Consider the following 61,570-nt stretch of genomic DNA (forward strand, 5'->3'; position numbering starts at 1 on the left):
TTCATATTGTTCATAATTGGTACTGTCAGATGTATACACTGTCTGAAGTTAAGGTGCAGCCATAAACTAAAAAGCCACATAATGCCTAAACATTTTTATGAATTTATCATGTATTCCTCCTGTGTACTTTGCCATAGCCAAATAACAAAATTTATATATTGGAATATTTGGTGTTTTCTCCATTATTTTGCGCTTTGGCAGAGAGACAAAATAGAGTATTTTGTATTTTATCCATCCTGTGAGAAAATGCAGAAACTTAAAATGAGTTATGAGTTGGGTTGTATTCACTTTCATATTAAGAATGAAATGATTCCTGTTAATGGTATTTTCTTAGCAAGAACATAAACTTTTAATGTAAGTTGCATAATTCACAATTTTCTTTTTTTATTTAAATTTTCCAATCTTTCTTCTTCATTTCAGTTTAATTTTAAAATGATTATATTGCATGGACAGAGGACTATTTTGCACTTCAGTTTTGTGGAGAATAATACAACCGTTGTACTCTGTAATCACAGCTGGCTGCCAAAAGCTGCCTTTATAAACTGAAAGCCTGTTGGCCCAGTGGCGAAGTTATTTTCCAAGTTAATATCGCATAATAGCCAGATAAATGTCCTTACTTTCAACAAAGCCACTTAAAAGGACCCACAATCCTAGAAGCACCATACATAAATACAAATTTCCTTTGTTTCCTCATAGTTAATACAGTTATCCTTTCAGGTAATTTTTTTTAGGTTGAGTGATAAATGAAATATTCCCAGATACACACTCTCACACACAAATATACCTACACAATCACACATATCCTCATGCAGACACTGTCAGAGCAATTCATTTCTCATGCAAAACGTATGGAGGATTTTGTCCTCACATTACATTACATTACAACTTTGTTTTTCAAACAGTGCGATACTGCAGCTATTGTTGACTTTTGTATCACAAATTGCTTGTTATGTCCCTTATTTGTTTGTTGATTTGCATAAAAGCATCTGCTAAATGACTAAATGTAAAATGTAAATATAAATGTAGGCATTTTAAACTGCTCAATCTCAATTAACCAATCCAAGATGGAGGTTCTTGCGTTCCATTCAAACCATGTTATACTGTCTCTATAGAATGTATGTTTTCTACAAAACCTGTCACATTTCACAACTGGTTTGCCTTTCAAAATGTACGCATCAAAACGAGTAAAAGAAAAATATATAGAATCTATGACAAAGTAAATTCTTTCTCTTCAAGCAAACTAAAAGATCTGTTTAACAGTGTCTGTTTATTGTGTACAAACCTATACCCAAAAAGCTTCATGGTTGGTCCACAAACTTGCTGAACAACTTGGGCCAGTTTGAACGGTATACTAAACCGCCATTTGTCCACCTGTTCCGAGGAGTTTTTTTGGGTGGAATACACACCACTGTCCTCCATAGAAGCATGTGTGTTCTTAAGGATCCAGTCCCTTGCTTGTGTCGTAAATGGAATCCCTGTGAACTTGTACATTTCAGCTGCTTTCCGCATGGGATACCTGGCAATATCCTCGTAACGTACAAGCATGTAACGGTTTTCCAGCCATTTAGGCTGACTTAAGCCCAGCTCGGCGGACATGCGGATGTTGTTACAGTTTCCTTCAAGGCTTTTCACCTGCTCATCCTCGATAGGTATGTCTCCATTCACAGCCCAGCTTTTCCAGTTCTGGTACTTACTGGAAAAAGCCACCATCCTTGATGCCAGGATGGCTCGAGGGTCCCTTACCAGCTGTATGAGTTTGATATCCAATTGAGGGTTCTCCACTAGGGAACGAAGCGTGTCTAGCTGCTGGACCCTCACAGTTTTGATCACCCTGTGCTTTTTTGCCTGGCAGACCTCAGATGCCAAGGTCAAATTGAGTGGTCCACACTGCCTTGTCTTGCAGTGGTACCTCTCGAAAACGTCTTTAATGACAGCAGTGCAGACTTGCTCCCCACACAGGGCCATGCTGGACTCCCTGCGGAATAGGGCAGGGGTAACATGATCCTGAGGAGGAGGACTGATGAAGCGTTCCAACATGGAGAAGTTACACAAGAACAGATGCTGCAGGACATCCCTGTACACCCAAACAGCCGTACTGGCATTTGTGCCACTTGTGCCAATCGATAACATCTTCTCCACATGCCACAGTGGTTCAAAGAGGTAAAACATGTTGGCACCCTGTTGGTTGAATAATTCACCCACGAAGGAGGAACCTGTACGGGTTGTAGCCATCAAGAGGATGTGCTTATGGCCTGCCTTTAAGAACTGAGTGTCATTCTCAGCATACATCTCCTCTGGATATGAGCTGTTGTCCTCCATTAAGACCAGAGCATTGGAAGCATTGTAGAGCACTTGAGACTCCAAAGTCTGTGTTGTTTGATGGAGTGTCAGCTTATCTGAGACCCTGCAAATATTAAATTAAATTAAAACCTTTAACAAATTATACAGTACATCTTCTGCACAGTAACATTAACCATATTTGAATTCATCCAAAAATTCTTACCTTGAAATAATGTTGTTTTCCTTTTCAATGATGACAAGTGCCACAATGCAGATAAGGATGACTGCATACTTGTTCCTCATTCTCAAATTAAATTGTATTTAGAAAATGCCTTCACGGACTGCTAATAATTTGCAGATGCCAGCACTTTTTGGTTCATCTCATGTAAGAACCTAGGTGTAAAATTCATCTGTAATAAACAAAATCAAAGAGGTTACCACAGTTTTTTAAATACAGGAGTATTGGCACCATTTCCACATAGACATAAAACTCACTGACACAACAGCCTTTGGTATCGATTCAGGTCGATGACAGATTTATACCATTTGGCACAGCAGAGTATAAGCAGACACAGACAATCTAAGCTTTCTTCTCAAATAAGCTGCTTGCACTGTCATTACCTATCCAGTAAATCTACTAATGAAGAATGATGAGAGATGATGAGGTCCATAAAACACAATGTCTCTCTTTGATCTGCATGTTCTTGCTTACTTTTTAATGAATAATGTAAAAAGTATGACTTTTTAAAACTCTAAAGCTGGTTTTACATGGTACGCATTAATGGTACCACGGGTTACCTATTCATGTTCAGTGAGAGAGAGGTGGCAGGGTGCAAAACGGAGGCAGTATTCAAGCGGCATTGCTTTCCAAGCTCTTTCACGAGAATCCTGACACTTTGTTATGCTGAACCAATCAAACATAATTTTTGCTTATATGTAGTCAAATACAAAATGGAGAAGAATATACTCACTGTTGTCGAATTTCCTATGCTTTATAACATTTCTTTTAATGTTCATAGAGACAAAAATAATATAGGAAAACAAACTTATTGTAAGCTTTGAGTATATGACAAGTCGGTATAACAGGTAGAAAACAGACTACAGAAACATGTATAGCTATATGGAAGATAGACAATGAAATGTATGCAGACAGTCCGTGGGCCGCCTACTTTAATTTGCTCTTCTGCAATAGGTGTCTATAGTATAGTTGGATGTACTAAAGTTTGGACTTGGACCCGAGTCTGAGTCACGTGTCCAATTTTAATGGAGTTGGACTTGTCACAGACTCGGATGAATTTTTACTCTGACTTGACTCGGACTCGAGCCTTTAGGACTCTGGATTTTTTTTTCTTAGAGTCCAGCAAAGTCCATGGCAATTGTGATGCAATGACAAACAAACAAGCAAACAAATAATGTATCATAGGGCTGACCATACATCCTCTTTTTCAGACCTGAATAAAGCGTCTGGTCGGGATTTCAAAATTGCCTCTAAATGTCCATGATTTGGCATTGTCTTCATTTTGATGTGCTCTCTAAAGTTAGTACTATCATACATTCTGTGTATTTGATAGTGCACATCAGTTTTCATGGGTATATGGCCTCACGTGTGATTACTCTGGCTGAGAGCAGCAGCATGCGCTCTTTCAAAGTACTTTCTCTCTAGCCCACATACGAGAAAGAGATGCCACGTGCTCTGCCACTATCATCCAAAAATATCAATAATGTAAGTACACTTTTAAAAGTGCGTTCCCTAACTCTGCCAATAATTAAATAGAACAAATGTTTTATCAGACTCACGTTTCTACGCAAAGCCATTTCTAACTGAAAATGTTGACTATCCAGGCAAAATCAAATATGCTACGTATTAGGGATTTTTAAACTAATATGATGGATGAAATAGACCATGATAGAAATTTTACAACACAGTACATCACATATTAGTAGTGCAACCTCTGTTTGTTACCTGTAAAGCTTGTGCTTCAATGGCAAAACGTCAGAAAATACAATGAAGAACAGAAGTCTCTATTCACCTATTATCCATACTAAATATAATGTGAAAAGAACACATCAGCTCAAAGAGAGTTTGCCAAAAATTTGATCTTAACTTTAGGAAAGTAGGCTACACCTGGACACAGCAGGAGGACTGAAAAGTTTTAAGATAAAAATAAATTTCTAATTGTCTCTAATCTTTTCTGTTTTTATTTTATGTATAATTTTATGGGCATTATTCATTGTTTTAATATTACCATTTATTAAACGTATTAAACATATTAAATATATTTAATTAATTACATTACATGTATTTCACCCATAATTTGAGATAAAATTAAACTAAATTGAATGTATACATTTACAATGAAGTAGAAAATGTTTTAAATTAGAAATAATAATAACTCTGGTTGTATTGACTAATTCAGCTTTCACTTTCTTTAGTCTATGTTTGAGTGGAGGGGAAAAATCAACAAATAAATGAAAAACGTCAACAGAACACAATAGGAAGTGTGTTGAAGGACAGTTTTGTCTTCATACACCTAAAGCATATGCTTTCATTGTGAAACAAATTTAAAGTTTGTTCAGCAGGATACTAATCATAAAATATGAATATGAAATGCAACAGAGGTGTTTTTGTTGCATTTATATGGCACCGACAATCATCCATGCAATTATCTAATCAGCCAATCGCGTGGCAGCAGTGCAGTGCATAAAATCATTCAGAAGCTTCAGTTAATGTTCACATCAACCCTCAGAATAGGGAACAAATGTGATCTCAGTGATTTGGACCATTGCATGATTGTTGGTGCCAGACGGGCTGTTTGAGTATTTCTGTAACTGCTGATCTCCTGGGATTTTCACACACAACAGTCTCCAGAATTTACTCAGAATATTGCCAAAAACAAAAAACATCCAGTGAGCGACAGTTCAGCTGATGACAATGCCTTGATGAGAGAGATCAACAGAGAATGGCCAAATACTATCCTGAGATGCGGGTTGGTGCTGTTTTGGCGGCATGAGGGGGAACTACATAATATTAGGCAAGTGGTTTTAATGTTGTTGCTGATCAGTGTAAGTTCCATTCATTTACCACACAGTAACTACACATACACACTAGGCTGCCTTTTTACCAATGTTCGGGGCCTCTGAATTTCACAAGCCATTTGTTTACAGCAGCTGCTTGCTGTGGGGGTAGTTGAGGTTTACCTGTTGAAAAAGACCCTTGTTTTAGTGAGGTGATAAGGGTTACAGCTTTTTACATTTCTTACCAAAGTTGTGTCACTAGATTTAACACCATATGGATTTAGAGCTTTGAACAATCTCCAAAGGTTTATAAATAAGATTTACAAGTGTTCTATGGAAAGTATTAATATGACAATCTCCTCAGGCTTTTAAGATGAAAACACATCCTATCCATCCTCTTTAAATTGTGTAATAATTTTTGTCATAATGATAACTGGGCGATTGTTAATTAAGCAAAATACAAAATATTATTAATTAATTAAAAAGAATCTAAGACTAAGATTACAGTGTTGTAATATAAACTCCCAGTGGATAGGATATTGTGGTAAGACTTAACAATAATTTTCCATTAATTAATGCATCATGAACCAACAACGAACAAAATATTTTTTTACAGCATTTATTAATCGTTGTTAATAGTAGTAGTTAATTAAAATAAAATTGTTAATTGTTAGTTCAAGTTAGTTCGTAGTGCATTAACTAATGTTAACATAAACAACTTTAGATTTTTAAACGTATTACTATGTGATGGAATTAACTTAAACCAATATTAATAAATGTTGTAGAATTATTTAGTTCATGTTAACTAATGTTGTTAAATTGAACCTTATTGTAAAATGTTAATATTGTGAATAAATTGATCTAACAGCACCAAGAAATTATAGGAGTGCAACACCAGGACATACACAAATGAATTGGGCTGTAACAATGAAATAAAACCAGTGGCTTTAGATCTTGTTTGACCCCAGATAGCCAAATGGCTGGCTGCCCTAACCTGACATAGCTCTATTGACAACAGTTGTTTGCCAGCAATTATGCATTGTGTTACCTTTACAGCAAGGCAAACAGCACTGCTTCTATTAGGGGTTAATCTGGACCATATCAACCATCAGTGCAAATAAACTGACCTGACCTCTCCCAGACAGCACATTTTATGAATGTGACGCTTTCCTACACCATGCTAACAAATAAATGGAAGGAGAAACAGCACAATATTGTAGTCATAAAGTAAGATGTGTACCAATGGGAAAACTGTCATGGTAAATGCCATGCAATTTGTCTGCACAAAGAGTAGCATTTAGGATATGACACAATTTTCATGCCGTCAAGGAATGATAGTGTGCAGTCTAAGTAAATATAAACCAATTATGTGGGCTTATTATGCCATAGCCGTCAAACTGTCAGGCATGACGGTTGAGTTGAGATCTTTACATATTCAAAACCCACTGGAGCATTTGACAAATCTGATGATCTGCTCAAGCAGAAACGGACATCAGTCTGTTCATCATTCCCATACAAATTACAATAATTGCTTCTCTTAAAGCCATACAATTTTAAATGTGTACAAGGACATTTTTGCTTTTAAATTGCTTAAGTAATAATGCTTAATAAGAACCATTGTAACAGTATTTTGGTGTTTTTTTCATTGTTCAGTTAAAAAAAACATGGCTTTGCTTCAAATTTAATATTCTTTTTATTTTTTTCTTCCCTAGAGATGGAAGGGCCATGTCAATCCATTCCAACTGGTCAGTCATTTTAAATCTTTGGGGTAGCACACCTTGCTCTAGCACTTTATATTAGGTAGTATTACACCGATATAATCTAGTGCCATTTTCTGTCAGAAAACATGACACAGGAAGTGAGTTAGCAAGGGTATCAGAGAGGTGTGCGCAGTCTGGGGCCAGGGAGCATGTTTCATCCTTGTGTTTTTGTCCTGTTTCATTACTGAGCACTTTGCGGTTCAGCAGTGCATGATGGTGCCTTCTGGGAGATAAGCAGTGTTTAACTGGAGTTCTTCTATGAGATAAATCCACTATCACAAGTGACAGATTTTCTTGTGCTGCCTGAGCCCACAAGTTGCAGCTGCTGCAGCAGCGGTGGAGGAGGGGAACTGGGACGGGGCTGCATTTGTAATCATGGACATATCAAAAAATTTAAACCTTAAAGAGGCATGACACCAAATGCTTTCTCTCGCTCTCTTTTTCACCCACCAACACCCACATAAACACCATGAATTGCACTGTTTTGTTGATCAATGTGAAGGGTACAACGTGGCTGAAGGCCCCCAGGAGTGAAAGCCACTTTTGATTTAATTTTCTCCCACACCACTTAACAGTTACAAAAACTACCACCACACATTCCTTAACACCTGTTTGTCACTATACACTGCAAAATATCCCTGATCCATGAGATCCTTGCATGCAACTGTCTAAAGTTTAAATTTGAGAGAATTTTATCTAATATTTAATAGTTTTTTAAATGTAGCCAATTTATGTTACAAATGAGAATCCCTGAAATTATCGCATCTATTGTAGACAAAATACTTACTCCTCGTTTTCAGTTTTGTTCAAGGTGATTAAATCGAAAGTTTTTTAAATGTCCAATAAGTAAAAGCCCCTCTGTGCACGGCTTAAAGGCCCCCATAAAACACATTGTTTTACTTAAGTGGGAAAATAGATTTGATATGAAAAATGTTCAAAGTGGGCTCAACTTGACTGATCCAATTACAATGGAGATTCATTTGTTTAAAAAATGCTTAAGATGATATGAAATGCCAAATCGCTAACCCTTTTCTGAAGTGGTTATTTTGAATAAGTGTTATCTTAATTTGTTACGCTAAAAAGCATTTTTCTGTCTAAAAAGTATTTGCCCAATTTGACAAATTTTGCCTTATAACTATTCTCTTTATTTACACAATATAACTTTAACCCCCCTCTGGGCCTTTTACCCCAGATGTGCAAAGGAACATATGGTCACATGAAACATGATATTTGGCTAAGTAAACCATTCATCCTCCTTTACTACTGATTGTAGACAAAGTCATTTGTTTTAGATTAGCTACAGTATCATGAGAATTTGTCTTGCTCACAGGATAAACTGAATATGAAGCTGTGATTTGCCTTTTACTCTATGACATGAAAAAAATCTTCAAATTAAATCAATTCACTTTTAGCCATTTTATCTTCTTACAATTCTGACTGACATTTTAAGCAAGAAAAAAAAGTCTCAAGAAGAAATGGCAGAGGGGTGAGGGTTTCCTGTCCCCGATTTTAAAAGTAAGGTTTAATAAACACGAAACATTTCACTGTCCATATTCATAGTTCAATAAGACGTAAAAAGAAAAGACGAGAGAATAACTGCTTATAACAACTCAACAAATGACTATTACGCGTGCTATTACTGAACTTTTCTGCATGGCTGGGATGATTTAAATGGACTATTTTTTTAGTTGGAATGAAACCGTACCTTTCAGACTAAACGGGTCTCCGGTGGCTCATCCGGAGCATCCTGAATGGTCCCGTCTGGTACACATTGTTCCTTTGAGTATGTTAAGACTCCAAAGTACTGCAGTGAGTTCAGTGAATAAAAAGGCTTTATATTAACGTTAGTGTTTGACTTATAATACAGACTTCATGCCCTGATCATCTTTTCCCCCATAGACAAACGGAAGAGATGATTCAATTAAGTTTAAAGATCCAACTTTGACATGTTTCTCGCACTAACGAGTCGAAGGTTCCCAAAGTCATTTCTAAAGTCTCACAGAGTTAAAAGACAAAAATAAATGTTTCTCCATTTGCTCTTTTCTCCTTGGCAGCGTGCTGGAAAACGTGTCCTTTTCTCGGCGGTCTCCAAGTTTGAGCTATCCTTGTATGATCACGTGGCAAAGTAAGAACCCCCAGTGTGAGGGTGCTCACAAGGACTTTTCTGTTTGAGGACGGCCTGGGACACTCCTCCATGGATTCCTTCATTCCCTTTCTTACGGTGCCCGCACATGTCTAAACTCCAGAATAAAACACGCGGCGTGTAGACGGAGATTAGGTTCATTGAATGAGTGCTGGAGCAAAACAATGTGTCTGCAATTTACAACTGGAACGACGACCTCAGTGCCCCTAAAACCTACCATAGCTCCCGCCAAACACCATTGGTATAAATGGTAATACATTACTTTGGGAACTCTCTGAAGTGTATAAAGCTTACGTATTGATTATTTTCTATAATTTCGTTCGTTGTTGTTGTTGTTGTTTTTTGTGGCTAATCACAGTATTCAAGTTAGGAAATAGCCTAATTTTGTGTGACAAGATACATTTTTCAGACATCTTATACCATTTAGAACGTATTTGTTTATTTATTTATTTATTCGTTTTATTATTTTTATGATAGTATATTGGCCTCATAAACTACAATTGTATTTTACTTGGCCTATGTGGATTTACTGGCAATGTTTTCGTCACATATGTTGGATGTAATAATATTTTATATCATTATATATTTATATCAACAATAACATCGTGTAACCACATGGGGGCAGTGATGTACGGCGTTGCTATCATCAGTTTTATAATGAACATTACAATGACTTTTATAGGCTATGCTATTCACATTCGAAGCGCTGCAGTTGTAGAATAGCCATAAAACAGAACAGTTCTTAATTATTTTTAAATGAATGTAATTTAAAGTAAATATGAACAAAAATAGTATTATCAATAGGTGTGTTTATACACTTTTGTTCATTTAGATCCAAAGCTGTTTAAATGTGAACAATACTCCAACAAACTGGGCTCCAAAAGTGGTGCACTGCCAAACTGTGTTATCAAGCCATTTAAAAAAAAAAAATTATAATAACAAGCAGTCTTTCCTTACATGGCATGCAAAAAGCAGTGGTCTGGTTTTAGCATAACTCTGTAGCTGATGAAATTGAGGTTTTATAACTATTTATGTGTTTGTAATGTTATGTATGTCTAAATGACTGCAACAACATTATTTATAGTGTAATATAAACAGGACCATATTTTACACCCCAGAAAATATTTTGGAAATAGGGGAAATGTGACACAAAATGATTGCGTTGGTGGACCATGTCAAAGCTTCAACCCTGAGCCAAAATACATATTATATTTTCCAATCAGCTGAAGTTTGTGAGAAGATTAAAATTAAATTTGTTTGCGACCTAGACTTGTACTGTTTTGGGGGTTTTATCCATCCAATCCAAAGATTATCTGTGATCTAAGAAGTAACATTTCAAAATGTCGACTAAAGATGTCCAAATTTATTCTGCTGAATATTACATTGTTAATAGATAAACTGGTATTGAAACTGGCATACAGTTTAATAGTTAAAGGCATTCCAGCATGGAACTCTGGAACTCTTATTTAGTGAATATAAAGCTTGCTTTACTGATGTTTACAATGGCCCCAAAAGATGTCCTGCTAATGGCTATTATCTGGATCACACACCCGACATTTGTTTGTTTGTTTGTTTGTTTGTTTGTTTGTTTGTTTTTTATTTCAGACTAGGTGTCACGAACCCCGCTCCTCTGCCCCATCCCCGCTTCGTCGCACACACACTCACTTCTCAAGCTCGCACGCTCGTTTCGCCCCCTCGAGCTCGCACGCTCGTTCCGCCCCCTTGAGCTCACGCTCGTTTTGCTCCCTCGAGCTCTCACGCTCGTTTTGCTCCCTCGAGATCTCCTGCACTCGCGTCATCTGCACTCCTGCACATTAGTTTCACCTGCACTCGTCTCATCACCTATCGTTGTTTACACCTGCACTCGCCCCTATATATTTCACAACCCGTTCGTCTCACTCCTGTTGGTTATTGTATTTAGTTTCCCGTGTCTTTGCCCCCCGCTAGTCTCGTCTAGTTCTGAAACTCCTCTCGTTTACCCCTTAGCTTGCCAGCTCCCCTTGTTCCCCTGTCTTTTGCTCCCTCTAGTCCCGTCTCGCTGATCCTGTTTACCCCAGCTTTGACCCTCGCTCCCCTCTACTACTCTCCCGGATTTGCCCCCTTTACTCTCTCCGATTCCCCGGCTTCGACCTCTCGCTCCCCTTGACTACTCTTCACTGGATTTGCCCCTTGATTGTACTTTTGCCTGCCTGCAATAAAACGCAGTTTGACTTACATTGTGACTGTCTCTTCTTGTGCGGGTTACAGAATAACCAACCGTTACCGAAGACAGTCACAATGCCCCGCGCTGAGGATTCGCGCAGCTCACTAGAGCGGAGGTGCACGTCACATTCGGCGCGAGGAGCTACAGTTTGGAGGCAGGACCGAGCGCTCGTGGCCCAGGGGCAGCAGGTATGTTCTTGGTCTGATTTATGTCACCCTGTTTCACCTGTGTCTGCCCCTGAGCCCGTTTATGCCTCCAGTGCATTTCTGAGTGCCGTAAGCCTTCAACCCCCTGAGAGGTTTGATGGCTCTTCGGGCGCTTGCCAAGGGTTGTTTATGCAGGGCAGCGGTTGTAGAACTTTAAACCGTGCCCTTAACATTATGGACCCAGCGGCCCAACTCTTGGGTTTGCGTCAGGGGAGTCAACCCCTGGAGGCTTATGTGGTTGACTTTTGTGCCCTGGCTAACCAGGTGAATTTTGATGAGGTGGCTCTAAAAGACATTTTTCAATATGGACTGAATTAGCCAGCCTCATCATTCATGCCTGGTGGTCACTGCTCTCTCAACCTGGCTCAGTTTATTGACCTTGCCCTACTGTACGCTGGCTCCTCGTTTACTGTGGGGGAGGCAGAAACTGAACCAGCATTCCATACCACGGCCCCCGTCTTGAAGCCTACCACGGCCCCCGTCTTGAAGCCTACCACGGCCCCTGTCTTGAAGCCTACCACGGCCCCCGTCTGGAAGCCTACCACGGCCCCCGTCTCGAAGCCTACCACGGCCCTAGCCCTGAAGCCTGACACGGCCCTAGCCCCGAAGCCTTACACGGCCCTAGCCCCGAAGCCTTACATGGCCCTAGCCCCGAAGCCTGACACGGCCCCAGTCCCGAGGCCTGTCACAGCCCCAGTCCCGAAGCCTGTCACGCCCCCAGTCCCGAAGCCTGTCACGGCCCTAGTCCCGAAGCCTGTCACGGCCCTAGTCCCGAAGCCTGACACGGCCCTAGCCCCGAAGCCTTACACGGCCCTTGTCCCGAAGCCTTACACGGCCCCAGTCCCGAAGCCTTACACGGCCCCAGTCCCGGAGCCTGACACGGCCCCAGTCCCGAAGCCTGACACGGCCCTAGCCCCGAAGCCTGACACGGCCCCAGCCCCGAAGCCTGTCACGGCCCCAGTCTCGAAGCCTGGCACGGCCAGCGAGTCAACGCCCATGCCTGCCACGGCCAGAGAGTCAGCGCCCATGCCCGCCACGGCCAACGAGCCAGCGCCCATGCCCGCCACGGCCAACGAGCCAGCGCCCATGCCCGCCATGGCCAACGAGCCTGCACCCATGCCCACCACGGCCAACGAGCCAGCGCCGATGCCCGCCACGGCCAACAAGCCAGCGCCCATGCCCGCCACGGCCAACGAGCCTGCGCCCATGCCCGCCACGGCCAACGAGCCAGCGCCCATGCCCGCCACGGCCAACGAGCCAGCGCCCATGCCCGCCACGGTCGGCGAGCCAGTGCCTGTAGCCTCGACCATCCCCATGGCCACGTCCCCTGTTGGCCGAGGACGCAAGAGAAGGAAGAGGGCCCCTTCTCCCCAGTCTCGTCTTGTGCTCAAGCCCGCAGAGGTTCCCTCAGAGTCTTCCACAGCTCTACCGACCTCTGCTCCGCCCTCAGAGTCTTCCACGGCTCTGCCGGATTCTGCTCCGCCCTCAGAGTCTTCCACGGCTCTGCCGGGTTCTGCTCCGCCCCCAGAGTCTTCCACGGCTCTGCCGGGTTCTGCTCCGCCCCCAGAGTCTTCCACGGCTCTGCCGGGTTCTGCTCCGCCCCCAGAGTCTTCCATGGCTCTGCTAGGTTCTGCTCCGCCCCCTGAGTCTTCCACGGCTCTGCCGGGTTCTGCTCCGCCCCCAGAGTCTTCCACGGCTCTGCCGGGTTCTGCTCCGCCCCCAGAGTCTTCCACGGCTCTGCCGGGTTCTGCTCCGCCCCCAGAGTCTTCCACGGCTCTGCCGGGTTCTGCTCCACCCTCAGAGTCTTCCACGGCTCTGCCAACCTCTGCTCGCCCCTCAGAGCCCTCGCGGCCTCCGCCTCTCGAGTCTCCCAAGGCTGCTCCTCCCAAGCCTCCCAGGGCTCCTCTCAAGCCTCCCAGGGCTCTTCCTCTCGAGCCTCCTAAGGCTCCTCCTCTCGAGCCTCCCAGAGCTCTACCTCCCAAGCCCCCCAGGGTTCTGCCTTTCAAGTTTCTCGAGCCTTCCAAGGCTCCTCCTCCCAAGCCTCCCAGGGCTCCTCCTCTCGAGCCTCTCAGGGCTTCTCCTCTCGAGTCTTTCAGGGCTCCCCCTCCCAAGCCTCTCAGGGCTTCTCCTCTTGAGTCTTTCAGGGCTCCACCCCTCAAGCCTCTCACGGCTTCGCCTCTCGAGTCTCTCAGGGCTCCTCCCCCCCTCAAGCCTCTCAGGGCTTCCCCTCTCGAGTCTTTCAGGGCTCCTCCTCCCCTCGAGCCTCTCAGGGCTCCGTCCCTCAAGTCTTTCATGGCTCCACCCCTCAAGCCTCTCACGGCTTCGCCTCTCGAGTCTCTCAGGGCTCCTCCTCCCCTCGAGCCTCTCAGGGCTCCGTCCCTCGAGTCTTTCATGGCTCCACCCCTCAATCCTCTCACGGCTTCGCCTCTCGAGTCTCAGGGCTCCTCCCCCTCTCAAGCCTCTCAGGGCTTCCCCTTTCGAGTCTCTCAGGGCTCCTCCTCCCCTCAGGCCTCTCAGGGCTTTGTCTCTCGAGTCTTCCAGGGCTCCTCCTCCTCCCGAGCCTCTCGAGCCTTCCAGGGCCCCACCTCTAGAGCCTCTCGAGTCTTCCACGACCTTTTTCCCCGAGCCTCTCACGGCTCTACTCCCAGAGACTCCCGAGCCTCCTAGGGCTCCGCCTCCCGAGCCTCCTATGGCTCCGCCTCCTGAGCCTCCTACAGCTCCGCCTCCCGAGCCTCCTATGGCTCCGCCTCTCGGGCCTCCTACGGCTCTACCCCCGAGACTACAGAGCCTGCCAGGTCGTCGCCTCGGGGACCTCCCACGGCGCCACCTCCATTGGCTCCACCTCCTGAGCCTTTCAGGCCTTCGCCCCTAAAGCCTCCCTCGGCTCCACCTCCAGAGCCTTCCAGAACCCCACCTCCAGAGCCGCCTACAGTGCCGCCTCTGACGGCACCGCCTTTCACAGCTCTTCCCTGGCCCCCTGACCCTGTCCGGTGGCCCCCTGACACTCTCCCTGTCCTGTGGCCTCTTCCCTGGCCTCCTGACCCTGTTCCTGTCCAGTGGTCACCTTCCAGACCCCCGGACCCAGTCCCTGTCCTCCAGTCGCCTTCCAGACCCCCTGACCCAGCCTCTGCCCTATGGCTGCCCCCTAGATCTCCCGACCACCTGCCTGTCCACTATGTTCCCCCTGACCTTGCCTTGAAACTGCCCATTGACCCCATGGACTGTCTCATTTCCCTCTGTGCCCCTTGGACTGCCCTCAATTTTGTTTGTGTGTTTTGTGGGTTGTCTGTTTAGGGTTTTTTTGTTTGTTGGGATCGTCCAGCACCACTTCCTCGCAACCGAGCGCGGCCGTCAGGAGCCGTCCGTTTTAGAGGGAGAGTACTGTCACGAACCCCGCTCCTCTGCCCCATCCCTGCTTCGTCACACACACACTCACTCCTCAAGCTCGCACGCTCGTTCCGCCCCCTCGAGCTCGCACGCTCGTTCCGCCCCCCTCGAGCTCACGCTCGTTTTGCTCCCTCGAGCTCTCACGCTCGTTTTGCTCCCTCGAGATCTCCTGCTCGTTAGCAGGTCTCTCTCCTCGGGCTCACATGCACGCTCCTATGGCCCCAGAACATTATGACCACCTGCACTCGCGTCATCTGCACTCCTGCACATTAGTTTCACCTGCACTCGTCTCATCACCTATCATTGTTTACACCTGCACTCGCCCCTATATATTTCACAACCCGTTCGTCTCACTCCTGTTGGTTATTGTATTTAGTTTCCCGTATCTTTGCCCCCGCTAGTCTCGTCTAGTTCTGAAACTCCTCTCGTTTACCCCTTAGCTTGCCAGCTCCCCTTGTTCCCCTGTCTTTTGCTCCCTCTAGTCCCGTCTCGCTGATCCTGTTTACCCCGGCTTTGACCCTCGCTCCCCTCTACTACTCTCCCGGATTTGCCCCCTTTACTCTCTCCGATTCCCCGGCTTCGACCTCTCGCTCCCCTTGACTACTCTTCTCTGGATTTGTCCCTTGATTGTACTTTTGCCTGCCTGCAATAAAACGCAGTTTGACTTACATTGTGACTGTCTCTTCTTGTGCGGGTTACACTAGGTCAGGTTATTGTAATGTTCCTGACACTCTGTCAGTCTGTTTTTTTGTTTTGTTTGCCTGACAGGACCTTGTCATCATCACCGATTTATCTCCCTTTAGCCTCCTCATGTTTACTGTCCAACGCCAGTTTGTCTTGTATGTTCAGTCCGTTGTTGGTTTCTTGTCAGTCTAGTCAGTTGGTCCTGTTTCTTGTCTTGTTTTGTTCCTGTTAATCCCTATCCGGTCCATTTGGTCCTGTTCGCTGTTACCCTCTGCCCCAGCCTGGACTATTTGCTTTGTTTTTTTCCCCTTCAGGATAGTTTATGTTTATTGTTATTTTCCCCCTTCATGGGAGTTTGTGTTTGTTTTTTGTATAAAATTAATTCCTTTATTTTTACTCTGCGCTTGGGTCCTGAGCCTTATTCTCTGATCATGACAGGATATTTCTGACTGACTGAAAATATACATGTCTCATTTTAGAACAGGGCAACATATATCACAATAAAAGCTATATATAAGACCTTTTATAGTCATGGCATAATCAGATTTAAGCAGATGATAATATATTACATAAATGGCAAATCTGTTTGTCATTCAAGGTTTCTATTTTTCATATATATATATATATTTGTATAATCCACACTGCTGATGCATGACTGATGCACATGGTCACAATATACAATACATTTCCAGGGTTAATCTTACGATAAACTGTGTTGAACCCACTTTTCCCTTTTTTTAATGTGTCTTGCACTGAGGAGATTCTTCTGTCTGGCGACTCTGCCATAAAACCCAGATCGGTGGAGTGTTGCAGTGATGGATCTCCACACATGATCTCTGGAGCTCAACCAGAGTGACAATCAGGTTCTTGGTCACCTCTCTTACCAAGGCCATTCTCCGCCAATTGCTCAGTCTGACCAGGCGGCCAGTTCTAGGAAGAGTCCTGGTTGTTTCAAACTTCCTCCATTTAAGAATTATGGAGGCCACTGTGCTGTTTAGATCCTTATATGCAACCTAAAAAAAAAATCTGTATAAAAGCCTTCCCCAGATATGTGTCTTGACACAATCCTGTCTTTGAGCTCTGCAGGCAGTTCCTTTGACCTCATTGCTTGGTTTTTGCTCTGTTATGTATTTTCAGCTGTGAGACCTGATATAGACACGTGTGTGCCTTTTCAAATCATGTCAAATCAATTGATTTTGCCACAGATGGACTCCAATTAAAGTGTAGAAACATCTCAAAGATGATCCAGAGAAATGGGATGCACCTGAGCTAAATTTCAAGTATCATAGCAAAGGGTCTGAATACTTATGTCAATGTGATATTTTTTACAAATTTGCAATTAACAAAAATCTGTATTTGCTTTGCAATTATGGGGTATGGAGAGTAGATTGATGTGAAAAAAATAATAATTTAAAGCATTTCAGCATAAGACTCCAACATAACAAAATGTGAAAAAATTAAGGGGTCTGAATGCACTGTATGTGTCCCTGTAGGCTGGTTTTGAGCACTGCACGATGATGAAGGATTATTGTAGGTTAATCTGCTTGCCTGCCATCTGCCTGCTCCAGACAAATTAAATCTGAAAGCAAAGCCACACTCACAAATTTTGATGAAGGTAAATTGGCAGGTGTTCTTTTTGTGATCAGCACAGCTGCTCATCTGCACAAAAAGTAATACGAAAACATTTTATCTGTAATTCTAATGATAATTCATCAAATATTTAATCTTTATTAAAAGTTGTGTTGTGTGTTTTCTTTTTATTATTTTTATTCAAACCATTAAAAACCATGTACAGTATATCCATCCTTATCTCTTTTTAGGAATACAGTTCTGATACATGTATCAACATGTGTGTTTCTAATGTTTTCTAAATCATCTACATCAGCACTTGATCTGATGGAACCAGAAAACCTAGTTTTGCATTAAATTCCAAATCTAAAATAAGTCAATGTTAGAAAGCTCTGATGATAGAGTATTCTTTCTCTCGAAGGCCTGTAAAATAGACATTCTGATAAATGCAAACATGCCTATCTAAGTAAATATGACTGCAATTAAAATGTGTGGGCCATTTAAGCAGTCTCTGAGCAAGTCTAATATTATTCATCTATTCTTTTTATTGAGTCTGTAATGACCTTACAGATTACCCTCATTATTTGCTGGAAAATCTATTAAAATAAGGTGACACTTTTCTTGATGTTCCAGTGAGACAGGGATCCAGCATTTTGAATGTAGAATGTACAGTAGGTTAAATAAAGTACTGTAACAACAGGAAGATGGTTCCTAACCTGTCACATCAGGTGTGTGTGCTACTCATGAATCCCTCTAGTGGACGTAATTTGCCAAACTGCAGGAATAGACTCAGAGATGTTAAATGTTTTGAGGGTTGAGGCATATCATTGGATTAGGCTTTTAGCACCAGCTTTAGCTCTCCTCAATCTGCAATAAATACCTTTAGAAGGAAACTGCCATAGCTCTCCTCAATAGTGTGCTTTTTGCCCTGCTTTAATTATTTGCTTAATTAGGATGAAGAATGCTGTGGAAATACACTTTTCATCATTTCTTCTGCTAGTACATATATGCTTAGGTATGTATTCAATTAAAAGTAAACAGATTTGAAGTGAAGCTCAGACAATTCATATTTAATCTAGTGAACATGATTATGCTATACTGATAATTGATGTACTGTATATAATAGTGACTGCTGATTATATAGAATGTATTCACATGCATCACATGTATTCCTACTTGACTGTAAGAGGTGAGCATACATAGGCTTCAATAACCCTGAAAGAACACTAAACAAAATATTTAGGTCTAGGTATGTTTAGGTTAGAGTTTCAAACTAAATCTAGATTTTAATTTATTTAATAAATGAAACAAAGTAGTAAAAATTATAGCTTTGGTAAGTCAGGGGATATTGATGCATTTATGTATATTTATGTAATTCTAGCCAAGTGAATAGAAAGAGGTCATTAATGTTATTACATTAGGCCACATGTAAACAGCCTAATTTCAGTAAAATATTGTAATGATAATTACAGTACAGTTGTTATGAAGCATGCAATGCATTGTCATTTTAAGTCTGGTTATGTGACTCTGGTGCATGATACTCTGATTTCTTGTCCTCATTAATGCTGTTTAAAGCACAGAGTGACTACTCACCTTATTTCTATGATAATAGGCCCAAAAGTAACACCAGTAATATGGCATTGTTCAGTCTTTCAGAGGATATGCCAAAAGGTAAGTTGCTTTTTATTACAATTATTGTAAGATTTTTATTAACATTATAAACACACTAAATGGCTGAACACAATCTCTGCTTACTGACTTGTGTGTCCATGCCCATACCATCTGATTAAAAGACTACTGCTGTTTGATGTCACTTGTCTCCTCTAGCTAGCTGTAAACTGTGTATTAACATGGAAAATGTTAATACACATGTTCACCAGTTAAGCTTTTGTGAAGGTTTGGCAGTTTTGCCATTCTGCATTTGTTGTTCATTGTGGAATTCTACTGAAAACATGATATAGCTGTGGGGAGACCATAACATTGGGATACTTTTTCAACTTTGTTATAAATGTACATAAAAAAACTTTAGAGGTATTTTTGATGATCATTTTACAACAGTTAGTAATGGTTCTCTAATCTGGACATGTGGCAATCCAAGAGTACTGATGTTTAGTATAACAGCACTGGAACACTTTAATGTTTTTATCACTCCACTTGTCTGTGTACACAGCATTCCAGACAGGCCAACCCGGTCTCATGACAAGTTTCAATAATAGTGTGAGATGGTGAAATCATAATAAATTGTATGAGGTGGCACTTAAAAAAGTTTGACTTTTACTCCCATAGAGAAAAATGAACAAACCAACGAATGCTGTTTAAATCCTTACCCAAACATAAACCATAACCATATTTGTTCACAGATGTTTTTGACTGCCGTGCTGATATTCAGTACAGCAGCACTCTTGCTTGTGTGATATTACCTAATTTTGTGAATTACTTAGCATACAGTATTAAGAACTACTTGGACTGTATCTGTCAACTACAGAAACACAGATATATAAATGGAACTGACCCAGAAGGCCAGCCAGTAAAATATGGGCTGACCTTTGAACCTAGATCCAAAGAATATTTTCGTATTCATCCCAAATCTGGAGCAGTAACTCTGATAGAGGAACACGACAGAGAGGTATATTTCAAACATGCCAGTCTGAAGCCTTTTTCAATTTGCTGATAATGCAGTGTGAATCTACATTTGTTTGTCATCACAGACACAAGATGAAATTGATGTCCTTCTCAGTATCTCAGATGGCCTTGATTATTTACAAGCAGTCTTGTTCCGAAGAATTGGTTCATTGTTTAGTGATCTTTCTAATCTTTCTGATGCTCTGGTGTCATGTCAGGTAGTTGAAAAGGTTTCAGTGTTTGTAATGGATGCCAATGATGAGAGACCACAGTTTCAGAACATGCCCTCCATCCTAGATGTGCCAGAGGTGAGGAACATATTCAATTGTGGCTTGATGTCCCAGAGGCTCTTTGTTTCTTTTGTTTTCCTTTATTATTCTTTATCAAGTTATTCAGGTAGTGTGCCTCACTAGTATGTTTGGAAAGTGATCTGTACAAACAGGCTTTTTTGAAAGTTGTTCAATGTTTTTGTGCACAGAACACAACATCTGGGAGTAGCATCTACAAAGAGCAAGCAATGGACAGAGACACTGGCTCAGGGGGATCAGTAACCTACTTCCTCCAGGTAACTTCTGGCATCCAGTTGCCTGAGACCATATATGAACTGAAAGTCATGGTTACATTTATGTATGACTTATAAACATTTCCCATTTTTTCTTTCACCCTCTATTTTCACCCTTTTGTCCATAACTACTGTACTAAATTCTTTGTTAGAATAGCCACCTATGAAATCTTTTTAATCCAACCACAATGAGAAAAAAATCTATTAACATATTTGAAACAGGACTTAAATGTGATGGTGCTGTGTGGTTGTGCAGTTTGGGATAAATTACTGTCAAGTGGAAGCTTAGCTGACAGCCTTACTCTGCAGGGTAGTGCCAGCAAATGTTGGACTATACCCCATGGATCTAAGGGTTATATTGTTAATGAAACAGCTGGGTGTGAGTAAAACTGTAGTTCAGCGCATCTGGTCAGATGATTTTTGACCAGCCGCATTATGACACAGTATAGCTGTTTCATCCTTGACACATATATACATAGTTTACCTTGAACAACCCACAAATGCCAATAATACAATAATAACTATTATGATTAAGATATTGCACAGAGCCTGAGCAAAAACTATATTAGAGATTATATAGATTTACATTAGAATCTCTGAATCTATATGTATAAGCTTTTAAAACATTGCCTTTTGTTTTGAAATCTAGGGCACTGAACCGAACACAAAGTTTGCCATTGACCACCATAGTGGCCTGCTGAAGATAAAACCGGGTGAAGCCCTCGATTATGAGAAATCATGCATGCATTTCATCACTGTGGTGGCAAATGTGAGAGGGAGGAGTTTTGTTCTCCTTACTTTACCAATGTTTCCCACTTCCAGTCCTTTTCTAATGTTCCGGTCATCATATTTATGTATCTATCTATCTATCTATATATATATATATATATATATATATATATATATATATATATATATATATATATATACCCTATTGTGTATATATATACTGTGTATATATATACATACACCAATCAGACACAACATTAAAACCACCTGCTTAATATTGTGTAGATCCCCTCATTTCACCAAAACAGTGGCAACCCACATCTCAGAATAGCCTTCTGAGATGCTATTCTTCTCATCACAATTGTAAAGCTGGGTTTTCTGTGTTACAGCAGACTTTGTCCATTCGAACCAGTCTAGCCATTCTCTATTGAGTTCTCTCATCAGCAAGGCATTTCCATCCACAAAACTGCCACTCACTGGATGTTTATTGTTTTTGGCACCATCTGGAGTAAATTCGAGAGACTGTTGTGCGTGACAATTCCAGGAGATCAGCAGTTACAGAAATACTCAAACCAGCCCATCTTGCACCAACAATCATGCCATGGTCCAAATCATTGTGATCATTTACACATTCTGATGGTTCATGTGAACATTAACTGAAGCTCCTGACCCATATCTGCGTGATTTTATGCACTGCACTGATGCCACTTGATTGGCTGATTAGATCACCGCATGGATGATTGTTGGTACCAGACGGGCTGGTTTGAGTTTTTGTGTAACTGCTGATCTCCTGGATTTGATAATATATATATATATATATATATATATATATATATATATATCAAATATATTATCAAATCCCAGGAGATCAGCAGTTACACAAAAACTATATATATATATATATATATATATATATATATATATATATATATATATATATATATATATATATATATATATATATATAATATTTAGATTTATGCAACTGGCAGATGCTGTTATTCAAAGTGACTTAAAATGCATTCAATATATACATTTGATCAGTTTGTATGTTCCCTGGGAATCAAACCCATGATCTTGGCATTGCCAGTGCCATGCTCTACCAGTTGAACTACAGTACATAGACTGTAGTGTTAAAAAAACAATATTGTTAGTTATGCCTAAATGTCCATTTATTTGTAATTTATTTGTAAAATTTGTTTTGATGAGGTCTGTTTTATTCTTGTTTGATAGCAGTATATTCCCAACTCCAGTTACCCCATAATGGGGCCTCCACTGCTAACTCTACAAAATGTGTTAAATTGGCAAATTCCCATTTCTAGAACACATTCAAATGCCTTATCATCACATAACTACCCGTTAACATACCCTATTGCTTTTTTTGGCCAATGCTATAGCTTTCTCAGATATTTTTTTTTAAGTATTTTGACAAACTGTTCAAACTGTCCTGTTCCAAGTCTGAGATCTAATTTTGTCTACAGGGCTCTGAAATATTTACAGTTTTTGCCAAAGATGGAGACATGGAAAATCCGAATCCAATCATTTATTCAACAGACTGTATGTATTATTTGCTAATATGTTTTTCATAAAGTAATGGCTGGACAATATAGTTTCATTATAAAGTCATTCCTGGTGAATATTTTCATAGTTTTTTAACTCATTTGTCTTGGCACTCCACACCATTGGGTTTACAATTGATCAAACAATCTATACAGGAGCAGATGTTTTTTTTTTACGTCACTAAAACCAGTGGATGCAACTCTGAAGGTGTACCCAAACCAACTAAGGAGAGAAATCAAGGTAAAATTTATTTCTTGTTTGGTTCTATGTCCCGCTAATTTTGTCCTGTAGTCAAATGTTTTGTTAGACATTACATCTCCTGATCTGTGTCTTGAGACATAGCTAACATTATGCCAATTGCAGGAAAAGCCAAATACTACAATCCATCTCTGTCTATGGTATTTAGCTACATCTGCAAAAGCATAATAAGCATCTTCAATTACTTAACTTAATCAATGCTGTGCTCATATTTCTGTGTTAGTTTGGCAACAATGGCTTTTAGGAACTGTTGGTTGGTGTTCATGTATTTAGTAGTATTAATAATAAGTGATTTCTTCAATTCTCAGGCTTCAGAGTTGGGTCCAGAGGGAAAACTCATGGACTTCGCTATCACCACACTAACTATTCAGATAGTGGATCTGAACAACCATCCACCCACATTCTTTTGAGAGAACTGAACACAGAACATGTTCGAGTTTACTATGTATGAGCATCCCCCAGTGGGAGAGGTCCTGAGGTGCTTGATAATTACAGTCAATGATTCAGACCAGGTGGGTACCTCTCTACTTTTGGTTTTTACAGCAGTGAGTTATAAACTTTAATTACTGTAGCTAAAATCAGTTTATGCAGATTTATGGACATTTTGAAGATTTAATTTCTTTGAATATAATGTGCATTCATAAGAGATTCAGTTTTTTTTTATTGCAGTGACAATCATTACTTAAAAAAGAACAAGATAAGACACTAAAGCATTAGTTTAATGCTTTAATTCTGTGTAATCTACGGTATGAGCAATGTTCAGTCATAATGATACAGACTAATGTATGTTACATAATTGAAAAGAATGTGCCCAAACAAGCAGGTAGTCCCTTATAATCTTTTGTTATATTATGCAATAATTGTTCTAGTTATTCAGCATTTTGTCACATAGAATGGCCAAATTCCTTACAGAAATAAAGATCACCATAATTCCACCTTAATGCTATAGTCCTACTATTTTTATTATTCTAACAATAATTTATTGTCATCCATTTCAAGTTTTAATTAACACTGAACATAGCTCTGTATTGGTAACATACATTTTATGTTTAATAAAATGTGTTTTTAATGAATATTTGTTCTCAGGGAGGGAATGCAGAATTCCACCTTTGGCTGGAATGCTCATGTTATGAGTGGTCCCTCAAACTGTCCTAAATGAAGCCCAAGTCACCATCCTTGTTGAGGATTCTGCTGCAATAGATTTTGAGAAATCACAATTCCTGACATTTAAGGTAATCTCTTTGAATTTTGTGGTAATAGTTTAAGAGGATTGCCAAATTAAGCTTTGATTTCATTATACACACACTGAGCACTTTATTTGGAACAGGATGATCCTAATAATGTGTCAGACGTGGTCTTCTGCTGTTGTAGCACATCCGCCTCAAGGTTCGACATGTTGTGCATTCTGAGATGCTATTCTACTCACTACAATTGTACAGAGTGGTTATCTGAGTTACCGTAGCCTTTCTGTCAGCTCGAACCAGTCTGACCATTCCCTGTTGACCTCTCTCATCAACAAGGAATTTCTGTCCACAGAACTGCCACTCACTGGATGTATTTTGTTTTTAGAACCATTCTGAGTAAACTCTAGAGACTGTTATGTGAGAAATCCCAGGATATCAGCAGTTACAGAAATACTCAAACCAGCCCGTCTGGCATTAACAATCATGCCAGGGTCGAAATAGCTGAGATCACATTTTTTTTCTGATTCTGATGGTTAATGTGAATATTAAAGGAAGCTCCTGGCCCTTATCTGTATGATTTTATACATTGCATTGCTGCCACATGATTTGCTGATTAGATCATCGCATGAATAAGTAGGTGAACAAGTGTGACTTTAAAGCTGCAATACACTATAGAATGTTATATGGCCGTTCTCAGGAAACTGTGCCGATATTCAATAGCTAATTCTTAAGCTATTATCCCTGGTCCTTTTCTGTAGAAAAAGAAAATATCAATATATGATTTGTTTTATTTTTTATAAAAGAGTTCGAATATTGAGCTAGACGAGGCCAACATGTAAACAAGAGTCAAAAGTGTATACATAATTTGAATTATTCGAAAATTACCCCCTATTTTAACCATGTGGTCAAAAATGTTTATGATTTTTTAAGGGGTCACATAACAAGGTTGAACAGAATGCAAGGGAAAAAGACAAATTCAGCATTTTTTCAGAAAATATTTCAGACATTTTTAAATTAATAATGAAACAATAGTTACATTTAGATTTGTATACTTTATAACCATTTTAAAACTGATGAATGAAAGATAGACCTTACAAAATATAATTATTTTTACACTACATGCCAAAGAATTAAAGCTATCAAATAATGTGACTAAGTTCCGTAACTAAGTCACAAAAAGGAGTACAAGTGGCCTGAGAATGGCCTTACACTTTATAAATCTAGCAGTGCTACTGATAAATGAGACTCTCTTCATGTAGGACTTCAATAATCACTTATATGTATTCTGTATGTTGTCAATGATAACAATGTCTTATGCTCATTGTTTCCAACTCCTAACTGTAGAGATTGACACGACTGAGAGATTCAGTGCCACAGCAGACATCATCATTCATCTTCTAGACACTAATGATAATGCCCCAAAATTCACCTCTGATTTTTACATTGCCCAGATTCCAGAGAACTCACCTGGAGGCTCCAATGTTGTGTCAGTGAATGTGAGTACAGAACACTCCATAGACATTAGAGGGAAAAAACAAGAAGATTAACATGTTTGTCATCCACTCTAGGGTGTGCTGTAACCGTTTTGAAAAAAAAAACAGAGCATTAATTATCTAAATATAACATTTGAGGGGTTGGATTAGAATCCAAAATCACGCTCAGTATGTGAATGCTTACTAAACAGTCTATCATGCGGTAAGCTGCCAGATGGCAATCGTTTCATTCAGTTGTAGAACACCAAAACCCCAGATTTGATTTTTGTACTTTGCACTATAGCGTCAGTAATACCACCTGTTGTGGTCATATCATTAGACCATTGACTCTGTGCGATGGCAATTACATCAGATATATATTTTTGCTCAACAAAACCATGATCCTTTTTTAAATGAACAAATGCATCACACTGAATACATTATTTACTATCATCTGAAATATAGATCTGAATGCCCACAGTTATTCTCCAAATGTAACCAGTATGCAGACATGATACTAAACTTATCTCTGTCCTATTTGGGTCTCAATCTCTGTCCCATTCCACCCCTCATCATTGGATAGAGTGGTTGAACCCTCTTGAGATAAACTCTCAGCCTGCGTAAACAAGCATTTGCCTGTCAGGGCTGTTTCTGGGCAACAATCTGCTAAATGACCAGCCGGAATTTGACCTTGGACATAAGAACATACTACAAACATGAATACAAGTCAAATAATGGTGTAGTGTGATTAACAATTTCCCCCATTTCTTTAATTATGTTTTTGTTTGCTCAAAACATCATCTGTTATGTTATGTTTATGTTGGCTACAGCGCTATGTATTCAGCATTAATGAGCATATTTGGAAACAGTTGCCAAGATTATGACTTTTGCTCTTACCAATCTTCTTATGCTCTTTGCAGGCCACAGATCCTGATTCTGGTCTTTGGGGTGTGGTCAAATACTGCATCTATGGCTCAGGAGCAGACCTGTGAGTAACATTACTCTGGCCGGACTTAATTTTCTTCTTGTTATCACCTTCTTACCCTTCCTGTTGTTATTAAACTACCTGTGATCATTTGAAAAGCTTGAGTGCTGTAGAGATCCTGCTGCAATGCCAGCTGACTGGAATTAGCCACATGAAAGAAAAAAAAAACAGTTGCTTATGCAACATCATTAGCGGCAAAACACAGACTATTTAGTGAATGGGAGCTGTGGAGGGATGTGCCTACAGTAAGCTCACCTCGATTCATCTCACACTGGTGCATTCCAGTCACATATGCATCCAACAAAAACTAAAGCTAGACAGTTTCAATTCCTAAGACCTTGATGACCACATTAACAAATAAATAGTTGACTATTTTTATTATTAGAATAGTAATAATAATAATAACCTTAAAATAACAAAAACATTCTTAAAACAGTATACATTCTGAGCGCTTTATTAGGAACACTCTACTTATTTGTGCAAATATCTAATCAGCTAATCACTATGCATAGGGCCATTGCACTATGCATTGCAGCAGTGCAATGCAGAAAATCGAATCGGTTACCTAACGTAACATCGGTTCTCTCTAGATGAGGGAACGTGTATTGCGTAAGCTAGCTTACGCTACGGGAAAGATTAATCTTTTCTGAGATATTGAAGCCAAAAAATTATCCTTAATTTTGTATCATTTGTCAACGCAGTGCAGCAACTGCAGACCTTGAGCGGGCTAGCTAGCGAGCTCATTGGTTGCTCTGCGGCAACTGCTGCAGCCTATAGACGAACTTGGGCGAACTCGCGTCCAATGAGAGGCGTCCGCGCGCTTACTGCATCAAAGCCCGCCAAAATGGCCGTGGCTAGAGTGCATATAAGCGTAGTTCGTGAGGCTGGAACCCTGGTTTTCATTGAATGAAGCGAAAGTCGCTGCGTGGCGCGAAGCACGGCCGGCTACGCAATATTCGTTCCCTCATCTAGAGAGAACCGAGGTTACGTTAGGTAACCGATTCGTTCTCTTACGAGAGGTTCTCTCGTATTGCGTAAGCTAGCTTACGCTGCGGGAACCCATTGTCAACGCCGTGCGCGCCAAGCATCCACTGCATGAGCCCCGGGGGTGGGGGGACCCGGGGGAGCCCTTGTGAGTGGGGAAATAATATTTGGCCGGCAAGAGTGCGGTCCAGTGTGTGTGTAATACATAAGCACATAGTGGGAAGGGAACGACAGAGCGGCGGTGCCGGTCTGTGTGGAATGAGTCCCATCATTGAAAAGCAGCAGTTTTGCCTGCAGGGCGGGCACTTCCAGATTGTAAAATCTGACAAAGGTGGAGGGGGAAGCCCAGCCCGCTGCCACACATATGTTGTGAATGGAAATCCCGCTGGACCATGCCCACGATGAGGCCATGCCTCTAGTGGAGTGAGCCCTAATGCCCAACGGGCATGGCAGGTCTTTTGACGCGTATGCGGCAGCAATAGCGTCCACTATCCATCTAGACAGTGTCTGTTTCGAGGCGGCGAGACCTTTGGTGCGCCCTCCGAACGAAACGAAAAGCGTGCAGTATACAATCTCAGTGCTCTGACTGGGCAAAGGAGATTGGCGTCGCATTCGCTATCGGATGCTGGCAGCGCCGATAGGGAAATGACCTGTGCTCTGAAAGGAGTGTCTAGGGTTTAAATTGACCTTGGAGTCACTTGGTCCGAACTCAAGACACGCAGCGCTGACAGACAGCGCGTGAAGGTCTCCCACACGTTTGACTGATGACAGGGCAGTCAGAAAAACGGTTTTGAGTGAAAGGTATATCAAATCCACGGATTGAAGCGGTTCAAAAGGGGGGCTTTCATAGTTTCGAGAACTATAGAAAGATCCCAGATAGGAACCGATGGGGGGCACGGGGGGTTCATCCTTCTAGCTCCCTTGAGGAAGCGGATGACCAGTTTGTTTTTTCCCAGTGACTGGCCGTGCAGGGGTTTGGCGAACGCCGCGACGGCCGCCACATACACTTTGAGCGTGGATGGGGATCTGCCCTTATCCAGCAGCTCTTGTAAAAACACGAGCAGCGACGACACCCCACATGTCCGTGGGTCCAGGTCTCTGTCGGTGCACCATTTTGAAAACACAGACCATTTTGACGCATAGAGTCTTCTCGTGGAAGGGGCTCTAGCGTGTATGATGGTGTTTATTACCCCTTCTGGCAGAGCGACGGGTAGTCGTTGATCACCCACGCGTGCAGCGCCCAGCGCTCTCGATGGGGATGCCAGATCGTGCCGCGAACTTGAGAGAGGAGATCTGCTCTCACTGGGATGGGCCACGGTGCTGTCAGTGACAGCTGCGTAAGCTCCGGGAACCATGTCTGATTCTCCCAAAGCGGGGCTATGAGGAGCACCGAGTGACGCGTTTCCCTGATCCTCTGCATTACCTGTGGCAATAGCGAGACGGGAGGGAAGGCGTGAAGCGGGCGGTTGGGCCAGTCCTGGGCCAGCGCGTCCTCGCTTTTCGAGAAAAATATTGGGCAGTGAGAGTTCTCTTCTGACGCAAAGAGGTCTATCTCTGCTCTTTCGAATATGCGCCATAACTTCTGGACTGTTTGAGCGTGCAGGGACCATTCCCCTGGAGGAATATTGTCTCTGGACAGTCTGTCTGGGCCGTCGTTCAGGTGGCCTGGCACGTGCGTCGCCCTCAGCGAGCGCAGGTGGCACTGGGACCAACTCAGTATGCGTTTCGTCAGATGGAAGAGGTTCCTGGATCTGACACCGCCCTGACGGTTTAGGTAGGATACCACAGATCTGTTGTCCGAACGGACCAGGACGTGGTGACCCTGAATGACCGGGAGAAAGCGCACAAGCGCATACTCGACCGCTATCATTTCCAGACAATTTATGTGAAGGAGCTTTTCCTGAACTGACCATAGGCCAAAAACCGGAGAGCCCTCGCAGACGCGTCTGTCGAGATGACTTCGGCGAGATACAGCTCCCATCGTCACTCCCCGCTGATACCATTCGGACACTGTCCAGGGCTGCAGAGCTGAAATACATGTCTGAGTCACCTTGATCGGCTGGCGGCCTGTGGCCCAAGCCCGGCGAGACGTGCGGGTGTTTAGCCAATGCTGAAGCGGGCGCATGCGCAGTAAACCCAGCTGAAGTACTGCTGCGGCTGAGGCCATGTAACCTAGCACTCTCTGAAATTTTTTCAGAGGCGTGATGCTGTTCATCTGAAAGGACGCGGCTAGTCGCTGAACACGGCGCGCGCGCTGTGTAGATAAGCGAGCCGTCATTGCCACGGAGTCTAGTTCTATTCCAAGGAAGGAAATTGCCTGACTGGGCTGTAGTGAGCTCTTGGTCCAATTGACTGCAAGACCCAAACTGTTCAGATGGCTGAGGAGAACTGTTCTGTGAGACAGCAGCTCCGTATGTGACTGTGCCATAATCAGCCAGTAGTCCAAATAGTTCAGAATTTGCAAGCCCTGACTCCGCAGGGGTGCGAGCGCCGCATCCATGCACTTCGTGAAAGTACAGGGTGCTAAAGACAGGCCGAACGGAAGGATGGTGTATTGATAAACCTGGCCGTCGAAGGCGAATCTCAAGAATGGCTTGTGACGGGGATTTATCTGAATCTGAAAGTAGGCATCTTTCAGATCGAGAGAGATAAACCAGTCCCCCTGGCGCGTATGCGCGAGGAGTTTCCTGACTGTAAGCATTTTGAACGGTCTTTTTGCAAGCACCTTGTTCAAACCCTTGAGATCTAATATTGGTCTGAGGCCGCCGTCTTTCTTGGGAACAAGAAAATAACGGCTGTAAAACCCTGACTCGCTCAGCGAAGGTGGCACTTTCTCTATGGCCCTTTTGCATAGAAGTTTTGCTATTTCTGAATGAAGCATGCAGGCTGCTTCCGTGTTCACAATAGTTTCGAGCCGCGCTCTGAAGCGGGGAGGGCGGCGCTTGAACTGTAGCAAATAGCCCTGTTTTATTGTGCTTAACACCCATTTGGATATCCCTGGGATAGCTTCCCACGCTTTGAAGCGTAACGCTAGAGGGTGAATGGCCAAATCGCCCTGATTGCTGCACACAGCGCGCTGAACAGAATGTGTGAGCGCACTTACTGTGCTTATGCATGACTGCTCGCAGACAGCAGGGACAGGCTGTTCTGTGAGTGACTTCCCGATTGAGATGAATGGGGAAAGAGTCACATCTGTTAAGTGATGCGCGAGCATAGTCACGGGCACGGGACTTACATACAGAGAAGTGTTTGCTGGCCGTGTGACAGAGCGGGCAGAGAATGGGCGCGCGCACATATTCGTGAGCGCGTTTATTGACTCTAACACTCGAGCAGGCTGTGTCTGCTTTATGTGAGTGGGCTCTGATCGGGACACGGGAAGTGTAATGCTTGTGTGTAGAGGTGAACACTGGATTGTGGGCAAATTTTCTACACATAAGGCATGTTTGCTTTTTACAAGATTTCTTTGGGTCGCCATGAAAACGGCGTTTGAGTGCAGGCAAGCGGGAAGTATCACCGGCTTGTTGGCTGCTGAATCCACCACTGTAGTAGCCTGAGAGAGGGGGACTGACAGGGGGCGAAGCTTTGACGGTGGTCCGGCCGTGGCGGGACTGAGCCGTCGTTTTTTCAACAAGGCTAGGAGGACTTCGGTTGCTCAGGTTTCAGCGCAACCTTAGACCGAGGCCCGCGGGGGGGCGGCGGTCTGCGGCGGCTGTCTGAGCATGATCGAGGGCGGCCGCCCTGTCGACGCTGAGAAGTCTGACTTTGTTGAGCTGGGCGCTGTGAAGAGGCTCGTGCAGGAGGCTGGTCACGTGGGCGGCCTGCAGAGGAGCTAGCGTGACGCGGCAGGAAGAGGTTCATGGCTTGGGTGGCTTTCTGGACTTCTGAAAAGCGGTCAACAATGCCACTCACCGCGGAGCCGAAGAGACCGGTCGGAGAGAGCGGTGCATTGAGGAACGTGGAGCGCTCTGCTTCTCCCATGTCGGCTAGCGTTAGCCACAGGTGTCTCTCGGTCACAGTCAGCGAGGCCATGCACTTCCCTAGAGCTTGGGCTGCAGCTTTGGTGGCGCGAAGGGCGAGGTCCGTCGCACTTCTTAGATCTGTAACAGCCTCTGGGTGCCTGCCTTTCTCATCCCACTCCCGAAGAAGGTCCACTTGGAGGATCTGTAAGACGGCCATGGAGTGCAGAGCAGATGCGGCTTGGCCGGTGGCGGAATAGGCGCGGCCAACATAGGCGGAAGTCGCTCTGCAGGCCTTAGACGGGAGCAATGGCTTAGACCGCCATCTCGCGGAGGGCGGGCAAAGGTGTGCTGCTACCGAATCCTCGACTGGGGGGATGGAGGAGTAGCCCTTCTTGGTGGCGCCGTCCACCGAAGCGAGAGGGGTGGAGACGTGGGAACAGATCCTGGCCGAGAAAGGCGCGTTCCACGACTTTGCAAGCTCAGTGTGGAGTTCCGGCAGGAAGGGAGCGGCCCGGGCCGCGGGTGTTGTGCGGCGACGGCTCTGAAGAAAGCAGCCGTCGAGTCTGTTGGGAGCCTGCTCAGGGGGCGGTGACCACTCGAGCCCGAGGCGGTCGACGGCCTGTGTGAGGAGGCATGTTAGTTCCCCTTCGACTCCGGCGCAGGTCCTGCTGGATTCCTGGGCCGAGGAGGAGGCGTGGGAGCCTGACCACTCCTCGCTGTCCGAAGCCATGATGGAACAGCCCTTATCCTCCACCTCGTCCTCCGAGATGGCCGCAGTGCGGCCGCTGGGCGGCAACTGCGCGTCCCGGGGGGGCGGGGAGGGTGAGAGCGATGCTCGAGGGAGAGGCTCCGGCGAGGCATTCGCTTCTATCACCGGTTCTGGCAGCCTTTGGGAGCGGCGCTTTTTCCTGCGCGGCGGAACGGAAGGCGGCGCGGCGGCTTCGGTTCTGAGCGCTTCGAGTCGAGCCCGCAGGGTCGACATCGGAAGCTCCTCGCAGAGGTCGCATGCCCCAGTCCCAGGCAGAGAGCGCAGATGATGTGGCGGTCTCCGGCGCTGAGAGGGGCGCGGCATGAAGCGCAAGTGGTGCGAGGCATCTTAAAAAAGACGCTTGTTACTCTTTTGTGAAGTTCGTTAAGAACTAGCTTGCTTTAAAAAGGATACGTCGCCGGATGGCGTAGCTCACAGGATGGCTGAAGGTGGCGGAGACGGCCGGCTTCTTCGAGCACTGTCCAAGCTTGCTAGATGCCCCTCAAACGGCGACGCGGCTTCCAGTTCAGAGATGCGAAGAGCTTCGCTGAAGAGATGAAAATCAGGGTTCCAGCCTACGAACTACGCTTATATGCACTCTAGCCACGCCCATTTTGGCGGGCTTTGATGCAGTAAGCGCGCGGACGCCTCTCATTGGACGCGAGTTCGCCCAAGTTCGTCTATAGGCTGCAGCAGTTGCCGCAGAGCAACCAATGAGCTCGCTAGCTAGCCCGCTCAAGGTCTGCAGTTGCTGCACTGCGTTGACAAATTATACAAAATTAAGGATAATGTTTTGGCTTCAATATCTCAGAAAAGATTAATCTTTCCCGTAGCCTAAGCTAGCTTACGCAATACGAGAGAACCTCTCGTAAGAGAACAATTAATTGATTTCAATTCATGTTTACATAAACCATCAGAATGGGTAAAAAAAAAAGTGATCTCAGTGATTTAGACTGCAGTATCATTGTTGGTGCCAGATGGGCTGGTTTGAGTATTTCTGTTACTGCTGATCTCCTGGGATTTTCACGCACAACAGTCTCTAGAGTTTACACTGAATGGTACAAAAACATCCAGTGAGCGGCAGTTCTGCAGACGGAAACGTCTTGTTGGTGAGAAAGGTCTTCGGAGAATAGCCAGACTGGTTCGAGCTAACAGGAAGGCTTTGGTATCTCATATAACTACTCTGTACAATAGTAGTGAGCAGAATAACATCTCAAAATGCACAATACTTCGATGGGCTACAACAGCAAAAGACCATGTTGGGTACTTTATTAGGTCCATAGTGTTCCAAATTAAGTGCTCAGTGAGTGTAAGCTTACATGAGAAGCACAATTGTGTGATCCTTTCTTGTTTAAAGGATATTTAGATATTTTTACTGGAAAACTAGATAGAAATATTGATTAAGAAAATACTTTTTGCAGTGTAATAATAATAATAATAATGATTATTATAATGATTGTTGTTGTTCTTCTTCTTCTTTTACTATCAGTAACTTCATGTTGTTGTAAGATTTAGCTTTCTGACTCTGACTGCTTTATGATAAATTCACTTGAGACTAGCTGTACCCAAGAGGATCTGATTCTATTTTAATTTATTTGATTCCAAAGGCAGAGCACAATCTTGGAACAAAGTTCATTCCTTCCACTGTTCCAACACTTAATTAAAAAAAGCTGTGGCCAACTCTAATCTAATCACAGAGATAGATTCATGATCGCTTTTAATAACATATTTTTATATTATGTTGAGCATAAAACACAAATATAAACCATAATATTGTACTGTATAGTAAGTGGTGGCTAGTTGACGGAACATGTATCTTTGTTAAATCTTTGCGGTAAGCTCTCTTTCTACATCTCTTTGAACTTAATGATTTGCACACTTTTTTGAAAACTCTAATTTTAAAGGTTGAGTAAGCGATGAACATAGGATTTTTTTTTCTCTGTTTGTGCCAGACAGACCACACAGCCTGTAAGGCATGTTAACACCAGTTTATGTCTTTTGTTTATTTAACCAGCAGAACATCTAAGTTGTCATTATGCAGTCACTCGGTACATAGGATCACATAACATACACTATTGAATTAAACTAAGTAATTAAATAATATCCAATGAACTGCTAACTTAGACTAATGATAGACCTGATAAACAAAAAAAAAATGGAATTTCTAGAGAAGTGCAATCTACTGCAAAACAAATAGTTTCCTTGGCCTTCATCTAGGTTAATCGGCTAATGGGATTTGTGGAGGAAATCGACTTTTCTCTTGCTCATGTAACAGTCCCAATAAAGGTGGAGTGTGTAATTTTGTTTCCAAACAGGTTTTCCAAACTCTTCTCCCATATTCCACTGTTGCTACCATAACAAATGACTGTGAATAGTTCTCAAATGGACAGATAACTATTGACCCCCTTACACAGTGTTCTGAAAGCTTAAAATCATGTTAGGGTCTCCCTGAACAACAACCCCTGTGTAGTCCTGATTTCCCCCATGAAACAAATTTCCTGTCTTGTATATTAATACGCAGGTTTCTCATTCAGCCTGATTTTGGAATCATCTACACTGAGCCCTGGGCCAATCTGGACGCTGAGGTAAAATCCATGTATAACTTCTATGTGAAGGCCGAAGACACTGAAGAAAAATACAGTCTTGCAGAGGTCTTTGTTATCATTCTGGATCTCAGTGACCATACACCAGCATTTAATGAAAACTCTCTAGAGAAGACAATGGCGATTGGTGCACCAGTGAGAATAGAGATTAGCGGTTATTTTAAATGCTCTTGGGATTTTTATTATTCTGAATAAAATTTTGGAGATTGGGAATTTACTTTGTTTGATGATGTTTAAGAAATTGATGATGATGCAGAGGAGCCCAACAATGTAATTGAATACTCCATCATGAAAGCCAACCCAGACAACATATTTAACAATGATGCAGACACAGGAGAAATAAAGCTGAAGCCATACATCAAGTCCATGGACAAAGTCCAGAACAAGTCTAATCAGAAAGAATGTACCTGGTCTGATGTGGTTCAGGCCAGAGACAGAGGTTCTCCACTGTTGTTAAGATCGACATCACAGAAGCAGTAAGTATTTATTTTTTTAGTGCTTGTATTTTCTGATAATCCTATTATTTTAATATGTGAAAGCAATAATATTGTTTATTTACATGCAAAAAAAGTACTGAAACCAAAACTAAATGTTTCTCTGGTTAACAGGGTTTTCGAGACTATTTAGACATATATGCATTTTGACAGTCAAATTATTGTTTGTGTAAGCCAGAAAAGCTATCCACTTTTAGTATCTCTTAAACGCAATTGAAATCAGTGAATTGCTGGATTTACACAAATAATAGATAAGAGAAAATCTGATTCATGCTCATGGAAATGCTTCATTTGTACATTTCAGTTGACCTAATCATATCTGTAAAACCAAATATCATATACCTAATCACTAAAGTGACAGGAATATGTTTGTTATTGTGTGCTTTACAGGTCAAATCCAGAATGATTTCATACTTCTTGATTATAAGAACTCAGCCCTGGACTGTTTTCAGCATTTGTTGCCTTCGCCATCTGTCTGACCATTTTCATATCCACCATAATTTACTGGAATGCCATGAAAAAGTCCCAGGTCCAGCCAAGGGGCAAGATCAGAAGGATTATTAGAAGGACCTGACCATGGGACACTTTCACAAGGCTGTGAACTTTTTTTTTAATTGACACCAACTTTCAAATAATTTTTGTTTATAGGCATGTTGAGGTGTCTGTAAATGAGTACACAAGAACAGTTAAAATATTTTGGCCAAATCAATTCTTAATAGTTTCTTCTCAGCTGCCGAGATGCCATGCAGTCAAACTCTATGTATTCTGATTTGCCTTATAAGATTTACAGTATACTATAGTGTGGTCCCACATGATATGTACGTAAATTCCAAAAAATTATGCTGTGTTGACTGCGGTTGGCCTTTCTGGGAGTTGAGTTGTTTACAGACCTCACCTTTACAATGTATTTCTGGCCAATTAGCAATAGGCCTTTAAAATCCTTTAGTCCCATAGACTTGATTTCTCTTTGTGCTCTTTTACAGACACAACTCTGTGGACGGACCTTTGGCATCCTTTTTAATGAAAAGTAGGGAAGATCCCATGCAAATCCTAGGCTTGATCGCTGGTGTCATTATGATCGTGGTTTTTGTGACAGTCTTGATCTCTACTGTAATATACATGCAAAAAATAAAGTCCAACAAGATCCTACCTTTCTGTCGAATCATAAGGAGGAAACGTAAACATCAGAGACAAGGGAACTTCCAGCATCCGTTTAGAGAGGAAAATCCTGGAGATACATTCAGAGAGAGGGAACTGGAGATCCATACAGTAAAGAATGTGAACTGTAACAATAACATCAAAGTGTGTACTCATCATCGAGCCCCCTCAGTCACCTCCTAATGCCCCGGTCTTACCCCCGCCATTGCCAAGTCACTATAGATGAAGTGACTGGGAGTGGACAATACCTACAATTTCTGCCTTGGTGGCCTACAAGTCGAAAAAAAAAGGGGCAAAGACAAACTATAAACAAACATTGGTTTCTGAGCTCAAATTTAGACTGGAACAGAAAAATATGACTAACCAATACTGATTATCTGAGCTCATGACCGTAATTGTGCATTGAACAGTGTTCAATGGAGACAAGAGAAGATGTGTCCTTCTGCTAGTTATTGGATGTATTTCTCCTGACCAAGAAGATTTGTTTAAGTAAAGACCATGAGGACAAGATCTCAGCAGGTACAGGCCTCTTCTGCCAAATCTGCTACTTTCTGCAAACTTTCTAATGTAAACAGAGTTCAGCTGGGGTTGCAGGTTGGCCCTGAGGGGGATCGTCAACATGGCACCAAGGTAAACCCTGCTAATCAGCATGCTGTCACACTGTGTACTCTTCTGGATGTAAAATACTTGTTTCACTCTTGTTGCTTCATGTTCATATCTCCATCTGTGTTACTTTACATACAAGTGTAATATAATGGTTCCACAGAGATTAGTCATCATCTGGCTTGTGAGGGACATACATGGAATACAACATTTTGTTTTCTTCATAATTGTAATTTTTACTCACTATATGATTTTTAAAAGGGAACAATGGTTGTTTAAAGCCAGGGAATAAATGCTTTCTGGATCATATACCGTATAATACCTTATAGATCTTGAATGATACTTTATAATTCCAAATTGTTTACAGAGATGCTTTACAGGACATTTTATTTGACAAACCGTTTACAAACCCAGATGGACATCTGGACATCTGAAAATCACATCAAATCCAAAATTATATTTAGTGGTAGGCTGGACCTAGCAAAGGTCAAGACTAAATATTTTAAGGTGTTCTAACTTTATTTAATCTAACTTTAATTAACAACATTTACTGTATACCAGTAAATAGTTGCATAACCTCCTATCCTTCAATTTATCACATTGAGGATATCCATAGTTATATCATGTTCATATGTTTTCCCTCTTCATTCAATTGAGTGTTGAATGATAACTGATTCTCGGAATGGATGTTTATAACTATTTTTGTAAATAAATGCATATTTCATGTACATTTGTCATTCGATTCATTTGGAGACATCAGCAAGTTGCTTTTTGTCTTACAGACTAGAAACTGCTTTGAATATCAACTTATGACCTTTTTCTCTTTTAAATTTTTGATTGAGGAAAAATATCAGTATGTCAATTGTAATGGTATATCGTCTTTAATGCCATGCCTCATATGATCTGACTGTGCAATTGGTGACCTAAATCTTTTTTTCTGTGCTTATTTAAAATATAGATGTTGTTTTAGATTATTTTAAATACAGATGTATGTTTAAAACGCATGTGTTTTTTATGAGTGATGTGACAAAGTAAAATCTCATTTATTTCAGAAACTGCCTACACCATGTGAAGCTATGGTTTAATTTACTTTTGCTGTCTTGTCATGTGCTTGATCTTTTTGGGCTTAGCACCAAGCTCGGATTTGGTGCTCACATTAACATTTTTAAGACAAGATATGAGTTTGCTCCATCACTATGGCTTTCCTAAATCTTCTCTAAATACAAACAGTGCTTAAGTATAAAGGTCACATGAACAAAATTAGAAGTCTAACGGTCTCCAGTGAATTCTTTTCAAAATTGGTAATGTGTATGAGACTCTTTCCACTTTCAAGCACCCTTGCACAGGAGGAAAAAAAATATGTGATGAGGAAAGTTCTGGTTTCAGATAGTAAAAGCAGCACTGGTAGTAAAAGCACAAATGGCATGGAATTATAGCCTGTAGGAAGCAAGTAGGATTACTGGTTTTTTTTAGAGAGGATTACAAACTTGCAAAGTGCACTGGTTCACAAGGATAAAAGAAAAACGCAACATCCAAACCAAGATGTGTACATGTTTATTTTGGGCTTTGACTGGTTTACTTTGGAAACCTTTGTATGAGGACACAGAGCTCTGGACAAAAATAAAATAAAATAAAATCAGTCATGAACTGATGGTCCGATCACAAAACTCTCAAAGTTTTTATGGGATATTGATTGGGAGCTTTATTTATCCTTCAAGAACATCAGAAACAAGGTACAAACAAAATAATTGTGTTTAAGGGGTCCTATTTCACTGACATGAAAAGGTCTTTCTTTGTATTGCGAATGTGTCTTTACAAATATATCTCTTTGAATTGCACTGTGATCCAGAACATCTGACAACAGATAAAGTAGGCACATCAGCCTAAAGTGACAGCTGTGCCAAACTAGTGTTAAATAGATAATTCTCTCTTACGGATTGACATTTGTTTTTTGTGTCACAGAGGAATGAGGGAAGTTGAGGAGGAGCCAGTGCACTTAAAGGGAATTAGGAGTGCACATCACATCAAATGATCAATAACAAGGCTCTTTCAACATTCTCCTCAACCATCTACCTTTGTTGATCATTACAGGGATCACTAAAATCCATCTGCTCAGCTTTTCCTATTATCATTCTAATGGTCACACAAACAATGCCAACTCAAAAGTTAAAATCAATCTACAATCTATGCATATAATATACATAAAAGCAATAATGTATATATATATATATATATATATATATATATATATATATATATACACACAGATGTATCAGCATCCATGTTGATAGGCACTTGACTTTTGGTTTTGATTTTTTTTGTGTATATATATATATAAATATATATATTCTAATGGTAAAGGTAGAACTCAAACTGAGGCCATTTGTCATCTATCTGCATGGCTTTGAATGTAAATGTACATAATTCAGTCTTCTGTCAGTCATTCAGTATTCAGTCTGCTGTTGGATTCACATGGTATGCAGGCATCAAAAACCTAATCTGCTTTCATACCCATACATTTGTATTGTGTGCATTAAATAAATCCCTTAAATAATAAAGCATGTCAAAGCATTTAACAATCATACAAATGCATTTCAACCTAAGATAACTCACTTTCACTAAGAATAGATATAATCATACCCCCACCATCCATGAGAAAAACCTTTAGGGGTTCTATATTGTGAATGTTCTTCTATACTTTTAGCTAATTGTTTACCGACTGCTGCTTTTATTGAGATGATTAAGGTCTATAAAGTTAACAATTACAGCTACATCATGGTCTTCATTTGATTATCTAATAATCTTAAATCCCAAGATATAAATACCTTGCATATTCACAAGAATAAAAATGGCTTTGATAAGCCACTGGCTGGTAAATTTTCAGATTTCACTCACCAGCGATTGAGTTCATAACCAAGATCTTTTCAGTAAATGAAACGTTTTGTTTGACTCGTTCTGTGTAGTGTCTGCCCAAAGATCCACGCAACCCATTTGTCATTGAATAATGTCTCTTTTAATATCCTTTTTGTTTACAGTAAGTTGTGAATCAAAAACAACAAAAAAGAAACTTTTAATTCCATTCTCGCATAGTAAGGATGCAGTAAAGAAGCTGTTAGACAATCTCGTTAATAGGCGCCCAACCAAAACACTTCTACGGGCTCACTGAACTGCCGGTATTCTTGAAAAGAAAGTATGGTACTGTTTGAGCACGTGTTCTAAATACTTGTAAATAGTAAAAATTATGCATGTAATCAAATATATATATGCAACATAAAATATGCTATTCAAGACATCATATTTATTGACAAAATACATTTGTACATTATTAAAAAGCTAAAATGTTACAGAAAGTATGAAAAACTAATGAAAATATTCATATTTTCATACTAACTAATATTTTCATGATGTATCCAGCAAGAAGGTCCCTTGTATAAATAACAGCATCAGATGAGAGAGAATTTCTTTCATATTTAAGAAAATAACTGATATATACCCATATGATTCAGAATCGAAATCGGAATCTAAAGGAATCGAGAGCATTTAAATCTGATTAAAATTGAATCAGGAATCTGTATCAATACTCAGCCTTATCTACAACTGAATAGTATATAAAGAGAATAACAATGAAATACTCCTATATTCTTGCCTTCTGATTATAATTAGTCTATTGAAGTGTTCAGCTCTGTTTTTAATGCTTAAAGGTATTGTGTTTGCAGGTTTCAATTGGTTTCCAACAATTTTAAAACATGTTCAATTGTAAAATTCCAAGTTCATACATGCTCACCTCTAGTCATTGTTGCAACCTTCTTAATTAGTATATTAACTTCACTATACTGTGATCTCCTCTTGATCACTCAAGAATCTCACAATGTAATTAAAATGGAGGCCCGGATGAGTCCTTTCATGTGTATTAATCAGGCTACAGTATAGATGTCACTTAGTCAGTAGTGACTTAGTGTGTCATCAGTAAAGCTCAGCTGTTGGTCTGCGATCATTCTTGGTTTTCTGTATCTTATCAGCAGACCTTCGTCTTGTCTTCTTTTCATTGCTGGACTCCTTGCATAGGCCCTCATCACTGGCAGCTTGGAGACTGTCAAAAGTGCCCTGCCTCTCATCAGGTCTGTGAGAGTGCGCCGTATCTCTCCTGTTTCTCCACATCTCCATGCAACGCTCAAGGCAGTTGAACTTGGCGTCAGTGGTACAGGCATACATTCCCGCTGGCACAGCAAGCACCATGGCAAGCACAATGACCACAATATGAATGAGCTTCTCTCTCTCTTCCATTTCATTGAAATCACTGCCAGTCACAAACACAATGCACTGGCCATTCCGAGGAGCCTGGTTCTTTAGGGTCACGCAGATTTCATACTTAGTAGCTGGTTGCATGTCTGTGATAGAGTAGGTGTTAATACCTGGCCCAATATATATCGTTTCCTTCTTGGGCATGTCATAGCGCCCAAAGTGGATGGTGAACCAGGTTTCTGTTGGATTCTCTGTCATGGCGTGCCATTCAATTGTGATTCCATAGACTGTCTGCTTGGCTATACGGATGTCAATGTAAATGTTTTCCTCTTCGGTGTCAGCAGGAATGTTTAAGGAATGAGACATTGAGCCATCCAGAGAATTCACATCCAGTTGAATGTTGATGGAGGAATTACCAATGAAATTGATTGCATTGCAGGTGTATAGGCCTCGGTCGGCCGGATGAAAAGAAGGAATGACCAGCTGAGAACTTATCGTGTCTTCATCCACATGGCTCTGAATTTCTGAAGATATAATACAGAGAACAGTTCAGAAGAAACTGTTACAGGTATAATCTTAACAGTTTCAACTGTACAATCCTATAAATAGAGCCAGCTTTCTAGTTCTAAAGAGTACCACAGGCCCTTGTTTCAACAATCTTTTTAACAATCTTTTATGTTGAACAATTCAATGCTTAAATGTTTATGATCTCACTTTTAATTGACATTGAATGACATTTTAGAAAATCAGCCAGTCCTGGACAGACAGAAGGCCTAAACACATAACATAAAGTAATACTGCTTTTGCAAGAGTTCTGCACAATATGTGAAAAAAGCACTTACATTAATCCTTCTAATAAAACTTATATATTATCTGAGTTATTCAAATTGTTGTTTTTAAGGTCGTTTTATTTTTAGGGTTTACAGGGTTCCTCAATGAATTTATAAAATTGGATATAACTTTACACAGAAAAGGTTAAAAAAAAGATTTGATCACACTGTAATCATTTTAACACAAATATTGTTTACTATACTTTAGAAACAAGGTGTATTTATTTTAACGTTTATGGATTGGCACCACTCACGTCAAAAGATTTTATCTTTTTTTTTATTTATTTTTTTACTTTTCTTAAAAAAAATTATAATTCATGCAAAACAAAAGGAGATATTAGGAATAATGTAAGCCTAAGTCATTCACTTTAATTTTATCTTTTTATTTCTATACAATTAATTAAAGTGAATGGTGACAAACTGTCAGTCCCTAAGATTCTGCCTGACATGTCCCTTTGCGTTTCATGATAGAAAGTCATGTGGGTTTGGAAGAAAATGAGGGTGAGAAGTAAATGATAACAGAATTGTCATTTTTGTGTGAACTAACTAGGCTATCCCTTTAAGCATCTAATTTAAAAAGAGACTTTTACAGTAGGCATATTTACACGAAGATAAACGCACGTTAATTTATGTTTTCACGGAAATAAATCTTACCACGAAATCCTCTAAGTATCTTAAGACCATATATCCAGCGAATAGCAGGTTCAGGTCTGGCCATCACAAAGCACGTCAGAGTGACGTTCCCACCCAACGGCATGGTAATGTTGGTTGCTGGAGCGCTGACCACTGGTTTCACACACGCCTTCAAATCGACCTCATGGAAATATTTTCCCGCCCTGAATTCTGGGCCAGAGCATGTCAAATATGAGTTCATGAGAATGAACGGAGGACTCAACGTTTTGATAAACTCAACGAAGCCTCCAAGGCGACAGTCGCAAAGCCAGGGGTTGTCGTGAAGTGCCAAAACAACGTTGGTCTTTGACGCTTTTTCACTTTTTTCCCCTGTGTGGTAGAGAGGCCAATTCAAGAAGACATCTTTAGAAATGACTGAAAGTTGATTAGAGGACAGATCTAAATAGGTCAGACCTGGTAAAAATTTGAGCGCGTGTTCAGGGAGGGCGTCAATGCGGTTGTGCTTCAAGTCCAGAATCTTGAGGTTAGGTGTCTCCTCAAACGCCGTCCATGGTACTGAACGCAGTTTGTTACCCTGCAACCTGAGCTCCGTCAAGTTCCCCAGACCCTCCAAACTTTTGATATTAATGATGGCTATGTCATTGAAATTCAGCCAGAGATTCGTTAATGTTTTGACGCGGGAAAATGCTGCCTTCGGTAATTCGCTGAGTTGTGATTTCTCTATTCTGATTTTGGTCAAATCTCCCGGTATATCCTCAGGAATCGCTGATAATGATGTGTCCATACATGTGAGTGACCTAGAAAAAATATGAAGTACTTTCAAATACGTTGATGTTCGACAGTTTGTTTACAATATCTGCAATTGCTTAGGTAATGCTGTATATTTATTCACTATCTAATAGATATTTTCATCCATCTACAGACTATAATTTTCACATTGCTACCCTTCTCACTTCAACAACAACCACCTTAACCTAATTACACTGCTCATGTCTGATAAGTGTGTAATAAAAGAGCTTAAACTAACCTCCCATAATGGTCAGTTACACAGGAGCATCCTGGAAAACACTCTAAGCTAATATAATTTAATAAAAGAAAGAACAAAACAAAACGAAATATAACTGAGGCACCCATAGTCTCTTGTAAAAAAATCACGTCCGCTCTGAGTCTTCACACAACATGACTGCAGGTACAGTAGAGTAAAGCCTATTAACAGTAGGCTAATCCATGACCTAATTTGTGAGAGACTGATTGTAGGTTTGATGCTCCCACTGACAGAACATTTGAAAGTGTAGTTTAAACTTAAAAAAAAAAAAAAAACAACAAAAAAAACAGTTCAATTCATTTTTAATGAGCATCAAAAATTTTATTTGGTGCAGAAATGGGTGACTATTACGAAAGCTTTTTATGGTACATATTAAAAAGCGTTTAATGGTTAAGGTGGCACAAGTTTCACACATTCTATAAATGGGTGAGGTGGAATGCTCAAAATCGAAAATCAACCGTGCATCTCTTTTCAGAAGTGGAAAAGTGTAGTGCTTTAAATAAAATTACAGTACACTCAAATTTGTAACATAAACCTGTACCTGGCTCTTGATCCATCACTCAACAGAAATAATGCCATATAGGCTACTGTACATAATGATTACAATGTTGCGGCATATGGAAATCCCAATGGATTTTCATAATATTTCTTAATTTTTATTTTAGTGTTTGTCTAGATGGATTATTCTCAAAATTGTACTGCAAGAGTATTTGTAAGATGAACAACTATGTGGAAATCAATCATTAATTAACTTGTAAAATCAAAGAGGTCCATAACAGTTATGCTATTACAGTAGTATTATTACATATTTGTACATTTGATTCATATACACAAATATAAAGTGATTGATATGAACATTTCCCTTTGAATCTGTTCCTTCTAGCAGTATCTGAAGGGGTCAAAGTTCATGTGTTCCTGGGATTGCTCAGCCACAACCCCACCACCAACCAAATGGCTTAGTTTAAAAAAAAACAAGTCCAATAGCAAGGTAACAAAGAGCAATATTGCTAAGGAAGTTTATTACTTATGCAAAGTATCCTCAAGTTGCTTTATGGATGGCCAGTCACATACTGCTGGTACAGATTATGTACACTCAGGTACTGTGGCTGAGCCTGGATACTCAGGCTGCGTGGTGGAATTGTGGCTGAGGGATATTGTCAGCAGAAGTATTCGTTTGGCTGTCCCTCAATCTTGGCTGTTGACTCTGAGTCTAGGCTGGACCTGGCTGACAGCAGTCTGTTGGACTCCTCTGCATTCAGTCTGGTGAGGTATTCCCCCTCCAAGCCTTTGGCCTTTGTGTTGGGGGACAGAGTCTCAAATGTCACGTATGAGTCTTGAATGTCTTTGGACTTCTTGCCCAGAAACTTCTGAATTTTCCTCTTAAGTGCACCACAGCACACAATCACAGTGAGGGGCACAGCTATCACACAGGCCACCGTGATTACTACTACATTAATGAGCTTTTGGGTTCCATTAGCACTCGCTGCTGCATCTGTTGAGAAGATTACACACTGCTCCTTTTTGGGGATCAAGCCCTTGACACACACACAGGCAATGTATTTGGTTTTTGGAACCAGCCCCTCAATGACGATTCTGTTGTTGCCAGGACTGACATTAATTCTGCGCATATCCCTCTCCCCGAAAACAGCATAGAGGACACTGAATGCAGTAGTGTTCTTTGCAGTTGGGGCTCTCCAGTTAAGACACACCGTGTAGTCTGTATCGCCGATCACTTTCACAGAGCGGACAACCCTGTCGGGATCTTGCTGAAGTGAAGACGTGTTGGCAGCGAGGTTGCTCAGATTGGTCTCCAGGAATCCATCAGGACTGGTTGTTTGTGTATTTGACCTACTGTTAGCAACATTGTCACTCTCCATGCCTGGATATGGGCCTGTGTAACTCACAGTGCCACCAGGCGGTAGCACAGTGTTGGGTGTTGGGGAAATATATGTAGCAACAAGCTTTTCTTTGTAGGCTGCCTTGACGATAGGGTTTGATTTCTTGGTCTTAACTTTGGCTTTTGGATTCACAGTCGGATTCTCAACTTTGGGCGAATCACTGATGATCAAAGAAATGACAGCCTCTGCACTTCCTGCGTAATTTGTGGCTTTGCAGATGTATTTTCCTGTGTCACGATAGGATACTGCAGGCACACTTAGAATAGACCACACTATTCCCTCTTTTGAATTCTCCTGTTTAACTGCAAATGGGAAAAAACAGAGAACACTTGAGTACATTTGCTCACTCAGCCAAAATGCATGCAGTAATTAGTATTGTGTAATCACAGTTCATTGCTGTGTCTGCACCAGCTCTCTGTGTAATCACAGTGCATTAGCACTTCTGGTTAATACTGCTTAACCGCTGCCGCTATTGTGCTGACTCACCTGTCCCATTCAATGGCTTCCCATCTGCCCTTCTCCAGGCCAGCTCTGGAATGGGGACCCCAATGGTTCCGCAGCGCAGCAGGACATTGTTGCCTACCGCACTCCTCACACGGGCTACAGCAGTGTGGACCCGAGGTCCCTGGCAGCGTCTTAGCTCAGCATCACTAAACAGAACTCCAGACAGGCTCTCTGGATCAGCACATCTGAGCCTTGTGTCAATGAAGGCCACTGACAGACTGGGAGACTTTTGGAACTGGACCAGGTCATATAATCGACAATCGCATAACCAAGGGTTGTCATGGAGGCCTGGGGCAAAAGAAGTGATAAGGTTTTTAGAAACATTCTAAACTGCATTTCAGACTATAAAATTGCAACAAGGATTGCTATTGTGTATTTACATATTAGACTATTATGTACCAGGTTTTCAAATGTATTTAATATATTTTTTAAGAACACAAGTGAAGGCTTGGGGGGGATACCCACTTACCAACAATCATTTTTGAACTTTCTGCTCCCTGGATGGGTTTAACTGTCAACCAAGTACTAAGAACGTCAGATGGCACAGTAAGCAAATTATTGCTGGACAGATCCAGGTAGGTTAAATTTTTCATACAGAGAGCTGCCTCAGAGGGAACTGAGGAGAGCTGGTTATTGTGTATATCAAGAAGTCTTAGACTAGGCATGTCCATGAGCGATTCCCATGGAAACGAAGTGAGCATGTTTCCATCTAGCCTTAGTTCCTCTAAATTGTACAAGCCACGGAAACTGTCAGAGTTGAGTGAGGATAAAACGTTAAAAGACATCCAAAGGAATGCTAAATTGGAGAGGTAGCTAAAAGCCTCGCTCGGTATCCTCTTAATGGCAGTCTTTTCAATTCGAAGTTTGGAGGTGTCATCTGGGAACATGGCGGGCACCAGGGAAATCTCCGGGTCATTGCAAATCACGCTCCTACAAAAACGCATTAGAAACAAGAATGATAATCATGGATTTAAAAGCATGGGCATTGGACACCAATCTCTATAACAGCAGTCTCTAAGTGATGTTACAAACGCATATGAAAAAGCACAAAACAAACCACACACATAAAATAATCAACAACATTTTGGCCAACAGCCTTTAATTTTGGCAAAACAGAATCACATAGTGCAGTGTGGGAAAAAATGCAAGTGATTGATATAATTTTCCACCGATTCAATTATGCAGTTTTTATGCACTACTTGAAAATCTCAATGTGTTCTCATCATTTATCGATAGATAAAAAAATTGTTTTTTAAAATTCAAATAAATACCAATATTTGCAAAATACATTCTATAAATGGTGAGGTGGAATGCACAAAATTGAAAATCAACTGTGCATCACTTTTCACAAGTGGAAAAGTGCAGTGCGTTAAATAAAATTACAGTACACTCAAATTTGTAATGTAAACCTGCACCTGGCTCTTGATCCATCACTCAGGTTATGATAAAAGCAGCTGCATTGAGAAGGACAGGAGCTCCGGACAAACGGAAATCCACTTGCAGCCAGTAGGAGACCCAAAAAAACAGTGAGAGACATTTCGCAACAAGTGTTAATGACACACCGCAGGTTATACTTTTAATGAAGCACCATCCACTTGCAATCATGGAATAATCGTCAGCATGTCATGGTCCCTCTCCTCCGATGTCCCATAGTGATCTGATCTGATTGCTATGAGTCCAGCAGATAAAAAGGATAGAAAGGGATTAGCGAAAGGACGCACGTTATTTTAATTTAGATGCGTATGCATTTTGGAATCTGATAGGCTACACAGAGATTAAGACAGGGCAGTAACCACCATAGACATTGAGGGGGACATGTCCCCTCCCAATATTCATAATAGTGGTCTATTGACAGGGGTTTTTCCATGGTTGATTATTAAGTTATTACATTTGGTATAATAGAGTAATTTTGACCATTGAATCGTCAGTGTGAGAGTTGTCTCTCAGACTAAGGATGTTTAACTTTGAAAACGGCCTTTGTTCAGTGGCGTATCCAACAGGATTTTTTTTTTTTTTTTACATATTTTCCACATATTTTCCTTGTAATCCTTTTAGGCCACAGACTGTTTGATCTTGAGCTTCTTGTTCTGCTGGTTTTGTAAATACAACTATTCTTACTAGACAGAAACAAGCTTTTAAAACTAAAACTAAATACATTGACCTCAATGCAACAAACAAGAAAAGCACAGGAAATATGTTTAATAAGTACTGTTTTGAAATAACATTCCAGTACTGAAATTAAAGTTTGTATGTGTTTTGTTTGGCACTGTGTAAGATTTTGTTTATTGAGATTTTTTTCCTGTAACCCTTGGCTTGGCCCACTTTTCATTCTTCCCAGAATTGTTTTTATGTTGGGTGGTAAACACAACATGGGTTGAACCTTGGCACTGGGTCTTTTGTTCTTACTAAACTCATAAGTGGCAAGTTTTAAAAGTAAAACTAAGAATTTCCCAATAGTGCCATATGCTTAAGGGGATAATTCACAGCTCTGTAGGTCCGCACAATGCAACTGAATGGTAGCCAGAACTTTGAAGATCCAAAAAACATATAAAGGTAGCATAAAAATAATCAATGAGACTCCAGTGGTTAAATCTATATCTTCAAAAGCTACACGATAAGTGTGGATGAGAAACAGATCAATATATAAGTCAGTTTTACTATAAATCTCCATTTGCATTCTTTGTACATATACATACCTACTGGTCAGGGAGGAGAATTTATAGTAACAAGGACTTAAATATTGATCTGTTTCTCAACCACACTTATCATATCGCTTCTGAAGACATGGATTTAACCACTGGAGTCGTGTGGATTACTTTTGTGCTGCCTTTATGTGATTTTTCAACCGTCAAAGTTCTAGTCACCATTCACTTACATTGTCTGGAACTACAGAGCTGAGATATTCTTCTTAGTTTCAAATCTTAGTCTGTGTTCATCTCAAGAAAAAAAAAAAGTCTTACACATCTGGGATGGCAAGAGCATGCAGAATTAAAAAAATGTGGGCGAACTATCCCTATAAAGAAAGAAAGAAAGAAAGAAAGAAAGAAAGAAAGAAAGAAAGAAAGAAAGAAAGTAAGAAAAACTTTTTTAAATTTGTTTTTTGAAAACCATTTAATGTTTCTCAAAACTAAAAGTGCTATATGGCTTTTAGATTGTGTATACAGTAGAATAAGGAATTTAATTAGTATATAACATCATGTGACATAATGTCCACAAACAAACTCAATGAAGAAACTGTTTTAAATCGAGGTTCAGCCACCTGGAATATGCTTCCCATCAGTATAATACAAAGTAAATACCATATTTGTTCAAAAAATAATTTAAAGCTATGCTTACAAATGCAATGGTTCATGTGCTTTTTAGTTTTTTCTTTTAGTTATTGGTGTTATTTTTAGTTTAATGCTTGCTAATTTCTGTGCAGCCTTCTATAAATGTTCACCATATGAACGTAATGTGGAAAAAGTATTTTTGGTGATTTGGCTACAGGAATTTTATTCTTAAATTGGCATTACATAAATTGTTATTTTTGTATTGTGTATTTTTATGTGGACCCCAGGAATACAAGCCAAAACTTTGTGGAGGCTGGGTATCCGAATAAAGTACAAAGAATCATGTTGAAATGTTAGTCCTATTATTCTAATATCAGTGCAGTGCTAAGAACGTTTCACAAATTAATTATTTTACGAATAAGTGCTAAATATTTCTCTAACATCAGACCTCTTTAACCCGACTCGCAGTATTTTTCGGTATTTAGTGTATGCATAAATATCTTATTATTCCCCTAGATCTTAGATCTTATTTGCAAATATCAAGGTTAGAAAGAGTGTGGACTTATTGCATAGAGTGCAGAAAAGCTACAAGCTGCAGTGAATACAGCCTACTTGAGCAATACAGTTTGATACTATGTCTACTTTTGTTAAAACAAAATTATTATGCTAATCTTATTTGTAATGGCAAAACCAAAGCGTCTTTCACAAGTTATTGAATAGAAGTCCTGTATGGGAAAGAACTTGTGATGTATAGCTCATAATGCGTGAAAATCACAGCTTAGAGAGCTCTAGTTCAAGGAATGATATCACGGGACAGGCATTTTAAAGACCATTTATCTTTCAAACACAAGAAAAGGGTTATTTACTTAATTTGATAAATGTTCATTTCTTTTAAGCTTTCTGTCTTCATGCAATATGCCCTCTGAAAATGCAGGTCAGTTTAGGGTGGAAACATATTTTGTTAACTGTGTGATTGATTTTCTAATGCCTTTGTCAAAGGTTTTCCAAGAAGACCAATCTTTAAATAGCCTCTGCATTTAGGGTGATCTGCTGTGATCATACAGCTTTCCACAGATCTTACATGACAAATTAAATAAACTATTTCTAACTCGTATATGTGGACATATGTAAACTTTAGTGGAATACATTTTCTTTTACAAACCTAAATAAGATGTCTGATTTTGCAGAGTCACATGACTTTAACATTTAAACTATATTTCCTGGCTTTCACAATCTCATAATCTGAGGCTAAGAGACTTGAGTGAACAATATGGGTATTGTTTGGTCCTTGTATGGTATGGTAAGCCTTGAATGTGGATTTTGTCACTTCATATGTTCACTTTAAGGAGGAGGATATATTTGATGTGGCATTGCACAGCACTTCGTAATTAATAATTTATGATTGTAAATTGACAGTAGCAAATAAGTAGGTAGCAAATAAGTGTGTATCAGTCAGTATTACTAATGTGTTTATTACTGGGTTTCCACTCAAGTATGAATAATACAATCTGGAAACAAAGAGGCTTTTAATAGAGAGGAATTCAAATTGCCCATTGTCTGCACAATTTTTCATAGGATGTATAGTATGCACAGGTTTGTTCTACAGTAATTGTGGAGGAATGTACAGATTAACCCCAAATGTATATCTTAAAATAACAATTTTATCCAGGAAAAGAGAAGGTTTTACACTTATGGTCTTTTGTGAAGCCACTGCAGTTTTCCTTCCCTACTATGTAAAAGTATACGGACAATGACAGTGGGTTGGCTGAGGAATCATCAGTTCTTGCTTTATCATGATCCAGCCAGGCAAACTTAAAATTGCAGGTTTTTATCATTTTTATTAAATTCATCAGAAGATACAGTTATTTGCAGTTGCCATGCTGTAGGCTAATGAATTGTATACACATAATTTAGTCATGTTATGTTCTAATCTTCCTAGATCTGCCTTCATGTTTGTGTGTGTTGTGTAAAATGTGTTTTAAAAGTAATTGTAAAAGAATTGTACTTATCCAGAAGGAAACCAACAAGTGTAGCCTACAGTCTCTGTTTATGTCAAGAGTGACAGCTCAACAACACCTGTTGTGCAGCGACGTGAGAAATAAACGCATTTGATTGGCACATGCTGGGCTGGTTGTCATCCACCCTGGTTTTATTATCAGAGTGCTCGAGCGTCCGACACACAAAGGTTTGTTGTGTAACTGAATGAGCGCTTTACTGTCGAATTGTGTAAATACTTATTAGGAGGCAATTGTAGGAGTTGCTACGTTCATTAAGACATTCTTGTGCGGATTGAAGCAAAGGGAAAGGGCTTTACATAATTACGTTCATGCTTTTTCACGTGAGATGCTCCTTTAAAAGAAGGCTTCGTTTGAACACACTGAGGCACATCCAGAGCGAGCGGACTGAATAGAGGACTGTGATTTCTGCACAGTTTGAGGTCAAAATGGTGACGTCTTATCCATTACCGGAGGGATTCTCCGACTTCGACGTGTTCTCCCTCGGATCTTGTCTACTCGTGGAGGGTAAGAGTCATTGGTGTTCAGGTTAAAAAGTGGATCGCTTATTACTTTCTGGAAATGAACTGTGTGTGTGTGTGTGTGTGTGTGTGTGTGTGTGTGTGTGTGTGTGTGTGTGGATGCTTTTCAGTCTGATGACTGCCACCTAAATGTACAGTAGGCTAGCCTATATTATTGTTGCGTAAGGGGGCGTTCACACCTAACCTAAGCAGAGAAAAGCGCTCCTGTACAAGACGCTGAACAACTGTCAAAGACGTCCGTCTAGCGCATGTTTACACGAATCAATTAAAACATCGCGGACGGACGGACGCAAAAACGAATTCGGTGAGAACGGCCCCTAACTGTGCTGTCATAGTCTTGAAGCAAGACGCTCTGAATGTTCACCAATGTTTCTATGTCCTCTAAAAGGTCTCCTCGGGTTCTTCCTGAATGCTGTCACCGTTGTTGCTTTTCTCAAAATAAGAGAATTACGGACCCCGAGCAATTTTCTTGTGTTCAGTCTGGCCATGGCAGATATGGGCATTTCTATGAACGCCACTATTGCTGCCTTCTCAAGCTTTTTAAGGTGAGCCAGAGCACGTTTTTGTGTTGATCTTGTTGACTGAGCCCTAGAGGCAATGGTGTTTAACTATGGTGTAATAAGACTCTTAAGTACTCTCTAATTTTCATAATTACGACGTGAATTAAATTGCAAATGGCTGCAGGATTTGCCTCGGTGATGAAATGACTAATGTAATCACATTGCTGCCAATGAGATGAGCAGCAGTGTGACTAAATAAGTAGAAAACACTGTGAGGCTAATGCAATCAGTAGTTACATTGGATTACATATTAACTAGTAAAAGCAAGGATATATTCAAGATTGTATGGATGAAACGTAAATGATAAGGAATCTGTCCTAAAAAAAAAAAAAAAAAAAATCATTAATCTTAAAGGGATAGTTCACCCAAAAATGAAAATCTTATCTTTTACTCACCCTTGTGCCATCCCATGGCAGATGTGTATTCTTAAGATTTTCAAAAGAATATCTCAGCTCTGTAGGTTCTCACAATGCAAGTGAATTTACCAAAATAAAAAAGGTCCAAAAGCACATAAAGGCAGCATAAGAGTAATCCATATGACTCCAGTAGTTAAATCTATATCTTCAGAGGCGATAAGATGAGTGTGGGTGAGAAACAGATCAATATTTAAGTCCTTTTTACTACTAATCTCCATTTTCACATTCTTCTTCTTTAGTTTTTTATGATTCACATTCTTCATGCATATCACAACCTACTAGGCAAGGAGGATAATTTATAGTCAAAAAGGGCTTAAATATTGGTCCGTTTCTCACTCATACTCATCGCTTCTGAAGATATAGATTTAACGACTGGAGTCGTATGGATGACTTTTATGCTGCCTTTATGTTCTTTTTGGAGCTTCAAAATGTTGGTAACCATTCACTTGCATTTTGAGGACCAACAGAGCTGAGATATTATTTTAAAAATCTTTGTTTGTGTTCAGAGGAAGAAAGAAAGTCATACACATCTGGGATGGCATGAGGGTGAGTAAATGTTGAGAGAATTACATTTTTGGGGGGGTGAACTATCCCTTTAATATGGGGGGAGGGGTCATATCCCCTCTATGGTTGGATACAATGTTATAATGCATATACATAAGCTGATACTTTGAGAAAACATGTATGCCTAATCATATGTACAGTATAAGCAATGCTAAAAGGTCAACCGTGTAAGTTTAATTGTCTTAATACTTGATCTTTTTAAACACTTAGATACTGGCCTTATGGATCAGATGGATGCCAAACCCATGGCTTCCAGGGCTTTGTGACAGCTCTTGCCAGCATCCACTTTATTGCAGCTATTGCTTGGGACAGATACCACCAGTATTGCACCAGTAAGTAACAGAATCAGAGACCCTTAGTACTACACAGTCTCACCATACTAGCACTTCAATAGGCTTAGGATGAAATTTGACAGCCTTTGTTTTAACTCAGCCCTCCCACGTTGTAAAGGCCACTTGCTGAAGTTCCTATTCAAAGGCACTACAGTGGACATAGGCTTTAAAATGTCAATTACTTTTCAAAGACCCGCAGTGAATGGTTGACATTTTTGATTAGTACACCATCACTGAGCAATTCAGTTCTAGAAATCAGGTCAACATTTTAGAGCGAGTAAATATATTGTATTGTAATTTGACACTCAGACCTTAGCTAAATTATTAAAGCCTTAAGTTTTGCAGGCATTCTTTATATTATTATTATTATATAATTTATTGTTATTAATTAATCAACTGCAGAAACAAATGTAAACATATCAGGGTTATCAAACGATACAATTTACAACACAGTATCACTTGTGATCACCTTGGTATCATTAGGAACAAAGTTACAGTGGAGTAGTGCCATCACCCTGGTTATCTTCATCTGGCTCTTCACTGCCTTCTGGTCTGCCATGCCTCTGGTTGGCTGGGGAGAGTATGACTACGAGCCCCTGAGGACCTGCTGCACACTGGACTACAGCAAGGGAGATAGGTAAGATCACAATTGACTAGTACACTCACGATTTATGTCATTTAGATTTGTGTAATTGGTCTACAGTTAATGTTGTAACATACACAACATACACATTACAGTACAGAGTAACTATTTGCACTCAAGTGTAGAACACACCTGCAATACAGCACAGCTCAGTACCCCAGTAGTCTATTGGAAACAGAAATTTACAAAAAACTGCAAAGAGAGTCGCTTTAGTGGTGTGGCGTGTAACGTAGGTGAGACTGCCTTTTCGACCTGGGTTCGATTCCATGTTTGTCACACTTATTTTCCCATTCTGTTTCCTGATTCTTCTCTTAATATTTTCTTTAATACTACTTATAATAATTAGAATAATAACAAAAAATTATATAAATGTAGTTTTACTATATGGTGTTTATATAGTAACCATGTTTAATGTTGTGGTTACTATGATTTTCTTACAAAATACCATGGTGATACTATGGTTACTTTAGTAAAAAAAAATGGTTAATGTTTGTAAAATAAGGTTAGTGGTAGGGGTTGTTGTAGTGAGACATTGGGACTCTTAATAAACAACAAACACGCTGTAGTGATGCCACTATACTGTTATTATTTAATTAGGGGTGCAAATAGTATCCGCTACTATTTGCACTGGGGTGCAGTCAGCATCTACCATTATTTGCACAAGGGTTGGGGTGCAAATATAATTTGTCACTATTTGTACTGGGGTGTAAATTGTATCAACCTTTATTTGCACCAGGGTGCAAATAGCATCTCTCCAAACAATATTAGGGTCATGGGGAGGTCATATGCTCTGATTTAAGTTAATTTACTTAAATCTGTTCACTATGAAATGAAACCCCAGAAGGCCAGTTATATCGTCTGTTCTTTTATTTAGGAACTACGTGTCTTACTTGATCCCCATGTCCATCTTCAACATGGGCATTCAGGTGTTTGTTGTGCTGTCTTCCTACCAATCCATTGATAAGAAATTCAAGAAGACTGGACAGGCCAAGGTAACGTATCCTCTACACATTATTAGAAATTGACACGAGAGACCAAAGCGTGCATAGAAAGAACCAAGAACCAATACTTTTCCCCTCGTGTTGCATAAGACCATTACTCATGGTGACTGGGTAGTGCAGAGGCATTTTGCCTGGGAGCACAAAGGCATCTCTGCAACAGCAAGTGAACCCTTCTCCAGGACAGAACTATTACATAACACTAAATATGATCACATACAAATGAATACTAAAGTGATATGACAGACAGTTTGCTTGTAAGATACATCAGAGATAACTATTAGAATAATTGACTGGTTGTGCACTATTGCTGTAATTGTGGCACATTAGTTTGTTCAGTTTTATAAAGAGATTTTTTCTGCTAAACTCTATTCTATCCTGTAAACATAGTAAACAGTATGTAGGTCATTTCATTATTTCTTTGTAGAGCCGTCATGCCCATTTGAGCTAATCACATGAGTACTTGCTACTACACTCTATACAAATAGTTATTTTTGTGTTTTTTGTTCATCAGAACAATAGAGTGTATAAGACTTCATTACATCAAAGTTAAATCTGCAACATGTGACTTAGAAATCCTATGTATGCAAGCTTCCGGGCTAAAGCTGCTTTTGTATACTCTCTATGTGCAGTTCAACTGTAGCACTCCTCTGAAGACCATGTTGCTTTGCTGGGGCCCCTATGGTGTCCTGGCTTTCTATGCTGCAGTGGAAAATGCTACCCTTGTCTCTCCTAAGCTAAGAATGGTGAGGAAGTCACTCTGTTTAAAAGTATAGCAGACACACTAAATACTAAGTAAATTCTAAACAATTCACTAGAACTTGTAGTTAAAAAACACATCACGAAATGATGACTAAATAACTGAAATAACATTTCTGTGAAACTATTTCTTTAACACTTTATGCGTAAAATGAAGCAGAGCATTTTCATGTTTTCTTTTCAGATGGCTCCCATTTTGGCCAAGACATCACCTACTTTTAATGTCTTTGTTTACGCCCTTGGAAATGAGAACTATAGAGGAGGAATCTGGCAGTTGCTCACTGGGCAAAAGATAGAGACTCCCGCTATTGATAACAAGTCCAAATAAACTAACCATTTCATAATCACAGTTAATGTCCTGGTTGTTTCCCATACAGGTATGACCCATGCTTATTGGCTTTGTTTGCTTATGTCATCCTTGCTGTATATTTGTGTGCCATAGGAATGTTGAGTCTGTTTTGTGGTATTTTTGGTCTGTTATATTTAATATGGAAAGTTTCAGAGAGTAATAAAATGCACACACTGACATTTTGACAAAGCACATTTTATTCCTAATGGAAATTTGAATGAACAGGGACCAATGTTTTTCCATATCATCTCAACGGACTTATATTTTGCCATCATTCAAAAGGGTTAAGCGGCTTCCATATATCCTGTTGAATCTACTCGTAATCATACAGTATAACCTATTTTTTAACGTATAAGGTTGCTGGTAAACTGTTCAAAGATTTTATAATTGCAAGTACTGTAATACTGTAGATCAGAACTACCTTTAAAAATGTCCACATCACATAAAAACACGTGACGCCACTGAAATAAACAGAAATTACCAATATCATAATTTGCGCAGTACTTTTAAATCTACAACTATGTTAATAACTCATGTTATCCAGAATTTACATTTTGACGCACCCAGAAAATGTATGGTGTACTTTATTTTCCAAAGGGTAAAATTACGTGCTTTGAAATGAGGTCTACATCAAGCTTATAGGACAGAATTAGGCAAGCAGCATTTTCTAATCCCAGTAACAACAGAGGGTTTTCATGAAAACACATTCCCCAGAGCACAAGATTAGTCAAAAGGGAAAAAAAAACAATTACACATGAGACACTCTGCAATTGGAAATTTTCTCAGAATGGTGATCTTTTTTTCCTATTGAAAATTCTCTCTCCATTTCTACATTTTGAATCATACTGATATCTGAAAAATAATAAATTAATGTAAAATCAATCAAATGTATTTTGTGCATGGTAAAACATTTTTACTTACATGGCAGAACCAACCTAACAACATCTTGCCAACAAAAGTATTTTTTTAAGGGTCAGTTGAGGTATAAATAGCTCCTTAATGTAACAAACTGCACAGTTTAATTTGTTATAGTGAATCAGCAATATTATAACTACATATAATATTTCATTACTTCCTTTCAAATGTGTTATTAGAAAGAAAAAAACAACAACAACTTTTTACTTGTTTGAACTGGAGAACAAATACTCACAAAAGCACATGAAATGTATAGCTTAAATAATGTTCTGATCTAATGAAATCAAATATTTGTAACTAGAATGGTAACCAGAAAAATGTGTACACTACAACAATAACAAAATACTACTACTACTACTACTACTAATAATAATAATTATATTATATACAGACCATTTCAAGGACTGTTCGCTGGTGATGTCAAGTGACGTCATTGTTCCACGAACATTTCCTGCGTGTCAGAGCAGAGACTATTTAGCAGAGACAGGCCACTTGTATTAAAATAAATGGGATAAATTGGAACTCCCAACAGCAGCCAATGGTCAACGGATATAGAAAGGAAGTCCCGCCTTACAGGTAAAATAGCCAATAACCTTTTAGATACAGAAATCGCCTGTCAATCAACGTAAGAACGCATGTGCACATTAGCTATCCAAGATGGTAAAATTGCGTTTTTTTTTAGCATAATCTGATTTAAAGATGCAGAATTTATTATACCAGTGGTGACAGAACGACACACCCCTCCCGTGGATCATCGTCACCTGCTGAGCATTTTTTCCTTTTGGCGGCACGTGACAGGGCTCACCTGCACCCAAATGAAGAGCCTTATCACTGTTGCCTTTAAACACCAAGTGCACCTCTCATCGGGAGACTGGTCTCTACCTGCTGGCATCTTTGCAGGTCCAGGAACGGCGCGGGGAGGGTCCGGTGCGAGTGCATTCGTCATCTGGGATTGGAGCACGCGTTGTGGCTGATGGGCCAGGATGCCATTCCCCTGGTCCAGACCCAGGGAAGCTGGGCCGCTCGAGTGAAGCCACCATCCCATACACCTCGGACCATGGAGGGGAGCACGTTGTGGAAACCGGGATCCCTCCCACTATCACCTGGACCTTCCCCTGTCTTCAATACTCTTCCTTTACATAGCCCTTTCCACCACGAATGCCCCAGATTCCCCTTTGTTTTGGACATTTTAAAAATAAATGCCTCTCTGAGGTCTGAAGCCACACCCACTGTGTCCATCTCTCGCTCACACCGCCACACAGTGTTGTCAGATTTGACTTCTTATTTGAAATATGTTCTTTTATCATAAACCAACCATTTCGGAGAGTTTGATCTTTCACCATTCAAGTAGATAGGAGCTGTACTTTCATGACGCTTGATTACATAGAAAAATAGCTGCCCAATCTACCCAAGAACATTGCAAAGACTTCTGCCGAGTGGACTGACTTACATTAAAAAAGAGACTTTGTTGAAAGGATCTGGAAATACATTTGGACCATTCTAGGACCTTTGTTTTTGTTTACATTCTTGAAATGGTCTAATATATATATTTCTCTATCTTACTTGAGTATTTTTGTCATTTGTTTTGTCTTTTTTCCAGTCATATCTAAACATTCTTAAAATAAGATTTTACTGACAGAGAAAACAAACAAAGATAAGTAGCATTTATGTTTATAACAAGAAATAAATATTGGCCAGTGGAGTAAGAAACAAAACTTGATTCAAAGGGAAAACAAGTTTATTTTTCATACTGTATTGGCAAATAGTTTTTTCTTGTTTCAAGCATTAACACCCCAACATGTTGCTAGGTTTCTCTGAAAACAACACTTAATATCTTATCCCATTCTGCATTTGTCTTGTTTTAAAGATGTTTAGATATTTTACAGGAAAATAAGACAAAAATAGTCAGTTAGACTACATACTACATTAGTAGCAATACTACTAGTAATACAACTTCTGTTATTACTTTTCTGATGATGACAACACAATAATAATAATAAAATAATTCATCTTTGCTTTTAGAGTATTTTTAGAGTATTAGACTGTAACAAACACTGGAACACTATAATCACTGGCATTTTGGAAATGCTTTAACAATAATAATACAAGAAAAAAGGTTTAATATAAAAAGACACAATTTTCTGTACACAAATGATTGTATTTTGTGAAGTGCTGAAGTACAAATTTTATGTTTGTAAACATAAAATATGTATAAATATGTATGTTTGAGTATCACTTGATGTCTTTGTCTGAGTAATATGTCACGCTAGAAAGTTTCGATCTTGTATTCACTTTAAGTTAGACATCCTCAAATGCATTTTGATTTCCTTGTGAGTTATGTGCAAAGTTTTTATGGTCAGTGGATGCCTTGTTGGTGACAATTATTGTATATCATGGGAAAGATGCAAAACAGTAAAAAAACAAACATTGCTTGACACTTTGTGTTGTAATTGACTTCTCTGGACAAGGCTTTAGGAAGCTGGAGATTATTAAAAATTCTGATAACTCTGATGTACATTCTCAGAACACATTTAATCCTTACCACCCTACTAATGAGCAAATGCTTTGTTGGTCGACTTCTTTGTGAACTGAATGTATATGTATATCCAGGATATATATATAATAACACCCAAGCTTTCTGATTGCTTTTAAACTGTATTTGATATAACTATTTGTAACCACCAGCATTTCAATTGATAAATCTGATAAAGGGCCAGCTAAAGCAGTTATCGTTTTGATGATACACATATTTGGAAAATCAAACTTGCACTGTGCCAACTCTATTTCTCTGATCTAGTCAGTTATTGATATCTGTATTTTTGCATTTTGGTTACTCCATAAAATCCATAATACAGTTTTACAAATGTTGGTTGTTCCATACCCTTCAACAAATCGATAATTGTACCTCTAATTTCCATACTTGGAATATTTGTACTAAACAGAAAGTAAAAGGTCTTCAAAAGGCTTTTAGTTTCCTATATATTAACATGAATAGTCTGCAGCTTTGAGCATGCCATTTTAGGATCAAGACTAATAAAATAATATCACTCATTTAAAGAGATGCTCTGAGATCTCTAACAGTTCTCTCCAATGCTGACTTGTTCAACTCTATTTATAATATGTAACACATTGTACTGACAGAAAGAGTGCCTGAGCACCTGCCCCACAGTCCAGAGTAATCAGTCACAAGCTTGTGATCTGCTCCCCAAAGGTTCAAGTGCAGGGTGAAAGGTCAGACTGGCTGCCAGAAGTGGTGTATTATTTATTTGATTACATCCATATTTGAAGCAGATTATGCAATCATTACGCAAATGTGCTTGGATGGGAAACAGCCTGTCATATCAACCAAACTGGCAGCATCGTCACAAACAGTGATACTTCAGACAACATCAGTTAATTAAAAACTGATTAAATAAAGTGGTCCATTTAACACTGAATAAGAAATCTTGGGGATTTGTTTCACTGTGTTTGTTTAAAAACATTACATGAATGTATGAACAATTAACAGTAGACATAAAAAGATTCAAACAGAATTGGTTTGTGTGCTTTTTTTTTTTTTTAGAAGAAGAAATTGTATTTTAAAGGATTATGGGCATAGTGTAATCTGGATTACTGATGTGTGCGTCATTGCTCTTTAGAAAGCTCTGTGTTCTCAGTCATTTAAAGCACTAAACTCATTTTTAATTATACTATGCCATGAAAAGTAATATATACATGATTTCAGTCATTTGAATTAAATATTTGACTGTATAATACATTAATTAGCATTTAAATAATCAACCATTTCCCCCATAGCGATACAATATAATATAATAGAGTTCACAAATTCACAAGAAGTTATGACAAGCAATTTAACTAAATACATTTACATTTTATTAAAGAACTAAGTGAAACTGAGTTTGAAGCCTC

At 40.2% G+C, this 61,570-nt stretch overlaps 4 protein-coding genes and 1 pseudogene across 4 annotated transcripts in view; 2 read left to right on the top strand and 3 right to left on the bottom strand.

The window, feature by feature from the left end:
• Positions 1–9,148, bottom strand: part of chst3a (carbohydrate (chondroitin 6) sulfotransferase 3a) — a 9,856-nt gene extending 708 nt beyond the window's left edge. Inside the window, exons 1-3 of the mRNA XM_052151602.1 lie at positions 8,761–9,148; positions 2,504–2,690; positions 1–2,404 (exon numbers count right to left, since the gene is read on the bottom strand). The exon at positions 1–2,404 is cut by the window's left edge and continues 708 nt beyond it. Coding sequence (XP_052007562.1) covers positions 1,207–2,404; positions 2,504–2,583 — 1,278 coding nt within the window. The 5' untranslated portion in view covers positions 2,584–2,690; positions 8,761–9,148 and the 3' untranslated portion in view covers positions 1–1,206. The remainder of the gene's footprint in view (positions 2,405–2,503; positions 2,691–8,760) is intronic.
• Positions 9,149–18,201: 9,053 nt separating this feature from the next.
• On the top strand, positions 18,202–38,224 carry LOC127660332 (cadherin-related family member 1-like; annotated as a pseudogene).
• Positions 38,225–40,212: 1,988 nt separating this feature from the next.
• On the bottom strand, positions 40,213–44,040 carry lrit2 (leucine-rich repeat, immunoglobulin-like and transmembrane domains 2). The gene is made up of 3 exons (XM_052151620.1): positions 43,901–44,040; positions 42,895–43,670; positions 40,213–41,934 (listed from the first exon to the last, which is right to left on the bottom strand). The coding sequence occupies exons 1-3, from the start codon at positions 44,005–44,007 to the stop codon at positions 41,132–41,134; spliced, it is 1,686 nt and encodes a 561-aa protein (XP_052007580.1). The 5' UTR covers positions 44,008–44,040; the 3' UTR covers positions 40,213–41,131.
• Positions 44,041–44,254: 214 nt separating this feature from the next.
• Positions 44,255–47,962, bottom strand: lrit1a (leucine-rich repeat, immunoglobulin-like and transmembrane domains 1a). The gene is made up of 4 exons (XM_052151597.1): positions 47,736–47,962; positions 46,790–47,250; positions 46,303–46,608; positions 44,255–46,118 (listed from the first exon to the last, which is right to left on the bottom strand). Exons 1-4 carry the CDS (start codon positions 47,855–47,857, stop codon positions 45,076–45,078), a joined length of 1,932 nt encoding a protein of 643 aa, XP_052007557.1. The 5' UTR covers positions 47,858–47,962; the 3' UTR covers positions 44,255–45,075.
• Positions 47,963–51,752: 3,790 nt separating this feature from the next.
• Positions 51,753–57,507, top strand: rgra (retinal G protein coupled receptor a). Its single transcript, XM_052151497.1, has 7 exons — positions 51,753–52,111; positions 52,514–52,670; positions 53,876–53,997; positions 54,481–54,634; positions 55,515–55,632; positions 56,271–56,384; positions 56,582–57,507. Exons 1-7 carry the CDS (start codon positions 52,033–52,035, stop codon positions 56,723–56,725), a joined length of 888 nt encoding a protein of 295 aa, XP_052007457.1. The 5' UTR covers positions 51,753–52,032; the 3' UTR covers positions 56,726–57,507.
• Positions 57,508–61,570: the final 4,063 nt, after the last annotated feature.

Source organism: Xyrauchen texanus, chromosome 20 (assembly GCF_025860055.1).
Source record: "Xyrauchen texanus isolate HMW12.3.18 chromosome 20, RBS_HiC_50CHRs, whole genome shotgun sequence".
NCBI classification, from domain to species: domain Eukaryota; kingdom Metazoa; phylum Chordata; class Actinopteri; order Cypriniformes; family Catostomidae; genus Xyrauchen; species Xyrauchen texanus.

Bases quoted from the DNA above. Each gene is read 5' to 3' on its own strand.
- lrit2 (XM_052151620.1), bottom strand. From the start codon at position 44,007: ATGGGTGCCTCAGTTATATTTCGTTTTGTTTTGTTCTTTCTTTTATTA. The intron at 43,671-43,900 runs GTTAGTTTAAGC...TATTTTTTCTAG, and splicing joins GTAACTGACCATTATGGGAG to GTCACTCACATGTATGGACA. The intron at 41,935-42,894 runs GTAAGATTTATT...TTATATCTTCAG, and splicing joins GATACTTAGAGGATTTCGTG to AAATTCAGAGCCATGTGGAT.
- lrit1a (XM_052151597.1), bottom strand. From the start codon at position 47,857: ATGTCTCTCACTGTTTTTTTGGGTCTCCTACTGGCTGCAAGTGGATTT. The intron at 47,251-47,735 runs GTGCAGGTTTAC...GCGTTTTTGTAG, and splicing joins AGTGATGGATCAAGAGCCAG to GAGCGTGATTTGCAATGACC. The intron at 46,609-46,789 runs GTAAGTGGGTAT...CTTTTGCCCCAG, and splicing joins AAGTTCAAAAATGATTGTTG to GCCTCCATGACAACCCTTGG.
- rgra (XM_052151497.1), top strand. From the start codon at position 52,033: ATGGTGACGTCTTATCCATTACCGGAGGGATTCTCCGACTTCGACGTG. The intron at 55,633-56,270 runs GTAACGTATCCT...CTCTATGTGCAG, and splicing joins AGAAGACTGGACAGGCCAAG to TTCAACTGTAGCACTCCTCT. The intron at 56,385-56,581 runs GTGAGGAAGTCA...TTTTCTTTTCAG, and splicing joins TCTCTCCTAAGCTAAGAATG to ATGGCTCCCATTTTGGCCAA.